The 72,089-nt window shown below is 46.7% G+C and overlaps 1 protein-coding gene across 1 annotated transcript; it reads right to left on the reverse strand.

The window, feature by feature from the left end:
• Positions 1-21,711: 21,711 nt before the first annotated feature.
• LOC130357347 (DNA damage-regulated autophagy modulator protein 1-like) lies at positions 21,712-22,446 on the reverse strand. Its single transcript, XM_056560034.1, has one exon. It carries the CDS (start codon positions 22,444-22,446, stop codon positions 21,712-21,714), a length of 735 nt encoding a protein of 244 aa, XP_056416009.1.
• Positions 22,447-72,089: the final 49,643 nt, after the last annotated feature.

Genomic DNA, 72,089 nt, shown 5'->3' on the forward strand with positions numbered 1-72,089 from the left:
GAGATGTAGTCCAAAACATCTGGAGAGTCGAAGGTTACCTACCCCTGCTCTAAACCAAAAATATATCATATTGCAATATATAATACCATCACCCTAGTCTTTCTCCCTCAACCTATTTACATTTCCTTCCCCACAAATATATAATATTAAAATATATAATCACCACAGCCCAAGTTGCCTAAATTTAGACCCCTACATAATATAATCTAAGAATGCCTCATCTCAAATTCCCATGTCAGATCTTTCCCGTCCTCCACTCTTTCCTGAGCTCTAATACAATGCTGACTCCCCTCCTGAGCTCTAATACAATGCTGACTCCCCTCCTGAGCTCTAATACAATGCTGACTCCCCTCCTGAGCTCTAATACAATGCTAACTCCCCTTCTGAGCTCTAATACAATGCTGACTCCCCTCCTGAGCTCTAATACAATGTTGACTCTCCTCCTTAGCTCTAATACAATGCTGACTCCCCTCCTGAGCTCTAATACAATGCTGACTCCCCTCCTGAGCTCTAATACAATGCTGACTCCCCTCCTGAGCTCTAATACAATGTTGACTCTCCTCCTGAGCTCTAATACAATGCTGACTCCCCTCCTGAGCTCTAATACAATGCTGACTCCCCTCCTGAGCTCTAATACAATGCTGACTCCCCTCCTGAGCTGTAATACAATGCTGGCTCCCCTCCTGAGCTCTAATACAATGCTGGCTCCCCTCCTGAGCTCTAATACAATGCTGACTCCCCTCCTGAGCTGTAATACAATGCTGACTCCCCTCCTGAGCTCTAATACAATGCTGGCTCCCCTCCTGAGCTCTAATACAATGCTGACTCCCCTCCTGAGCTCTAATACAATGCTGACTCCCCTCCTGAGCTCTAATACAATGCTGACTCCCCTCCTGAGCTCTAATACAATGCTGACTCCCCTCCTGAGCTCTAATACAATGCTGACTCCCCTCCTGAACTCTAATACAATGCTGACTCCCCTTCTGAGCTCTAATAGAATTCTGACTTCCTAATCTAACACACTGCAGACCCCCCTCCCCCAATATACTGCTGATCCCCTCCCCCTAATAAACTGCTGTTCCACCCCCCTAATTCTGACCCCCCTCCTCTCCCATCCCCCCTAATTCACTGCTGATCCCCCTCCCCCTAATATACTGATGATCCCCTCCCCGTAATACACTGCTTCCCCCCCCCCAATGCTGACCCCCCTCCTCTCCCTTCCCCCCTAATACACTGCTGATCCTCCTCCCATCCCCCTTAATACAATGCTGATACCTTCTCACCTAATACAATGCTGATCCACCCTCCCCCTAATACCATGCTGATTGCCCCTCCCCCTAATACAATGCTGATTCCCCCTCCCCCTAATATAATGCTGATTTCCCCATCCCCCTAATACAATTGTTGTGTCCCGGTACCGTATTTCATACTGTACCTTAGTTAGGGGTCCCCAAAGTCAGAGTTCCTAATAACTGTGGGGGTCCGCTTCTCTAGTCATCCCCTAGTCACCCCTCATATGGTTAATATTCTGCTAAATTATATGTAAATGCTGTATATAATATGTATGCTTACCTGCATAGCATCGCAGGACCTTAGGTCATGTGACTCGCTTTAGAACTCTATGGTAGGTAAAAGGATCTTTGGAGGTTCATGGGTCATGTGATTACCCATAATGCTATGTAAAGCTCATTGACAGATGGTCTGGGCCAATCCTAAAACGGCCAGACCCTGCCCATATAAGGGAGCTTCAGCCAATAGACGCTCTCTTGGGTTGCTGACACTTCATGAGGACAGACCTCCGCAACTTACAACGACTACTACTAGACCACAGCCTGCCGGCCTCGGCCTGAAACGAAACAGTGAGTTCTTACAACTTCCCAGCTTATGCTAGCGAGACCTCTGGACCTAAACATACCCCTAAATCCAGTGGATCTATGCTTACAAAATCCTACTAATCTAAAGAACTTACAAAAGTCCCAACTATACATCAATCTCAGCTGCGCTGTACATAGACTTTGGTATAAAGACTGTTCCTGTTATCCCATGTTAGAGAAAATCTTCAGTAAAGTTTCCGAAAGTTTTCAGCAAAGCTCTGGTTGTGGACATTGCATTTATTCTACATCTCCCTATCGGAGGAATGTCTTCTAAGGGACTGACATCTGCTAATTTGTGTTTGTTTGTTTTTTGCTAACTTCTTTGGTTTTTCAGCAACAACCATGTTCAAGAAAGTGTGCCTAGCAGGACTATTGTTACGCCTAGCGCTCCGGGTCCCCGCTCCTCCCCGGAGCGCTCACGGCGTCTCTCTCCCCGCAGCGCCCCGGTCAGTCCCGCTGACCGGGAGCGCTGCACTGTCATGGCCGTCGGGGATGCGATTCGCACAGCGGGACGCGCCCGCTCGCGAGTCGCATCCCAGGTCACTTACCCGTCCCGGTCCCCTGCTGTCATGTGCTGGCGCGCGCGGCTCTGCTCTCTAGGGCGCGCGCGCGCCAGCTCTCTGAGACTTAAAGGGCCAGTGCACCAATGATTGGTGCCTGGCCCAATTAGCTTAATTGGCTTCCACCTGCTCCCTGACTATATCTGCTCACTGCCCCTGCACTCCCTTGCCGGATCTTGTTGCCTTGTGCCAGTGAAAGCGTTTAGTGTGTCCAAAGCCTGTGTTACCTGAACCCTTGCTATCCATCTTGACTACGAACCTTGCCGCCTGCCCCCGACCTTCTGCTACGTCTGACCTTGCCTCTGCCTAGTCCTTCTGTCCCACGCCTTCTCAGCAGTCAGCGAGGTTGAGCCATTGCTAGTGGATACGACCTGGTTGCTACTGCCGCAGCAAGACCATCCCGCTTTGCGGTGGGCTCTGGTGAACACCAGTAGCCTCTTAGAACCGGTCCACCAGCACGGTCCACGCCAATCCCTCGCTGACACAGAGGATCCACTACCTGTAAGCCGAATCGTGACAGTAGATCCGGCCATGGATCCCGCTGAGGTGCCGCTGCCAAGTCTCGCTGACCTTCCCACGGTGGTCGCTCAGCAATCGCAGCAGATTGCCCAACAAGGACAGCAGCTGTCGCAGTTGACCGCCATGTTACAGCAACTTCTGCCTCTGCTACAGCAGCAACCATCTCCTCCGCCAGCTCCTGCACCTCCTCCGCAGCGAGTGGCCGCTCCTAGCCTCCGCTTGTCCCTGCCGGACAAATTTGATGGGGACTCTAAACTCTGCCGTGGATTTTTGTCTCAGTGTTCCCTGCATATGGAGATGTTGTCGGACTTGTTTCCTACAGAACGGTCTAAGGTGGCGTTCGTAGTAAGCCTTCTTTCAGGAAAGGCCTTGTCTTGGGCCACACCGCTCTGGGACCGCAATGATCCTGCCACAGCCACAGTCCAGTCCTTCTTCGCTGAAGTCCGGAGTGTCTTCGAGGAGCCAGCCCGAGCTTCTTCTGCCGAGACTGCCCTGTTGAACCTGGTCCAGGGTAATTCTTCAGTGGGCGAGTACGCCATCCAATTTCGTACTCTTGCTTCCGAGTTATCATGGAATAACGAAGCTCTCTGCGCGACCTTTAAAAAAGGCCTATCCAGTCGCATCAAGGATGTGCTGGCCGCACGAGAGATTCCTGCCAACCTGCAAGAACTCATCCATTTGGCTACCCGCATTGACATGCGTTTTCTGAGCGACACCAAGAGCTCCACCAGGAAAAAGACTTAGATCTCTGGGCACCTCTCCCACAGTATCCGTTGCAATCTACGCCTGGGCCTCCCGCCGAGGAGGCCATGCAAGTGGATCGGTCTCGCCTGACCCAGGAAGAGAGGAATCGCCGTAGGGAAGAAAATCTCTGTCTTTACTGTGCCAGTACCGAGCATTTCTTGGTGGATTGCCCTATCCGTCCTCCACGTCTGGGAAACGCACGCATGCACCCAGCTCACGTGGGTGTGGCGTCTCTTGGTTCTAAGTCTGCTTCTCCACGTCTCACGGTGCCCGTGCGGATTTCTCCTTCAGCCAACTCCTCCCTCTCAGCCGTGGCCTGCTTGGACTCTGGTGCCTCTGGGAATTTTATTTTGGAGTCGTTTGTGAATAAATTCAGCATCCCGGTGACCCGTCTCGTCAAGCCGCTCTACATTTCCGCGGTCAACGGAGTCAGATTGGATTGCACCGTGCGTTACCGCACAGAACCCCTCCTGATGTCTATTGGACCCCACCACGAAAGGATTGAGTTATTCGTCCTTCCCAACTGTACCTCTGAGGTCCTCCTCGGTCTGCCATGGCTCCGGCTTCATTCTCCCACCCTTGATTGGACCACCGGGGAGATCAAGAACTGGGACTCTGCCTGCCATAGGAAGTGCCTCTCCCCCCCTCCCAGTCCCGTCAGGCAAGCCTCAGTGCCTCCTCATGGCCCCCGTCCTGGTGTCACACTGCCCCGTGCCAGGCTTCGCCCTCTGCCCTCCCTCCCCATTCCCACTCCTGCTGTGCTGCCTGCCGTTGAGGAAACCCTCCATTCTTTCCCTGTGTCCTCATCCCAGGGGAGGCAGTTACCGGACAAAGAAAAGGGGAGACCTAAGGGGGGGGGGTACTGTTACGCCTAGCGCTCCGGGTCCCCGCTCCTCCCCGGAGCGCTCACGGCGTCTCTCTCCCCGCAGCGCCCCGGTCAGTCCCGCTGACCGGGAGCGCTACACTGTCATGGCCGTCGGGGATGCGATTCGCACAGCGGGACGCGCCCGCTCGCGGTCGCATCCCAGGTCACTTACCCGTCCCGGTCCCCTGCTGTCATGTGCTGGCGCGCGCGGCTCCGCTCTCTAGGGCGCGCGCGCCAGCTCTCTGAGACTTAAAGGGCCAGTGCACCAATGATTGGTGCCTGGCCCAATTAGCTTAATTGGCTTCCACCTGCTGCCTGACTATATCTGCTCACTGCCCCTGCACTCCCTTGCCGGATCTTGTTGCCTTGTGCCAGTGAAAGCGTTTAGTGTGTCCAAAGCCTGTGTTACCTGAACCCTTGCTATCCATCTTGACTACGAACCTTGCCGCCTGCCCCCGACCTTCTGCTACGTCTGACCTTGCCTCTGCCTAGTCCTTCTGTCCCACGCCTTCTCAGCAGTCAGCGAGGTTGAGCCGTTGCTAGTGGATACGACCTGGTTGCTACTGCCGCAGCAAGACCATCCCGCTTTGCGGCGGGCTCTGGTGAACACCAGTAGCCTCTTAGAACCGGTCCACCAGCACGGTCCACGCAAATCCCTCGCTGACACAGAGGATCCACTACCTGTAAGCCGAATCGTGACAACTATGCTAAGACTGTTCCATGTTTTGCAACGTAACCAATAAGCTTATGCCTGACTCTCAGGTCAAGAGACTCCTAGCCTACAGGAGATTCGTAAGATTTGTAGGTGGACTGCTGATCCTTACACGCCAGTTTTATGTATATACCTCAAAATTACTTCTAGTGTAGGTGGACTGCTGATCCTTACACGCCAGTTTTGTGTATATGCCTTATACCTCCATAGTAACGTAAGAGTTTCTTGCTAAAAAAAATTGCACTTATCAGGTGTATGTGCCTGAACCCTGTTGGAGTGTTTAATAAATATTTCTGCTAGTATAAGAAAATGTAAGTAGTTGTACACAGGAAAAAAAATTCTGCCTTGTGTCTGTGTACATAAAAATGTAAATGGGTGTTGTACACAGAAAAATGTCTGCTTAAATGCACGTGCACACAAAAGGTGAAATGTAAATAATTCTTGTACACATGTACATACACTAGAAAATTTTAAAGGTGTTGTAGTAGTTGCTTAAAAGGTGACTCTCTCAGCTCCTCTGAGAGTATCATTACTGTCACCCATCACCAGCACCTGTCACAGGGTAAACTACCCTTAAGATACCAAGACTGATCTTCCAAATAGTATCTGTACACATAGTACATCACATAAATCACTTAAGGAGTACTTATCTCATTCTAACTTAGTACACCAAAATAGACTATAGCTCACATTAAGAAGAAAAAAACAACACTTTAGGACTTGTAGCCTGATTCGTTGTCCAATTCCTGCCACTGTTATGTACACTAATTTCTCTTTTCTCTCTACGTGTGTGAGATGCCCTGCCCGGCCAGCAGGTGCTCTTGCGAGCTAAAAATTGATGCACGTATTTACTAAAGGTAACCTAGGTAAGGTTATACTGTTGTGTTCTAGGGGTAAGAGCGTGTAGCCAATAGACCCTAGTAGCTAGCTTATTGGTAGACAGCCTCAGGCAAGCCAATATAACTTTCGTGTACAAGCAGGTAACTTAAATGGCAAAAAGAAAATGTTTAGTGAGATATAAAAATGTCTAGAAAGCTTGAGAAATGTTTTAGAGAGCTTTAAAAATGTCTAGGAAGCTTGAGAAATGTCTAGAGAGCTTCATAAATGTATAGAAAGCTTTAAAATGTCTAGTGAGATAATGCTAGTCAGAGAAAATAGAATTTTTTTTGTCAGGATGTATATAATGTATGGTAATTTCAACCTTAGTCCTAGTTCCTCTGCCTTAGGGGACAGGCGTCGGGGTCGACTTGTTTTAAGAAAGGGGGTTTGTGGTGTCCCGGTACCTTATTTCATACTGTACCTTGGTTAGGAGTCCCCAAATTCAGAGTTCCTAGGAACTGTGGGGGTCCGCTTCTCTAGTCATCCCCTAGTCACCCCTCATATAGTTAATATTCTGCTGAATTATATGTAAATGCTGTATATCATATGTATGCTTACCTGCATAGCGTCGCAGGACCCTAGTTCATGTGACTCGAGTTAGAACTCTATGGTAGGTAAAAGGACCTTTGAAGGTTCATGGGTCATGTGAGTACCCATAATGCTTTGTAAAACTGATTGACAGATGGTCTGAACCAATCCTAAAACAGCCAGCCCCTGCCCATATAAGGGAGCTTCAGCCAATAGACGCTCTCTTGGGTTGCTGACACTTCATGAGGACAGACCTCCGCAACTTACAACGACTACTACTAGGCCACAGCCTGCCAGCCTCGGCCTGAAACGAAACAGTGAGTTCTTACAACTTCCCAGCTTATGCTAGCGAGACCTCTGGACTTAAACATACCCCTAAATCCAGCAGATCTATGCTTACAAAATCCTACTAATCTAAAGAACTTACAAAATTCCCAACCATAAGTCAATCTCAGCTGCGCTGTACATAGACTTTGTTATAAAGACTGTTCCTGTTATCCCATGTTACAGAAAATCTTCAGTAAAGTTTCCGAAAGTTTTCAGCAAAGCTCTGGTTGTGGACATTGCATTTATTCTACATCTCCCTATCGCTTTTGGGAAGGGTGGCGATAGGCCAAGCATCACAGTATTAACCCTCACCCTGGCGTCACGATTGACAAGAGTTAATTATACCCGTGATATACCTTACAGCAACACCCCAACTGCCATACACTTCCCCCCAAGGCACCACACAATACTGATCACCCCCTCCCCCATATACAATGCTGACTCCCCTTCCATCCCCCCAAAACACTGCTGCCATCCCCCCTAATACACTGCTGATCCCCCCTCCCCCCTAATACACTGCTGATTCCCTCTCTTATCCCCCCTAATACAATGCTGTTCACCCCCTCCCCCTAATACAATGCTGATCCCCCCCCCCCCGGGCCCCCCTAATACACTGCTGTATTCCACTCCTGTCCCCCTCCACTTAATACAAGGCTGTCATCCCCGTCCCCCCCCCCCCCCAGGGCCAGATTAAGGCTGCCTGGAAGACGGAGCACTTCATTATGATGTTCCCCCACATTAGGTGCACAACAATTCCCCCACATTAGGTGCAGTATAAGTCCCCGCACATTAGGTTGGCATTACAAGCAAGTCCCCGCACATTAGGTTGGCAGTACAGTTCCCTCACATTAGGTGTGCAGTACAGTTCCCCCACATTAGGTGTGCAGTACAGTTCCCCCACATTAGGTGCAGTATAGTCCCCCACATTAGGCTGGCAGTATAGTTCCCCACATTAGGTTGGAAGTTTAGTTCCCCACATTTGGTCTGCAGTATAGTCCCCCACATTAGGTATGCAGTATAGTTCCCCACTTTAGGTGCAGTGTAGCTCCCCCACATTAGGTGCAGTATAGTCCCGCACATTAGGCTGGCAGTATAGTTCCCCACATTAGGTTGGCATTATAGTTCCCCACATTAGGTTGGCAGTAAAGTCCCCCAAATAAGGTTGGCAGTATAGTCCCCCACATTAGGTTGGCAGTATAGTCCCTCACATTACGTACAGTATAGTTCCCCATATTAGGTGCAGTATAGTCCCCCACATTAGGTGCAGTATAGTTCCCCCACATTAGGCGCAGGATAGCTCCCCCACATTAGGTGCAGGATAGTTCCCCCACATTAGGTGCAGTATAGTTCCATCACATTAGGTGCAGTATAGTTCCATCACATTAGGTGCAGTATAGTTCCCCCACATTTGGTGCAGTATAGTTACCCACATTTGGTGCAGTATAGTTCCCCCCACATTAGGTGCAGTATAGTTACCCACATTAGGTTGGCAGTATAGTCCCCAACATTAGGTGCAGTATAGTTCCCCACCGGGAAATTTCCTGGTATTTCGGTAGGTCAGCCTGGCCCTGCCAATGCCTAGTCATTTTTCTGAATACGGTCTCTTTAGTATGGTCCCTATCTGGCGGTGACTTATGGCAAAAGGAGGGGGGTGGGGGCTGACTTTTTCACAAAAAAGTAGCAGCGATAAATTCCTGACCACTGCTACGCATAAACCAATTTGACTGTGTTCAGTGACTTCTTGCAAATCGGCTGCAGCAAAAAGTCATTTTTACTGAAAAGTGAACTTTGTAGAAACATTGGGGAAGATTTATCAAAACCTATACAGAGGAAAAGTTGCCCAGTTGCCCATAGCAGCCAATCAGATCGCTTCTTTCATTTTTCAGAGGCCTTGTTAAAAATGAAATAAGCGATCTGATTGGCTGCTTTGGTCAACTGGGTAACTTTTCCTCTGGACAGGTTTTGATAAATCTCCCCCATTAGCCCCAAAAAAGTTTCAAAATGGCGTTTAAAAAAAAATATCAATTTGGCCGCATAAAATAGTTTTTTGGTTTACAGTTTGTGCTAAAATGAGTAAAGTCATTACAAAGTACAATTGGTAGTGCGAAAAACAAGCCCCATATGGGTAGATGGTAAATTGAAAGCATTATTATGAGTATTAGAAGGCCAGGAGGAAAAAACTGACTTGCAAAAATGAAAAACTATCCCTCTTAAACCCCTTTCTGCATATGGGCATAAATGTACATGGGGGCTGTGTATTTGTGTATATGGGGCTGCGTATGTGTGTGTATGGAGGGCTGTGTATGTGTGTATATGGGGCTGTGTATGTGTGTGTATGGAGGGCTGCATATGTGCGTGTATGGAGGGCTGTGTATGTGTGTATATGGGGGCTGTGTATGTGTGTGTGTATGGAGGGCTGCGTATGTGTGTGTATGGAGGGCTGCATATGTGTGTATATGGGGGCTGTGTATGTGTGTGTGTGTATGGAGGGCTGCGTATGTGTGTGTATGGAGGGCTGCATATGTGTGTATATGGGGGCTGTGTATGTGTTTGTATGGAGGGCTGTGTATGGAGAGCTAAGTGTGTATATGGGGCTGTGTATGTGTGTGTATGGAGGGCTGAATATGTGTGTGTATGGAGGGCTGCATATGTGTGTGTATGGAGGGCTGCATATGTGTGTGTATGGAGGGCTGTGTATGTGTGTGTATGGAGGGCTTCGTATGTGTGTGTATGGAGGGCTTCGTATGTGTGTGTATGGAGGGCTGTGTATGTGTGTGTATGGAGGGCTTCGTATGTGTGTGTATGGAGGGCTTCGTATGTGTGTGTATGGAGGGCTTCGTATGTGTGTATGAAGGGCTGCGTATGTGTGTATGGAGGGCTGCGTATGTGTGTGTGGTGTCCCGGTACAGGACCTTGTCCTGTCCCTTGTGTTAAGTCCCCTCAGCTAGAGTCCCTCCATCTCCACAGGGCTCTTCTGCAGGGCTCATATCATTGTATTTACATGTATATTATTTAATGTATAGGTAAAATAAATGTATAGGACCCTCCCAGGTCATGTGATCTACATTTGTGAATGTACAGGTATTTAAGGACCGTCCTGGGTCATGTGACATACCCAGAGTTCACTGGATTCAGGACCTACAGGTTTGCTGGCCAATGAGCTTAGTCCAGCCCCCTATTATATAAAGGGCTGTAGTCTGTAAATTCATTCTCTTAGTTCCGGACTATCAAGCAAGCACAATCAGCATATCTTCAATCTCATCTCAAACTAGGCCAAAGTCTAAAGAACCAGCAGCCACTAAAACCGTGAGTTATAAATCTCAACCTACAAATCCTGTGTGACTACTATCCCTAATCAAATCTTATCATTAGTATCACAGTGGCCTGCTTAAAGCTCATTACTACCAGTCCCAGCAAAGCTTGTGAGGAACCTGCATTCCTGTTGCCTCAGGAGAAGCTGTTTAATTGTAAAGACTGTTGCATACAAGTTCAAGTAAAAGTTTCCAGTTATCTCATAAATCTGCTGTGGACATTCCAGTTATTCTCCCTGACGTTTGTGGGCCGGTTGGCGGCAGGACCTGTAACACTAAGCAAACTTCACCCTGGCGTCACAACAAGTAAGGGTGAACACCACCAAACCCTTCATTCACCATTGTAACACCCCTACACCATATGTGTATATGGAGGGCTGCGTATGTGTGTGTATGGAGGGCTGAGTATGTGTGTGTATAGAGGGCTGTCTATGTGTGTGTATGGAGGACTGTGTATGTGTGTGTATGGAGGTCTGCGTATGTGTGTGTATGGAGGGCTGGATGTGTGTGTGTATGGAGGGCTGCATATGGGTGTGTATGGAGGGCTGTGTATGTGTGTGTATAGAGGGCTGTCTATGTGTGTGTATGGAGGACTGTGTATGTGTGTGTATGGAGGTCTGCGTATGTGTGTTTATGGAGGGCTGGATGTGTGTGTGTATGGAGGGCTGCATATGGGTGTGTATGGAGGGCTGAGTATTTGTATGTGTATGGAGGGCTGCATATGTGTGTGTATGAAGGGCTGCGTATGTGTGTGTATGGAGGGCTGCATATGTGTGTGTATGGAGGGCTGCGTATGTGTGTGTATGGAGGGCTGCGTATGTGTGTGTATGGAGGGCTGCGTATGTGTGTGTATGGAGGGCTGTGTATGTGTGTGTATGAAGGGCTGCGTATGTGTGTGTATGGAGCGCTGCATATGTGTGTGTATGAAGTGCTGTGTATGTGTGTGTATGGAGGGCTGCGTGTGTGTTTGTATGGAGGGCTGCGTATGTGTTTGTATGGAGGACTGTGTATGTGTGTGTGTATGGAGGGCTGTGTATGTGTGTGTATGGAGGGCTGTGTATGTGTTTGTATGGAGGGCTGTGTATGTGTTTGTATGGAGGACTGTGTATGTGTGTGTGTATGGAGGGCTGCATATGTGTGTATGGAGGGCTGTGTATGTGTGTAGGGAGGGCTATGTATGTGTGTGTATGGAGGGCTGCGTATGTGTGTGTTTGAAGGGCTGCGTATGTGTGTGTATGGAGGGCTGTGTATGTGTTTGTATGGAGGGCTGTGTATGTGTTTGTATGGAGGACTGTGTATGTGTGTGTGTATGGAGGGCTGCGTATGTGTGTATGGAGGGCTGTGTATGTGTGTAGGGAGGGCTACGTATGTGTGTGTATGGAGGGCTGCGTATGTGTGTGTATGGAGGGCTGCATATGTGTGTGTATGGAGGGCTGCGTATGTGTGTGTATGGAGGGCTGCGTATGTGTGTGTATGGAGGGCTGTGTATGTGTGTGTATGGAGGGCTGCGTATGTGTGTGTATGGAGGGCTGCGTATGTGTGTGTATGGAGGGCTACGTATGTGTGTGTATGGAGGGCTGCGTATGTGTGTGTATGGAGGGCTGCGTATGTGTGTGTATGGAGGGCTGTGTATGTGTGTGTATGGAGGGCTGCGTATGTGTGTGTATGGAGGGCTGCGTATGTGTGTGTATGGAGGGCTGCGTATGGAATCAGTGTATGTGTGTATATGGGACTGTGTATGTATTTCCTTAGGGACACAGGGATATTTATCAGTCAGCCTGAAACCCTAATTGTGTGTTTTTTCCCCACACCAACCAATCACAGCTCAACTTTCAAACTTGTATGAGCTCTTGTAAAGTGAAAGCTGAGTTGTGATTGGTTGCTATGGGAAAAAACAGACAATTTTGGTTCCAGGCTTATTGATAAATCAGGGCCACAGGGTGTAAATGTACGCCCTGTGCCTGCTCCTGAGCTATGGAGTGTACTCAGGAGCTGAGCCCGCTTCATAGCCAGTTAATAAAAGTTAATATATGTGAATAAGTCCCTTACCTGATAAGTTTCAATCACCCCTTTTTTTAATTAAAACAATGTAAACAAAAATAAACACATGTCATATCAGCGCTTACATAAATGTCCAAACTATTAATATATAACGTTAAAGGAGAACTGCAGTGTAATATAACTTATCCCCTATGCGAAGGAAAGGGGATAAGTTATAAATGGGCGGGGCGTTCTGTCCCTGCATGATGCGGCGGCCGACACGCCCCCTCCATGTATCCCATAGAGATTCATGGAGGGGGCGTGTCTGCCACGGCTTCCTGCTGGGGACAACACCGCGCTTCCTGCAGACTGCTGTGGCCCTGTTCAGGAGATCCTGGGGAGCCCCAGCGGTCAGACCCCCCGCGATCTATAACTTATCCCTATCCTTTGGATAGAAGATAAGTTATACTTCACTACAGTTCACTTGTGATTAAACTGCACAGTCAATGGCGTACACAGGAAAGGAAACCAAATTCCAGAATTGCGCATTTTTGGTCACTTCACATACCAGAAAAAAAAAATTTCAGAAAGTTCCTCAAAAACAAAATTGGTACCAATAAAAACTACAGACAGCACAATAAATTAGCCTCTATACATCACTGTACATGGAAAAATATTTTTTTTGTAAAAAAAAAAAAAAAAAAAAAAGTTGTAAAATAGTAAAATAAATATTTTTTTTTATAAACTGTGTATCCTTTTAATTGTATGGACCCACAGGATAAAGATAATGTGTCATTGTTATCAGAAAGTGAACTGCGAAGAAACAGAAGCCTTTAAAATTACAAAATCATTTTTTTTTCAATTCCGCCCACAAATATTTTTTTTTGTTTCACCATAGATTTGTTGGGGAAATGTTTGATGATATTACAGGAGGAAAAAACAAAAGTGCAAAAATAAAATGCTGTCTGGCAATACTGGGAGTAGTTGTTTTGCAACAGCTGGAGGCTCCATTTTGGAAACCGTGGAGTACCAGACGTTTTTCATTTTTATTGGGGAGGGGGGCTGTGTAGGGGTATGTGTATATGTAGTGTTTTTTACTTTATTTTTTGTGGTAGTGTAGTGTAGTGTTTTTAGGGTACAGTCGCACGGGCGGGGGTTCACAGTAGTTTCTCGCTGGAAGTTTGAGCTGTTGCAGAAAATTTGCCGCAGCTCAAACTTGCAGCCCGATACTTACTGTAAGCCTCCGCCCATGTGAGTGTACCCTGTACATTCACATTGGGGGGGACATCCAGCTGTTGCAAAACTACAACTCCCAGCATGCGCTGACAGACTGTACATGCTGAGAGTTTTAGTTTTGCAACAGCTGTGGGCACACTGGTTATGTATCACTGAGTTTGTGACCTTACTCAGTGTTTCAAAACCAGTGTGCCTCCAGCTGTTGCAAAACTACAACTCGCAGCATGTACGGTGCATGGTGTAAGGTGACTGCTGAGAGTTGTAGTTTGCAACAGCTGGAGGCACACCGGTCGTGAAACACTGAGTTAGGTAAAAAAAAACACTGAGTTTCACAACCAGTGTGCCTTCAGCTGTTGCAAAACTACAACTCTCAGCAGTCACCGACAGCCAACGGGCATGCTGGGAGTTGTAGTTATGCAACCAGCAGATGCACCACTACAACTCCCAGCATGCACTTTAGCTGTTTGTGCAAGCTGGGAGTTGTAGTTATACAACAGCTGAAGGTACACTTTTCCATAAAAAAAATGTGCCTCCAGCTGTTGCAAAACCATAAGTCCCAGCATGACCATAAGGGAATGCTGGGAGCTGTGGTGGTCTGCCTCCTGCCCTTTTTGCATGCTGGGAGTTGTTGCTAAGCAACAGCAGGAGGCTGTAACTCACCTCCTGCTGCTGCTCCGTCGCAGGACTGTCCCTCGCCGCCGCCGTCGCTCCTGGGGCCCCGATCCCAACATGGACGCCGGGGATCGGGGTCCCCAGCACCCGAAGTGCACGTCCCGCACCCGCTCACGTCCTCCGGCCAACGAATCAGGGTGATCGTGAGGTGGCACCAGTGCCACCTCACCCCTGCAGGCTCTGGCTGTTCGGGGCCATCAGAGACGGCCCCGATCAGCCAGTAATTCCGGGTCACCGGGTCACTGGAGACCCGATTGACCCGAAATCGCCGCAGATCGCTGGACTGAATTGTCCAGCGATCTGCGGCCATCGCCGACATGGGGGGGCATAATGACCCCCTGGGCGATATGCCGGGATGCCTGCTGAATGATTTCAGCAGGCATCCGGCTCCGGTCCCCAACCGGCTAGCGGTGGGGACCGGAATTCCCACGGGCGTATGGATACGCCCTGCGTCCTTAAGGACTCGGAATGCAGGGCGTATCCATACGCCCTGCGTCCTTAAGAGGATAATGACCAAGCCCATTTTCACCTTAAGGACCAGGCCAATTTTATTTTTGCGTTTTTCTTTTTTCCTCCTCGCCTTCTAAAATCCATAACTCCTTTATATTTTTATGTAAAGACCCATATAAGGGCTTGTTTTTTGCGGGACCAATTGTACTTTGTAATGAAACCTCTCATTTTACCATAAAATGTACTGCAAACCCCAAAAAAAATTTTTAGGGAGGAAATTTAAATGAAAACCACAATTTTGCACATTTTGGAGGGTTTTTGTTTTCACACTGTACACTTTACGGTAAAAATAACGTGTGTTCTTTATTCTGTGGGTCAATACGATTAAAATTATACCCATGGCTAGATACCTTACTTTTATATTTTTGTACCGCTTAAAAAAAATCTAAAACTTTTTGTACAAAATCAGTAATCTAAAATCGCCCTATTTTGACCACCTATAACTTTTTCATTTTTCCGTACATAGGGCGGTATGAGGGCTCATTTTTTGCGCCGTCATCTGTACTTTTTTTAGATACCACATTTGCATATATAAAACTTGTAGATAATTTTTTATTAATTAATTTTTTAATAAAATGTGACAAACAAGCAGCATTTTTGGACATTTTCTTATTTTTTACGTTTACGCCATTCACCGAACGAGATCATAAACAATATATTTTGATAGTTTGGACATTTACGCACGCGGCGACACCAAATCTATTTATTTTAAAAAAATTACGCTTTTTGGGGGTAAAATGGGAAAAACTGTCAATTTTCATTTTTATTGGGGGAGGGGATTTTTCACTTTAAAAAAAACTTTTTATCTTTACATTTTTCATCTTTTTTTTTTTACACTTTTTATGTCCCCATAGGGGACTATCTATAGCAATCCTTTGATTGTTAATACTGTGCATTGCTATGTATAGGACATAGCACTGGTCAGTATTATCGGTGATCTTCTGCTCTGGTCTGCTCGATCGCAGACCAGAGCAGAAGACCCAGGGAGACAGCCGGAGCTAGGTAAGGGGACCTCCGGCTGTCATGCTGGATGATCGGATCGCCGCGGCAGCGCTGCGGGTGATCCGATCATCCAATCAAAGTGCCGCAATGCTGCAGATGCCCTGATCTGAATTGATCACGGCATCGGAGGCGTTAATGGCAGACATCCGCGCGTTCGGAACCAGCCATGTATGACACGAGCACCCTTCCGATGCTCGCGGTCATACACAGGACGTAAATGTACGTCCTGGTGCGGGAAATCCCGCCAAACCAGGACGTACATTTACGTCTGTGGTCGTTAAGGGGTTAATGAAAACTTGTCAAACACCTGAGGGGTATAGTTTCCAAAATTGGGTCACATGTGGGTATTTATTTTTTTGCGTTTATGTCAGAACCGCTGTAAAATCACCAATTTAGGCCTCAAATGTACATGGTGCGCTCTCACTCCTGAACCTTGTTGTGCTCCCGCAGAGCATTTTACGCCCACATATGGGGTATTTCCGTACTCGGGAGAAATTGTGTTACAAATTTTGGGGGTCTTTTCTTCCTTTTACCGTTTGTGAAAATAAAAAGTATGGGGCAACCCCAGCATGTTAGTGTAAACATTTTAATCTTTTTACACTAACAGGCTGGTGTAGCACCCAACTTTTGCTTTTCATAAGGGGTAAAAGGAGAAAAAGCCCCCAAAAATTTGTAGTGCAATTTCTCCCGAGTACGGAAATACCCCATATGTGGCCCTAAACTGTTTCCTTGAAATACAACAGGGCTTCAAAGTGAGAGAGCGCCATTCGCATTTGAGGACTAAATTAGGGATTGCATAGGGGTGGACATAAGGGTATTCTACACCAGTGATTCCCAAACAGGGTGCCTCCAGCTGTCGCTAAACTCCCAGAATGCCTGGACAGTCAGTGGCTGTCCAGAAATGCTGGGAGTTGTTGTTTTGCAACAGCTGGAGGCTCCGTTTTGGAAACACTGCTGTACAATATGTTTTTCATTTTTATTGTGGGGGACAGTGTAAAGGGGTGTATATGTAGTGTTTTACCCTTTCTTTGTGTCAGTGTTTTCAGGGTACATTCACACTGGTGTGTTATGATGAGTTTCCCGCTAGGAGTTTGGGCTGCGGCAAAAAATTTGCCGCAGCCCAAACTTGAAGCAGGAAACTTACTGTAAACCTGCCTGTGTGAATGTACCCTGTACATTCACATGGGGGGGCAAACCTCCAGCTGTTTCAAAACTACAACTCTCAGCATGCACTGACTGACCGTGCATGCTGGGAGTTGTACTTTTGCAACAGCTGAAGGCACACTGGTTGGAAAACCTTCAGTTGGGTTCTGTTACCTAACTCAGTATTTTCCAACCAGTGTGCCTCCAGCTGTTGCAAAACTACAACTCCCAGCATGTACTGATCACCGAAGGGCATGCTGGGAGATGTAGTTATGCAACAGCTGGAAGTACGCAACTACAACTCCCATCATGCCAAGACAGCTGTTTGCTGTTTGGGCATGCTGGGATTTGCAGTTTTGCAATATCTGGAGGGCTAGAGTTTATAGACCACTGCACTGTGATCTCCAAACTGTGGACCTCCAGATGTTGCAAAACTACAAATCCCAGCATGCCCAGACAGCAAACAGCTGTTTGGGCATGCTAAGAGTTGTAGTTTTGCAAGATCTGGAGGGATACAGTTTAGCGACCACTGTATAGTGGTCTCAGACTGTAGCCCTCCAGATGTTGCTACGCAACTTACCAACTTCCGTAGGATCCAGGGAGCATTCCTCTTCTGCTGCACGACATCGCCGCCAGCCGATCAACATCACTCGCAGCCTCCGGATGGGTAAATGGATCTTCTGCCCCCGGTCCTTTGTCGGTTCCCCCTTCTGCCCCGCCTATTGTGGGTGGGCAGAACGGGGAAAACTAAAGTTAACCCCCCCACATCCGATCTGCTATTGGTGGTCGTGTCTAGACCACCAATAGCAGGGATAGGAGGGTTGGCACCCCTGCCACCTCACTCCTATCCCTTCAGGGGGATTGTGGGTGTCTTAGACAACCACGATCCCCCTTATATTCCGGGTCACCAGGGTCACCATAGACCCGAATGACCCGGAATTGGCGCAAATCGCAAGTGTGAATTCATTAGCGATTTGCGCCAATCACCGACATGGGGGGTCTGATGACCCCCCTGGGCATTTGCGTAGGGTGCCTGCTGATCGATATCAGCAGGCACCCCGGTCCCGCCCGGCGGGGACCGAAATTCCCACGGGCGTATAGATACGCCCTGGGTCCTTAACCTCCCTGGCGGTATGATTCTGTCTGGAAATTTGTACCAAAAGCGGTACAATTTTTTTAACTTAATTTCACATCTCCCTCCACCCATTTCACATCTCCCCTGTCACATTCCCCCTCCCTTGTCACATCCCCCGTCACATTCTCCCCCCTCCTTGTCAAATTTTCCCCCCTCCTTGTCACATTCTCCCCCCCTCCTTGTCACATTCTCCCCCCTTCTTGTCACATTCTTCCCCCTGTCACATTCCCCCCCTTGTCACATTCCCCCCCTGTCACATCCCCCCCCCTTGTCACATTCCCCCCCTTGTCACATTCCCCCCCCCCCTTGTCACATTCCCCCCCCCTGACACATTCCCCCCCCTCTGACACATTCCCCCCCTTGTCACATTCCCCCCCTTGTCACATTCCCCCCCTGACACATTCCCCCCCTGACACATTCCCCCCCCTTGTCACATTCCCCCCCCCTGACACATCCCCCCCCATTTGTCACAACCCCCCCCCCCCCCCCTGACACATCCCCCCCCTTTGTCACAACCCCCCCCCCCCCCTTGTCACCTAGTCCTGCAGCAAATACACTAGGTTTGCCGGCAGATTTCAAACCTAGTGTATTTCCTGCAGAACAAGTCCTTTCCCCTTCAGCCAATCACAGGCTTTACACCACTGCGGCCTGTGATTGGCTGAAAAGTGAAAGGTCCTAGAAGATGAATAGTGAAGAGAGGACACCCCGGACCGCACGGAGGGGAACGACATCTGCAGGGACCGGGACTAGGTGAGCAAAAGGTTTTTTTATTTTACTACTTCTTCCTTTTACACTTAGCTTAGTGTTTTTCTAACAGGGGGCCTCCAGCTGTTGTGAAACTACTACTCCCAGCATGCCCGGACAGCCTTTGGCTGTTCGGGCATGCTGAGAGTTGTAGTTTTGCAACAGCTGGAGGCCCCCTGGTAGGGAAACACTGACTTTTAGTATTTTTCTTTACCTGCTCTGGCCGGCCCCCGCAACGGGAGCCGACCAGAGCAGATAATCGCAAGTTTTCCCGGGGGCCGCATCGCTATATCGCATTGCTTTTGCGATATATCGTGCAGCCTGGCCGGGAACTCTGCAATTCTACCCCGAGCGTGACTCGGGGTTACCGATCCTGGCAGGGAAAATTAACCCCGAGTCACGCTCGGGAATACCGCTCAGGAGGTTAAGGGATTAAACCTAATTTACATTTCAACCCATGATGGTGTCATGCTAAGCAGACCACATTATAAAAGTGCTGAACCCTGTGATGTAGAACTGGCGGACTATCTGATGTGTATACTGGACTATCTGATGTGTATACTGGACTATCTGATGTGTATACTGGACTATCTGATGTGTATACTGGACTATCTGATGTGTATACTGGACTATCTGATGTGTATACCGGACTATCTGATGTGTATACCGGACTATCTGATGTGTATACTGGACTATCTGATGTGTATATTGGACTATCTGATGTGTATACCGGACTATCTGATGTGTATACTGGACTATCTGATGTGTATACTGGACTATCTGATGTGTATACTGGACCATCTGATGTGTATACTGGACCATCTGATGTGTATACTGGACTATCTGATGTGTATACTGGACTATCTGATGTGTATACTGGACTATCTGATGTGTATACTGGACTACCTGATGTGTATACTGAACTACCTGATGTGTATACTGGACTATCTGATGTGTATACTGGACTACCTGATGTGTATACTGGACTATCTGATGTGTATACTGGACTATCTGATGTGTATACTGGATTATCTGATGTGTATACTGGACTATCTGATGTGTATATTGGACTATCTGATGTGTGTACTGGACTATCTGATGTGTATACTGGACTATCTGATGTGTATACTGGACTATCTGATGTGTATATTGAACTATCTGATGTGTATACTGGACTATCTGATGGGTGTACTGGACTATCTGATGTGTATACTGGACTATCTGATGTGTATATTGGACTATCTGATGTGTGTACTGGACTATCTGATGTGTACACTGGAATATCTCATGTGTATACTGGCCTATCTGATGTGTATATTGAACTATCATATGTGTATACTGGACTATCTGATGTGTATACTGGACTACCTGATGTGTATACTGGACTATCTGATGTGTATACTGGACCATCTGATGTGTATACTGGACCATCTGATGTGTATACTGGACTATCTGATGTGTATACTGGACTATCTGATGTGTATACTGGACTATCTGATGTGTATACTGGACTACCTGATGTGTATACTGAACTACCTGATGTGTATACTGGACTATCTGATGTGTATACTGGACTACCTGATGTGTATACTGGACTATCTGATGTGTATACTGGACTATCTGATGTGTATACTGGATTATCTGATGTGTATACTGGACTATCTGATGTGTATATTGGACTATCTGATGTGTGTACTGGACTATCTGATGTGTATACTGGACTATCTGATGTGTATACTGGACTATCTGATGTGTATATTGAACTATCTGATGTGTATACTGGACTATCTGATGGGTGTACTGGACTATCTGATGTGTATACTGGACTATCTGATGTGTATATTGGACTATCTGATGTGTGTACTGGACTATCTGATGTGTACACTGGAATATCTCATGTGTATACTGGCCTATCTGATGTGTATATTGAACTATCATATGTGTATACTGGACTATCTGATGGGTGTACTGGACTATCTGATGTGTATACTGGACTATCTGATGTGTATACTGGACTATCTGATGTGTGTACCGGACTATCTGATGTGTATACCGGACTATCTGATGTGTATACCGGACTATCTGATGTGTATACTGGACTATCTGATGTGTATACTGGACTATCTGATGGGTGTACTGGACTATCTGATGTGTATACTGGACTATCTGATGTGTATATTGGACTATCTGATGTGTGTACTGGACTATCTGATGTGTACACTGGAATATCTCATGTGTATACTGGCCTATCTGATGTGTATATTGAACTATCATATGTGTATACTGGACTATCTGATGGGTGTACTGGACTATCTGATGTGTATACTGGACTATCTGATGTGTATACTGGACTATCTGATGTGTGTACCGGACTATCTGATGTGTATACCGGACTATCTGATGTGTATACCGGACTATCTGATGTGTATACTGGACTATCTGATGTGTATACTGGACTATCTGATGTGTATACTGGACTATGTGATGTGTATACTGGACTATGTGATGTGTATACTGGACTATGTGATGTGTATACTGGACTATCTGATGTGTATACTGGACTATCTGATGTGTATACTGGACTATCTGATGTGTATACTGGACTATCTGATGTGTATACTGGACTATCTGATGTGTATACGGGACTATCTGGTGTGTATATTGGACTATCTGATGTGTATACTGGACTATCTGATGTGTATACTGGACTATCTGATGTGTATACTGGACTATCTGATGTGTATACTGGACTATCTGATGTGTATACTGGACTATCTGATGTGTATACTGGACTATCTGATGTGTATACTGGACTATCTGATGTGTATACTGGCTTTCTGACTCTGTCCCAATGACAGGTGTTAAGAGAAGGATGAGACATGTTTTTTTATTTATATATTTATTAAGAATAATACACAGGATAAATGTCCGTCCTCGGCTCCCGGCTGTAGTCATAGGCCTCAGTCTTCACTATTCTACAGGATGGTTCTGTTCCGGGTCCGGTATCTTGGTCCTCAGGCTGACGTTAATGTCATTTCTGGAAATCTTTACTGACAAATGCTGTAAATCTGTATAGTGGGTCACATGGTATAAGGTGACGCCGCAGAATCCCAGGTATTCAGCCACCATGACGGGGACATACATAATCTCCTCGCAGTGTCCGGTGCACAGATCCGTATAGAAGGAGACCTGACCGACACTGAAGAGCAGCAGCACCACAGAAGTCACTAAGGTGGAGGCCAGCCTTATATGGCAAACAATCCGGCTGCTGTATGACCTTTTGTATAGGAATCCAGCTTGGCACACATTATATATGGCTGCACAAATAAATGCCATACCTGAGCTGATCCTGTGTATTGTAGGATTGTTCCCCATAGTAAATACGGCATTCAGGGCTGTTCCTATGCACATGATGCATCCTAAGGTAAACAAGATCTTCTGGTAAATCCTAAAATGCTTCGCAGATGGTTCAGAGCGCAGGAACATAAATCGGTGCTGCAGGTAGGTGACGGCAACTCCTATGATGGGTGCACCAAAGAACACAACCTTATATATTATCCACTCAGGATATCCTACAGCCGTGTCACTGATAAACGGCTGTCTGCTATGTCCTAGGGCGATGGTCAAGGTGACAAGAGTGCTGAGGCCCAAAAGGTTCCATGTGACCCAAAGGATAGGCAAGAACCCTAATCCCTGGATCTCCATGGCACAAAGAAACAACACAAATCGCTGAGATAAAGGAAAGATTCGCTAAGCAAAAGCCGCTGTCTCTGTCCAACTCTCTCTGTGTAATCAGATTGTCAGGCGGGGTTTTCTATAGGCTCGGAACTCGATGATGTCACATCTGTGATGTCATTCTTTGGTTCATCTCGGTAACACCATCATGCTGCATACTGATTGGTCCTCAGTGTTGTAGATCTTTATGCAGACAATCCTGGCATCACATTTGCTGATATTTAGTGTTTCCACAGTCAAATAAAACTAGTAATGGCTGAATCCACATTTCAACAGGGTTTTCCAAAATCTCTTTCAACATGAATTCATCTGAATATAACCTTATGTGTCTGTAATTCTGCCAATTCTCTTCTTTTACTACAAAGGTTAATGTTTTGTCAGATGTACAACATATAAAAAGGTTTTTAACATTTCTGTGACTGCTCAGTGGTTAAAAAACCAACACAAAACCATTGCAGATGGGGTTGTACTTGGATATATTTGTACATTTGTAGATATATTATATTTTATTGTTTTCTGTGTAAAGTCCAATACAAAGAAAATATGTAGAAAAAATTCTGCACTTTTCTTTCTTTTTAAATTTTTTTAAAGCTCTTTTAAAAGAAACCAAGAATATGTCCGTACAATGCTTTTCTAACATACATATTATTACAACAGTTCTTTGGGTCAGCTGATTGACAGCCCTTCTTTAGTTACACAATATACCTGTATCTTGGCCCCCATAGACATCACATGGTAACAGTACCTACTGCGTCCATCGGTTTCATGGCCGTCCTGTGGGGGCTACACAAGACCACGTTCACCCCCTTTTCTTATGTTTATAATTAAAAGTTTGTTAAAAAAAATTGTGGAAGGAAAACAAATTAAATTAAATTCAACCTGTCTCAGGTAGCCCCCCCCCTCCCTCCCCCGGTGACATATTTACCATAGAGACGGTATTGGGGTCTTGCACTATGGAATAACAGCACGTGTCTCATTGGTCTGTGTAGATTACTGAGGTCTGGTGCGCTCCTATATTTGCAAATAACTATAAAAATGTGCAGTTTAAACAAGGTAATAGGTAATTTCCCATTGGCCTCCTGAAATGCTGCTATGAAGGAAGGTTTGGGTTACACCTGGAATCAATTACCTCCAAACTGAGATGAGGAAATGTAAATGGAGACGTGAATGGCCCTGTTTATTATGTTTATTTATACTGTAAAATATATTGTAATCTGCGCTGCATTTAGGATCAACATATTATATCAAAACTCAAGAGTCTCAAAGAAAAGGGATAAAAAGATCAGGGAACAGGGGCGTAGGAACCCTCACAAATCTGGGGGATAGCATTTTAATTGGTTGTTTTGCAAGGGTGGAGCCACAAAGGACCAGAGGGAGTGGAACCATTCAATGTTGGGTGACGCTACAAAATTGAGCTTCAGGCTCCTCAGCACAGGTACCTTCAGGGAGCAGTGAATTCAGGAGACCGGGACCTGTCAGGACTGTGGGAGGTCAGGATCTGTCAGGACTGTGGGAGGTCAGGATCTGTCAGGACTGTGGGAGGTCAGGATCTGTCAGGACTGTCTGAGGTCATGATCTGTCAGGACTGTCTGAGGTCAGGATCTGTCAGGACTGTGGGAGGTCAGGATCTGTCAGGACTGTGGGAAGTTAGGATCTGTCAGGACTGTCTGAGGTCAGGATCTGTCAGGACTGTGGGAGGTCAGGATCTGTCAGGACTGTGGGAGGTCAGGATCTGTCAGGACTGTGCGAGGTCAGGATCTGTCAGGACTGTGGGAGGTCAGGATCTGTCAGGACTGTGGGAGGTCAGGATCTGTCAGGACTGTCTGAGGTCAGGTTCTGTCAGGACTGTGGGAGGTCAGAATCTGTCAGGACTGTCTGAGGTCAGGTTCTGTCAGGACTGTGGGAGGTCAGGATCTGTCAGGACTGTCTGAGGTCAGGATCTGTCAGGACTGTCTGAGGTCAGGTTCTGTCAGGACTGTGGGAGGTCAGGATCTGTCAGGACTGTGGGAGGTCAGGATCTGTCAGGACTGTGGGAGGTCAGGATCTGTCAGGACTGTGGGAGGTCAGGATCTGTCAGGACTGTGGGAGGTCAGGATCTGTCAGGACTGTGGGAGGTCAGGATCTGTCAGGACTGTGGGAGGTCAGTATCTGTCAGGACTGTGGGAGGTCAGGATCTATCAGGACTGTGGGGGGTCAGGATCTGTCAGGACTGTGGGGGGTCAGGATCTGTCAGGACTGTGGGAGGTCAGGATCTGTCAGGACTGTGGGAGGTCAGGACCTGTCAGGACTGTGGGAGACCGGGACCTGTCAGGACTGTGGGAGGTCAGGATCTGTCAGGACTGTGGGAGGTCAGGATCTGTCAGGACTGTGGGAGGTCAGGATCTGTCAGGACTGTCTGAGGTCAGGATCTGTCAGGACTGTCTGAGGTCAGGATCTGTCAGGACTGTGGGAGGTCAGGATCTGTCAGGACTGTGGGAAGTCAGGATCTGTCAGGACTGTCTGAGGTCAGGATCTGTCAGGACTGTGGGAGGTCAGGATCTGTCAGGACTGTGGGAGGTCAGGATCTGTCAGGACTGTGGGAGGTCAGGATCTGTCAGGACTGTGGGAGGTCAGGATCTGTCAGGACTGTGGGAGGTCAGGATCTGTCAGGACTGTGGGAGGTCAGAATTTGTCAGGACTGTCTGAGGTCAGGATCTGTCAGGACTGTGGGAGGTCAGGATCTGTCAGGACTGTGGGAGGTCAGGATCTGTCAGGACTGTGGGAGGTCAGGATCTGTCAGGACTGTGGGAGGTCAGGATCTGTCAGGACTGTGGGAGGTCAGGATCTGTCAGGACTGTGGGAGGTCAGGATCTGTCAGGACTGTGGGAGGTCAGGATCTGTCAGGACTGTGGGAGGTCAGGATCTGTCAGGACTGTGGGAGGTCAGGATCTGTCAGGACTGTCTGAGGTCAGGTTCTGTCAGTACTGTCTGAGGTCAGGTTCTGTCAGGACTGTGGGAGGTCAGGATCTGTCAGGACTGTCGGAGGTCAGGATCTGTCAGGACTGTGGGAGGTCAGGATCTGTCAGGACTGTGGGAGGTCAGGATCTGTCAGGACTGTGGGAGGTCAGGATCTGTCAGGACTGTGGGAGGTCAGGATCTGTCAGGACTGTGGGAGGTCAGGATCTGTCAGGACTGTGGGGGGTCAGGATCTGTCAGGACTGTGGGAGGTCAGGATCTGTCAGGACTGTGGGAGGTCAGGATCTGTCAGGACTTTGGGAGGTCAGGATCTGTCAGGACTGTGGGAGGTCAGGATCTGTCAGGACTGTGGGAGGTCAGGATCTGTCAGGACTGTGGAGAGGTCAGGATCTGTCAGGACTGTGGGAGGTCAGGATCTGTCAGGACTGTGGGAGGTCAGGATCTGTCAGGACTGTGGGAGGTCAGGATCTGTCAGGACTGTGGGAGGTAGGCTGTGTGTGCGGTCAGGGCGGGGAGTTCTCTACAGCCTGTGTAGACACAAAAACACCTTAACATCACAGGGTGTACATGTATGCCCTGATCGCAGTACTAGTGTATGAAGTGCACTTACTTGCTGAGCGCGCTTCATTCCTGGTAAGTATTGACTGCAATTATCAGCAATCACGCCCCTCCCCTAATAAAAGTGTAAATCACCCCCTTTACCCAAAGTGATGTGGTGTCACTGCGTGTGGAAATGTCCAAACTATTAAAATAATGAAACCGCATGGTCAGTGGTGAAAACATAAAAAAAGTCCAGAATTTCAAATTTTTGGTCACTTCAAAAAAAATTAAATAAAAAGGATAAAAAAGTTCCATCAAAACAGAACTGGTACCGACAAAAACTACAGATTAGGACACAGAATATGAGCCCCCATACAGCCCTATATAGGGAAAAAAAGGGTTATAGGGACAGAAAAGGAAAATTTTAAGCATTCAAATTTTCACCCAAAAGGCTTTAATTTTATAAAAGTAGTAAGATAAAACAAAACCTATATAAATTGGGTATCATTGTATGGACCTACAGAATGAAGATAGTATTGTCTGTGGTAGAAGGGCTGACGTACGTTACATTTGTGGTCGTCGCCTCTGCCCGAGAACCGTACCTACCTACCCTACTACTGCTGAATACCAACCCCTAACTAACCAAGCAGTCTGAGGTGTGCCATAACTGCTGCGTATAGAATATGCCTGGGGGAAAAGAGGGCATACCCTGTAACTGAGTAAACGGAAATTAGGGGAGGGTGGGTGGGACTGAAGAACCCACGGCGGCTGGACGTGAGGCGGCCGTGAGTTCTTAAAGGCAGCCGGCTCCTCCCACAAATACAGGCCAGCTGCGCAGGCCTTAAAACTTGTGGTCGTCGCCTCTGCCCGAGAACCGTACCTACCTACCCTACTACTGCTGAATACCAACCCCTAACTAACCAAGCAGTCTGAGGTGTGCCATAACTGCTGCTTATAGAATATGCCTGGGGGAAAAGAGGGCAAAACCCTATAATTGCATGAAAGTACATTTACAAACCAACGTTTCGAAAGCATAGCCGTCCCTTCTCAACCTGTGATTATTTAATCCCTACAAGCCATTGTAACTACGGCCATGCCTCTGCATGTGATTCTCCTAACCTTGGATATGACGACAACTGAAAGCAAGCACGTCCTCTAACGATGAGCCGTCCTGATGGTCCCGATGGGGAACTACCTAAGCACCAGTCAACCAACTAACCAGGTCAGCTGCTAGAGCTGGCGGCTGCTAGAGGGTTCGCAACCTCCCTTTTCATGCGCTCTCCAAGGTAGATTTGATGGCGTGGAATGGAATGCAAACAATGGTGCCCTGTCAGAGGAACCACGCGATGTTATGCTGGACACCTGACAGATGTATTTCGATAGTACTATGCTGGATGCAAAGAAGAATGGCAAAACCCGATGAATGCAAATAGAATGAAATGGCATGTGAGACCTCCACTAGGTATCAATGAATATCACATAAGTATTCTCGGCTACGTGTTGGAAGTACGCTGTGAGCTGAGGGCGTGAAAAGCCTAGACTGAGAATAACCCTATGCCCGAATGTACAACTCTGAGTGCTAACATGTGTATACACAAAGACTACGTAAACACCAACTAAACCTATGTCGGCAATGCGACCCCTAGTGCAGCAACATGATAATGAGACTCACCCAACATGTGACTACTATCATCGTCAATCTAGGCCAAGACAAACTAAACCAACCACACCGAACCAAGCTATATCCCCGATGCTAAGTAAACATGGACATGCGATGACGTTACCGCCGACCTGAAGACGTGTCAGGTCGCAACTGAACTGACCTATAGACGTGATAGGCCGAAACGTGAAAGACTCAACTAATCTGTAACTAACCGAATGACCGTCGCCCTGAACAAAACAGGTCGTGTCCATGACATACCTAAAGACGTGGCAATTAACAATGGAAACATCATGCTATCCCTGCAGCATAACCCGATTGCTGAAAGAATACAATGTATACAAAGACATTATCGCTGCGTTAAGTCTTTTCAAGTTGTAACCAGACTGACCTGTAGACGTGACTGGTCTAGATCAACAACATGAGTGTATGTATAAACTTTGAGCGTATGTACCGAACAAACTATGAACGTGCGGCTGGAACGAACTACATGGGTGAGCGTATATACTGAACAACCTATATGACCAGATGCACAGAACGACTAATCCACACATGTGCCTAGTACCACTATACAACAACATGAAATACTGACATATGAAGCAACACCTGGATTTATACATGCGGTATCTACCCCACAGTACAATAACTAGAAAGTGCTAATGTGAGGCACTCTCTCTACTTATATATATATACATATATATACACACACCTATTTATACTTATTTAATCTTTTTCTCTTTTTTTTTTTTTTCTTTTTTTTATATGTGTGTGGAATAATGAGTATATCACCTCGCATGTGTCATAACGCTGTTGCTCTGAAGGCGTGTCAGTAACAACCGTGCAATGTACCCCCTGCAGGCGTGGCAGGCATGATGGGTATACATCACCTATGTGTGGTGTTATTGCTGTTCTGAAGGCATGTCAGTAACAACAATTATGCGACGTACCCCTCCTGCAGGCGTGGCAGGCATGATGGGTATACGCCACTTATGTGTCGTGATGTTGTTGCTCTGAAGTAGTGTCAGCAACAACAACAAATATGCAATGTATCCCCCTGCTGACGTGGCAGGTATGATGGGTATACATCACCTATGTGTGGTGTTATTGCTGTTCTGAAGGCAGTAACAACAATTATGCGACGTACCCCTCCTGAAGGCGTGGCAGGCATAACAGGTATACGCCACCTATGTGTCATAATGTCGTTGCTCTGGAGACGTGTCAGTAACAACAACTGCAATGTATCCCCCCTGCAGATGAGGCAGGCATAATGGGTATACACCACCTATGTGTCATATTATTGTTGTGCTGAAAGCGTGTCAGCAACAACAATAATGCAATGTACCCTTTCTGCAATGTGGCAGGCTTAACAGGTAAACACCACCTATGCGTAATGTCAATGTCGTTCAGAAGGCATGTCAGTAACAACGATAATGCAACATACCCCGTCTGCAACGGTTTAATGGGTAAGCACCGCCTGTGCGTCGTGTAATTGTCGTTCTGAAGACGTGTCAGCAACGACAACTGCCATGTATCTCCCTGCCTATATAAAGATGCGTGCAGAACGATTACGTGTGAAACTGTCGTGAATCGCTATGCATGGCTGTACCACCAACTTGATGAACCTATACTCGGGCCAATCATATACGCGTATACACCACCAGCGAACACACCTGTAGCTAACCACGACCGATGGCAGAGAATATGCCGGCAAGTAGTAACTATTACGACCACATACCTGCGTACGGGGCCACACCCCATGTGTTGTATGAGCATGTGCGCTGCACAAAAACTGCGGGCGTGCGAACTTCACAAATAGCGCAAGTGCATGTACAGAACACATGCCACGAGTGCACGCGCAGCCTGATTCCCGCGTGCACCCATGTAATATAACCCTACAATCATGCGTGATACAAGTCCTGCGAGCGGGTGTGCAGCACAATCCTTATGAGTGCATGTTCAGTAGTAATCCTACGAGCGTGGGGACCATGTAATACTATGAACGTGCGTACAGTGTGACTCGTATGAGCGTGTACATAGTATGATTCCTATGAGTGTGTACAACATGACTCCTACAAGAGCGTGTGTAGTATGAACCCTGCAAGCGTGTACAAGCGTGTATACCACGTAAACCTACAAGCAAGTGTACGGTATGGATGCTACAATGGTATGTACCGCATGAACTCTGTGAATTATGCGAGCGAGTGTACCGTATAAATGCTACCGGCGAATGTACTGCATAATCCTAACGTGTGTAAAGTAAGAATCCAACAGTATGACCCTAAAAGCGTGTGTACGGTATAAAACTACAAGCGTGTAGAGAACGAATGAATCCTATAAGCGTGTGTGGCATATAAATGTTACCAGCATGAATCCTACCAACGTGCATGGGCGTGAGTACAATATAAGTCCTACAAGCGAGTGTATGGTTATAAATCTTACAAGTGAGTGTACCGTTTAATTTCTACAAGCTTGTGTACAGTAAAAACCCTACAAGCGTATATACAGTATGACTCCGAGTGTGTATACCATGACCCTACAAGCGGATGTCCTACTAGTACCGCATGAATCCTATGAGCATGTGTATGGTATGAAACCTACAAGTATGAATAATGAGAATCTACAGTGTGTGTACAGCATAAATCCCACAGACGTGTGTAGAGCATAAATGCTGCCAGCGTGTGTACGGCATAAATCCAACCAACGTATGTACAGCATAAATCCTAAAAACGTGTGTACGGCCTGAACCTGGCAAGCGTGTGTACAGCATGAAACCTACAAACGTGTGTACGGCATGAATCCTACCAGCGTGTTGTGACACTCATGCAGGTTTGGTTGTGGAAGGCAGGTATATTTCTCCCAGGTTCCTTTCCTATGTGAGGTAACTCCAGAGCCTCTCACCTGCCAGGTGATTGATTAAGGTGAATGAGAGGGTGGATATAAAAGAGAAGCCAGGAGGTCAGATCTCTCTCTCTGGCTGAGGACACAGAACGCCTGTCTGTGGAGAGACTTATGTGAGTAAAGGTTGCTGAAAGTATTTTTGTTAGCTGGCAGAGAGAAGCTCTCCAGCTGGTAGTGAGGGTCATCACTTGTATAGTTAGTGCCGGACAGGCAAGGTTTTTCTTTTGTTCCTGTATTGTTATTTTTATTTGGCTTGCAACCTTTCTAATAAACCTGACCAAGAGTCAGATTGCATGAACTTGCTGCTGTTTGCCTGATTTGGATAAAGACAGACACGTGTCCCTTTCCCTCAACAAAGGGCGATCCCTGACACTTCCCACAAATTGGTGGAGGATGCGGGCAGCACGTTAAAGGTGAAGTTGTTTCTGGGACCCACAGATTTGGACAGCAAGCGGCTGTCACCACAGCAGAGGGTTCTGCACAGTGTGCCACAGCAGGAGCGAACTGTGTTAAAGTGACAAATAATGGAGGACGTTGTGAAGGCCTTGGTGCAGTCTGTTGCTGCACAGCAAGAGGCTACCAGAGAGCAACAGCGTACAAATGCAACTCAGCAAGAGGCTACCAGAGAACAGCAGCATACAAATCGCCTGCTGGCGGCCCAGCTGACTGCTTTAACAGAGGCCTCAAATAAAGACCGCCAGATGTTGCAGGAGATGATGCAGTATGTGCAGCCACAGTCCACACAAAGAGATATCCGTGCGAACCAATATCTGCAAAAGATGACGCCGGAAGATGATGTGGAGGTGTTTCTTGCAACCTTTGAGAGGACAGCTACACGAGAAGCGTGGCCTAAGGAGCGTTGGGCGGGCTTGGTGGCCCCATTCCTCATAGGAGAAGCACAAAAAGCTTACTATGATCTTGAACCTGAGGCAGCCCAGGACTTTAATAAACTGAAAGCAGAGATCCTGGCCCGTTTGGGTGTAACCCTAGCGGTCAGAGCCCAGAGAGTGCACCAGTGGGCATACAATGTGGGTAAGCCACCACGTTCCCAGATGTTTGACCTCATCCATCTGACCAGGAAGTGTCTACAACCAGATGTTTTACCAGCACCTGAGGTGGTTCAACGTGTTGTTATGGACCGATACCTAAGGGCTCTACCACCAGCATTAAGGAAGTGGGTAAGCCACGGAGATCCCAAAACCGCAGACCAGCTTGTGGATCTTGTTGAACGGTATTCGGCGGCGGAGGAGCTGTTGAGTAACACCCAGTCCCAATCCTCAATCATCCGGACAGCAAAAGTTCCTGGTAAGACTGTTCTGGGGTTCATGGGAACTGGGAAGAATGTAAAGACTTCACATGAGAAGTATGAGACTGTGGGCTCAGGAAAGCCTAAAATGCAGGACCATGGACTGTGCAAAGATAACATAAGATGTTTTCGTTGCCATGAGTTGGGACATATTGCCATGAACTGTCCTTTGACTATTGAACCTATGCAATGTGATGCTACATTTTTGAAAAAACGAATGTCCATGTTTGCTCAAGTAGTGTGTACTGCTGCCAGCTCAGTCGGGTCTAAAAAACACCTGTGTGAGCTGACAGTAGATGATAAAAAGGCGGTTGCTTTGTTAGACTCGGGGAGTGTGGTAAGTCTGGTAAAGGCCAGAATCATAGGTTCTTCTAACAGGCATCCAGACACTTTCACTGTAACATGTGTGCATGGGGATACTTGTGAATACCAAACTGCTATTGCTTGTATTTCAACTCCTTATGGTTCTGTGTGTCACAAGGTGGGGATAGTCCCAGCTTTAATGCATGATGTTATACTTGGTAGGGATTTTCCATATTTTTGGAAATTGTGGGAATACAATCTGGTAATTAAAGAGGGTACACCTGGTAGGCCCGCAACACCTGACTTAAGCCCTGAGCCAATTGAGAGTTCCCCAGTGGAGGATGTAGTTGGGGTGTCTGCAGAAAGGCCTTTAACCTTTCCTTTTTCTGTTATGACAGGGGATTTTGGAGAACCCCAACCAGAGACAGAAACTCAAGGGATCCCCCAACAATGTATACCTGATTTAGAGGTCAGAAAAGATGACTTTCAAAGTGAGCAGTTAAAGGACCCCTCACTAGCTCGAGCCAGAGAAAATGTAAAAGTAATAAATGGGGTACAGGTCGAGCCTGGGGCTAGGCTTGCTTTCCCTTATATGTCCCTGGAAAATGATTTACTGTACCAGATAGATAAAAAAGGGGAGGATACCGTACAGCAGCTAGTGGTTCCAAAGGCATTTAGGAGAACAGTTTTGGATCTGGCACATGGGCACATTGTAGGGGGCCATCTGGGGGTCCAGAAAACTACAGAGAGAATTTTGCTTAGATTCTTCTGGCCCGGTTTACATCATGATATAAAAGAGTATTGTGAATCATGCCCAGAGTGTCAGATGTCTGCTCCTAAGCCCCATTTTCGCAGCCCCCTAGTTCCCTTACCTATAATTGAGGTACCGTTTGAACGGATTGGGATGGATTTAGTTGGTCCCCTGGTAAGGTCAGCCCGTGGTCACCAACATATATTAGTCATAATGGATTATGCTACACGCTATCCAGAGGCTATACCTTTGCGTAATACATCGTCTAAGACCATTGCAAAGGAGTTGGTTCAGGTGTTCAGTAGAGTGGGCATTCCAAAAGAAATACTTGTAGATGAGGGAACTCCCTTTATGTCTAAAGTGATGAAGGAACTTTGTAAGTTGTTTAAGGTGACTCAATTACGCACCTCAGTCTATCACCCTCAGACTGATGGCTTAGTGGAAAGATTTAATAAGACCCTAAAGCAGATGTTAAAGAAAATAGTGGACAAAGATGGGAAAAATTGGGACTTTTTGCTTCCATATTTATTGTTCGCAGTAAGAGAAGTGCCTCAGTCGTCCACAGGGTTCTCCCCATTTGAGCTAGTATATGGTAGACATCCCCGTGGGTTGTTAGATGTGGCAAAAGAGACTTGGGAAGGGCAGGTCACTCCCTACAAAAGTGTGATAGAACATATCTCACAAATGCAAGATAGAATTTCAGCCGTGATGCCAATTGTTAAGAAACACATGGAACAGGCTCAAGGTATGCAAAAAAGGATTTATGATAGGGGTGCTAAGGTTCGTACCTTTGCGCCAGGAGATCGAGTGTTGGTACTTATTCCAACTGTAGAGAGTAAGTTTCTGGCCAAATGGCAGGGTCCGTACTCTATTATTGAAAGAGTAGGCGAGGTGAATTATAAAGTTCACCAACCAGATAAAAGAAAACCTGAGCAGATTTACCATGTGAATCTAATCAAGTCTTGGAAAGACAGGCAAGCTCTAGCTACGACGTTCATTTTGCCAGCCTGTGATGGTACTAGGATACCTAATGTTAATATAGCTGAGTCTCTGTCTGACAAACAAAAGAAAGAAGCTAGACAATTGGTGATTCATAACAAAGACTTCTTTTCTGACAAACCAGGGCAGACACCTCTCATAAAACATGACATTATAACGGAACCTGGAGTAAGGGTACATGTAAGGCCCTATAGAATCCTTGAAGCTAGGCGAGAGGCAGTATCTAAGGAGGTGAAAGAGATGCTGGAATTGGGGGTGATTGAAGAATCTCATAGTGAGTGGTCCAGCCCAATTGTATTAATTCCAAAACCGGATGGTACTATAAGATTTTGTAATGACTTTAGAAAGTTAAATTCTGTGTCTAAGTTTGATGCATATCCTATGCCAAGGGTGGACGAGCTTATAGACCGGCTGGGCACAGCTCGCTACATCACCACACTAGATCTAACAAAAGGTTATTGGCAGATTCCTCTGACTGAATCTGCCAAAGACAGCATTTTCCACACCTGACGGGTTGTTTCAGTATGTAAATATGCCCTTCGGCTTACATGGGGCTCCCGCGACCTTCCAAAGGTTAATGGATAGAGTGTTAAAACCACATAGGAAATATGCTTCGGCCTATCTCGATGACATAGTGATACATAGCCCTGACTGGGAGACTCACCTTTCGGACGTACAGGCAGTAATTGACAGTTTACAGGTAGCAGGTCTGACAGCTAACCCTAGAAAATGTTGCATTGGTTTAGAAGAAGCCAAATATTTGGGCTACATAATCGGAAGAGGTATAATCAAGCCCCAGATTGACAAAATTCAAGCAATCCAGAAGTGGCCCCAACCTCTGAATAAAAAACAGGTGAGGGCCTTCCTGGGAATTACAGGTTATTATAGACGGTTCATACCTAATTTTGCATCCATAGCTAATCCCCTGACTGATCTCACCAAGGGAAAAGACTCAATAATGTTAAGGTGGAACCCTGAAGCAGAAAAAGCGTTCCAAACATTGAAATTGGCCCTTTGTTCCCAGCCAGTCTTGGTCACGCCAGACTTTAAAAAGGAGTTTGTGGTGCAGACAGACGCCTCTGAGACAGGAATAGGGGCTGTCCTGTCACAAATCAGGAATGGAGAGGAACATCCTGTGCTTTATTTAAGCAGGAAGCTGAATAAGCATGAGAGAAATTATGCAATTGTAGAGAAGGAATGTTTGGCCATCAAGTGGGCCCTTGAGTCCCTCAAATATTATTTGTTGGGAAGAAAGTTTAAGTTAGTAACTGACCATGCCCCTCTGAAGTGGATGTACCTAAGTAAAGAGAAAAATAGCAGGGTAACAAGATGGTTTCTAGCTCTGCAGGCCTACAACTTTACAGTAGAGCATAGGTCTGGTCGGCTGCAGGGAAATGCAGATGGACTGTCACGTGTTCACTGCCTTTTGGTTACAGGTGCTCATCCCCAGTGGCCTGAGCAGAGGGGGGGGATATGTGACACTCATGCAGGTTTGGTTGTGGAAGGCAGGTATATTTCTCCCAGGTTCCTTTCCTATGTGAGGTAACTCCAGAGCCTCTCACCTGCCAGGTGATTGATTAAGGTGAATGAGAGGGTGGATGTAAAAGAGAAGCCAGGAGGTCAGATCTCTCACTCTGGCTGAGGACACAGAACGCCTGTCTGTGGAGAGACTTATGTGAGTAAAGGTTGCTGAAAGTATTTTTGTTAGCTGGCAGAGAGAAGCTCTCCAGCTGGTAGTGAGGGTCATCACTTGTATAGTTAGTGCCAGACAGGCAAGGTTTTTCTTTTGTTCCTGTATTGTTATTTTTATTTGGCTTGCAACCTTTCTAATAAACCTGACCAAGAGTCAGATTGCATGAACTTGCTGCTGTTTGCCTGATTTGGATAAAGACAGACACGTGTCCCTTTCCCTCAGCAAAGGGCGATCCCTGACACTTCCCACAGTGTGTACAGCATAAGACCTTCCAGCGTGTGTACGGCACGAATCCAACCAGCATAGATCCTAAAAACATGTGTAGGGCATAAATTCTACGAGCGTGTATGCGGCATGAACCATACAAACATATGTACATCCTAAATCCTACAAGCGTGTGTACGGCATGAACCCTACCAGGATGTGTTCGGCATGAATCCTACGGCATGATTCCTATAAGTGTGTGTATGGTATAAATGTTACGAATGTGTGTATGACAACTATGAGGGCATGTACCCGGAACAAAGAATATGACCGAAAGAGCAAACAAATTATATGAGTATATACTGACCAACTACGTACGCGGACCACATGTTATGTAAATTAAGTTATAAGAGTGTGAACACTGACAACTATATGTGTGCCCGGCACAACCACGTGACCTGTCTATGTATAAAGAATATGTGCATGACATAACTATATGAGCATGACAAAAAATGTTTTATTTTTTATTTTTTTTATGATAGCGAAATGCATGAAAACTTAATTTTCTTGTAACCTGACAGGCACCAAAGCTAAACAATACGCCTTCCTGTTATTAAGGATGGAACCCCCTCCTGAAATGGAGTTCTAACTTAGATGATTATACCTGACTGCTGACGACTTGCAACGCACCGAGAAAACGCAAGTAACTGCAGGGGAAGGGGGGGAAGGATGAAGGAAGACAGTATTAGCACTGCTAAGAGCATGCCTCCGTCCACCCCTGCAGTTTAATCGACCGCAGTATAAGTGAGAATCATAGCTCCACAACAGCTGGAGGCACACCGCCCGGAAACACAGAAGTATAAATATGAAAAGAAAACTGTGAGGAAGTTAGTTTAAGAGACAAAGGTTGGAAGTGAGCGCAGCTGTTAATGTAGCGTGCCTTAGACTGACCAGATTGGCAGCTGTGGGGGTGAAGCATAAGGCCACAGGGTGGGGCGGAGCGGTGAGTCCGATTGAGTGTAAAGGTGTGCAAGTCTCAATATACCGGAGACACATATAGATCCTCCCAGCAGCACAGAACTACAAAATGCGAAAATGATATATATGTGTAGGAGGCTGTTCACATAGAGCGGTAATGTTATACATGTGCAGGAGACTGTTCACGTGGTGCGGAAATGATAAAATATGCAGGAGACTGTTCATATAGTGCGGTAATGATATGCATGTGCAAGAAGCCTATCACATAGTGCGGTAATGATATGCATGTGCAGGAGACTGTTCACACAGTGCGGTAATGATATGTATGTGCAGGAGACTGTTCACATAGTGCAGTAATCATATACATGCATAGCAAGCCGTTCACATAGTGCGGTAATGATGTGCATGTGCAGGAGACTGTTCACATAGTGCAGTAATCATATACATGCGCAAGAAGCCTATCACATAGTGTGGTAATGATATGCATGTGCAGGAGACTGTTCACATAGTGCAGTAATCATATACATGCGTAGCAAGCAGTTCACATAGTGCGGTAATGATGTGCATGTGCAGGAGACTGTTCACACTGTGCGGTAATGATATGTATGTGCAGGAGACTGTTCACATAGTGCAGTAATCATATACATGCGCAAGAAGCCTATCACATAGTGCGGTAATGATATGCATGTGCAGGAGACTGTTCACATAGTGCAGTAATCATATACATGCGCAAGAAGCCTATCACATAGTGCTGTAATGATATGCATGTGCAGGAGACTGTTCACATAATGCAGTAATCATATACATGCGTAGCAAGCCGTTCACATAATGCGGTAATGATATGCATGTGCAGGAGACTGTTCACACTGTGCGGTAATGGAGGGGCAAGCTGTGCATAACTAGCTTGCCCCCTGACTGGTGAGCAGTTAAGGGGTTAAGAAATATACAGGCAAGGTTTTTAGCCCCCTCCCCCGTCTGTAAAAACTTGTTGGTAACTATAGTGGTATGTCCCATGGGTGGGGGGGAAGGAGTGCACCAATCAGGGGTGTAATAGTTTCCCGGGCTTTCAGGGGCCCTCCCCTGGGTATTTATAGCTGTGGTGCCTCCCTTCCCCCCTCAATCTGCCCAGGACCCGGAGTTTTGGCTGCTGGCTGGTATGTGGCTTCCTTTTATTTGTGGCCTGGATGGAGCAGGAGGGTGAGGGCTGGCATGCTCCCTTATGGCTGTGCTGGCCTCCCCTCCTGTTGCACCCGAGGCAGGTTTGGGAGGCTGGCGGACCTCTCACAGTCCCGCTCTCCTACCCACTATAGTCCCTGTGAGCCCTGTCCCGCCCGTTCCTTTTGCCCTCTGCCCTGCCCGTGGCCAAAGCCCTCTCCCCTGCCTGTGCCTGTATCCGTCCTTCAGGGCATGCTCCTTATGAGCATGCTCTGCTGTTTACCTTGTCCTCCCCCTGTCCCCCTCCGTCTCTTTTTCCTCTTTGCGGTCCCCTCCATCCCTTCCCCCCCCCCCCCGTTCCCCTCCGTCTCTCCCCCCCCCCCCTGTCCCCCCCCCCTGGCTCTGGAGGCAGCGGCCCCTGGGGGGCTGCTGCTGTTTTAACTCCCTATGTGCAAATGGACGCTTATTAACGTCCATTTGCGCTCCTTCAGATATAATGCACGCTCACAAGGTGCGTTATATCCGTGGGGTCCCGGTTGCTCTTAGCAACCAGGACCCATGCTACGCCGGACATCGCCGATCAGGCAGATGTCCGGCATTACATCTTTAGACGCGAGGATCTAAGTTCATCGCCGCGTCTGAAGGTGTACTTTCAAGCATCCCGGCTGCTCAGTCGGGCTGACCGGGACAATCGCGATCTAATCGCGTTGTCCCGATCAGCTGGGACGCAGCAGGAGGGTCACTTACCTGCCTCCTGCGCGTCCGCTCGTTGATTGATTGCTCCAAGCCTGAAATTCAGGCTTAATCAATCGTTGATGGCACCGATCATTGCCATGTTAATACATGGCAAGTGATCAGTGTTAGGAGCAGTGTGTGCAGGGTTATGGCTCCTATGGAGTTATAACATTGCAAACAAAAAACAAAAAAAAAGAATTAAGTCAATAAAGGTCATTTAACCCTTCAATAATAAAAGTTTGGTTTGCCCCCTTTTCCCCATCCAAAAAATAAATTAATAAATAAATAAATAAATAAATAATACAAAAATAAATAAATAAATGTATATATATACAAATCGATAATTAAATAAATAAAAAAATCGATAAATAAATAAATAAAAGTGTATATATGTGTATGTATGTATATATAGGTATAACTAAAAAAAAAAATTAAAAAACAATAAATAAAAATATGTGTGTTGCAGACATGCATGTATGTGGTATCTCCTCATGCGTGCATGTCTGGGGTATAACAATATGTCGTCGTTTGAAGTGTTCCGTCTATGGCGTGCACGTAAATATAAATAAATGAATAATTCAAATAAAAAATGTTAAATTAAAAGAAATAAATAAATATTAAATTTCATTATACACGTGATATACATAATAAATAATATTGGTGATTTAATACACATATTGCATTTCTGTTTAGCATATTCAATCAATTTTTCTACTGTATGTATTAATAAACGGCGTTCACAAAAAAAAAAAAATTTATAAATAAAAAAATAAAAAAACAATCCGAGAAAATGGCAAGGGTACTGCGGGCTCTTACGGATTACGGCACAAACTATTTGAGCTCTCCTATCGTCCCCTCTCATTTACCCAGCTTCTCACTCCGCCCACGCTGGCACCTCTCCCCTTACCACACCCCCCTGCCCACTGCATCTGCACCCCCCCATCACCTCTCCGCCCCGTGTTCCCAGATCTCCCCCCCCCCTTCTTCCTCCTGCCTCTCCAATGCCCCCCGTGGAGGGGTAGTGAGTGTGGTGGCGGAGTGCCCGCGACCCGGCGGTCTCCAGCGTGCCTTGTCCCACGCCTGCGGCGGTGGTAAAGTGGTTCTTCCAGCTGTTGGCTTCTCCATCTTCTGGAATTGGTGGGTTTTCTGATGCGGGGCTTGGCCCCTTCCCCGGTTAATGTGCTTATGGCTGCGTTCTGTGCAGTGTTCGTCCTTTTGTTTCTGTGTGTATGTTGAGTTTGGTCTCTGGTTGGGAGTTGAGTACGTCTCTTCTTGGGTTCTGGCTGTAGGTCAGTGGTCTGAGCAGCCATCAGTTGAATGTGTATTGTGTGGGAGACCAGAGTTCTAATCCTGCTTTCCTCCTCTATTTCAGGGTGCTTTGGTAGGGTATCATAACAAAGTTGAAAAAAAAAATTAAAAAAAAATAATAATGTTTTCTGCGGTGAGTGCTCTTTTGGCCTTACGCTCTGGGTGGCCGGGGTTTGGCAGACTTGGCTCCTGCGGCTTGTTCCTTTTCCTGATTCGGTGGGTGCCGCCCAGTTACGGTTTTGTTTCTTTTGGTTTTCTCCCCCTTTGTTTGGTTAATCTCTCCGTATTTTCCCCAATCTCTGGTAGGCATGGGACTTCTGTATGTCGTTTTGGGTGCTTTAGCTGATGTGTTCGGTGGGTAGGTTTCGCTTGAGTCTCCGGGGGTAGGTTCGCTTGAGTCTCTGTTTGCCTTGCCTTGTGAGTTTTTCTGTTCGTGGTGGTATTCCGGAGGGTGATTCTCCTGTGCTCTGCGCTTGTGGGGGTGTGGTTTGTTGTTGCAAGGCTGACATGCAATTTGTGAAGCGTTCCATATTTGGTGCTCGCTTCGGCAGCACATATGTTAAAATTGGAACAATACTGAGTAGATTAGCATGGGTTCCGCATGCCGCGTTGGCGTTGGTCTGCTGCTTTCCTGTGGTCAGGGTGTGATTGCGTTTTCTCTGTTTTGGTTTCTTCGGGGCTCGCTAGGTGCCCTGGTTACGGTCCTTGCTGGTTTCCTGATTGTTCCACGTGGAATATGGTTCCGGGCGGAGTTTTTTCCTCCAGGTTGTCTCTGGCCGCCGAGGGTGTGTGGTATCTGTGCCCCCGCATATGTGCCCCGGGTGCACTAAGGGCTGACGTTTCGGCTGGTTGGGGTTTTTTCATGTGTCGTGCAGTGGACAGGCCTGCTTTCTGTCCCCCGTTGCAGCTCACGGGAAGCTCGCTCTGTTTCCAGATGTGGCTGGTTTGGTTGGTTGTTGGTGTGGTTTGGTTTCCCAGTGGTGCTGCTGGGTGGTTTAGCCCTGGGTCTTGGTAGTCAGTGGGTTTCTGCCATGCTTGGGTTTTGTTAGCGCTTTTGCCTTGGTATTGGTTGTGGGACTTTGGGTGCTTGCTTCGGCAGCTCATGTTCTGGACTTGTAACGATACTGTGTGGGTTGGCTTGGCCCCTGCGCTTGGTAGCGCTCTAATTTGGTGTTACTTTTCTTCTTTTCTGGGGTGCTTTGAGTGATCGTGGCGTGTTGTCGGTCTGACATTCGGGGAGTTGTCACTGATATTACTCTTGCGGATTCCTTCTTGTGTTCGGCTAGTTGTGCCTAGTGCTTCGCTGTTTGGAGTTACTATTTATTTTGGGGTTGTGCTCCCTGGGGTCGGTATTGGGTGTTGACGCTTTGTCTCGTTTTTCTCTGGCAGTGGTTCCGGAGGTTGCTCCCTTGGGCGGAGTCGGAAGGTTTACCTGTGTGGCTGGCCCGTGGGTCATCGTGGAGTTTGGTGTGTATTTCTTGGTCCGCTTTGGTGGCTCCTGCGACTTGGTCACACTCACGGTAAGGCGTTTGCGAGTGGTTGGTGGTGTGGTGGCCTGGATGTCTACAGTGGAGGGGGGTCCCGGAGGTTCCAAATGTGTCTGTGGATAGGGGATTTGTTTTTGGTACCTGGAATGCCCTTTGTAGTAACCTTCCGGGCTCTGATGTTTATTCCTATTTCGTTTTCATATGATGTGATGACGGAAGTTGACTGCTGTGTCACCTCTCCAAGGAGGTTCGAGATTTGGGCTGTGTTCTCTGTGCATCCAAATAACATTCTTAGTACATGACGCCGGGTATCTTCACCTGTTCATGTGAATCACCTTCTATTCAAAAAAAGGAGAAAACAGGTGGGTGGCTTTCCCATTGTGCTGCGACCCAGTGGGGTGCGGTTGGCGCATGGCGGGGGGTAATTTTTTCTTTCTACTTTGCAGTTGGTGGGATGTTGGTGCGTACCTAGGGGCTGGGCCCGCGAGTGGGTGGCCTTGCTGTAGGCGAACGGTTTTTCCTATCAGTTTTGGGTCACTTGGTGGCAGCTGCGGGTCGGATTTTTGGTTGTCGCTTTTGCGTCGTTTTGCTCATCCGAGGTTTGCGCTGGCTTTTTTTCGGGGCTATGTGGATGGGGCACTTCCTTTCTCCTCATCTGGGACTGGGGTGTCTGTTTTTTGGGTGCCTATTTTGTGCAATTTGCGACACAGTAATAAAAAAAAAAAAAAAAAAAATTATAAAAATTAAAGGCCCCCTTTTTTGTCCGAGACTGCTTTGGCGATCCAGGTAGCACAGCTTGTGCTGCATGGGGGTCAGCAAATGACAGTTTTTTTCGGGTTGTCGTCCTATTGCTTGACGGGGCGGCTGTGGGGCGCCCCCTTTTTTCTTTTTTGCTCCACGCCCCCGATTATTCAGTTTCGAGTTTTTTGTCTGTTTTGGGTTTTGCTTTTCTTTGATAGGATGGGGTGTTGTGAGTTTGAGATTGGCCCTCTTTTGTATCGGGGCCGGCGGAGATGGCTTGGTTTCCGGAGAGGGTAGCGCAGCGCGTGAGGCGCTGGCGATCTGCATGTTGCGTTGCTATTTTCGCCCAGTTTGATGTTTCAAATATGTGTTATGTTTTGCGAGTGGTTTTCCGCAAGGTGGTGCGAGTGCTGCGGCTCTCTTCGGTGTATGGGCGAGTCTGAGAGATGTGTTCGCACAAGAGTTATTCAAAAAAAAAAAAAAAAAGATTAATAAATAAAATGAATGAATACAAATTTATATAAGAAATAGGTCCTGGCAGCAGGTACCTCGGTTTTCCTGGAGAGGAAACGTGTTGGGCGGATTTCCTGGAGAGGAAATGTGTTGGGTGTGTCCGGGGGGCTGAAGTGGCCCCAGGTGTTGGCTATCCAGTGTCTCTTGGGTGGGGGTCGGAGCCCAGTGTAGGGCTAACTGGTCTCCTCCGTGGCGGTAAGAAGACGGTGAAATCGGGGTCAACCCGGGGTAGACCTCCACACAGGACAGTGTGGCAGCACCTCTCGGGTTGGCAAGAAGCCAATCGGTGTCTTTGTTACAGTTAAATTGTTATTTATATAAGTAATTTTATAAATAAAGCTGTGGCCGATCCCCACCCATAAAAAGTTGAATTGTTGTTGTGTCAGTTGTTATTATTTAATTAATTATTGTAATAAGGGGGAGGGGTAGTTATAGCCTGCTAGGAGCTAATTGGGTCTCAACAGTCTGGAGGGGCAAGCTGTGCATAACTAGCTTGCCCCCTGACTGGTGAGCAGTTAAGGGGTTAAGAAATATACAGGCAAGGTTTTTAGCCCCCTCCCCCGTCTGTAAAAACTTGTTGGTAACTATAGTGGTATGTCCCATGGGTGGGGGGGAAGGAGTGCACCAATCAGGGGTGTAATAGTTTCCCGGGCTTTCAGGGGCCCTCCCCTGGGTATTTATAGCTGTGGTGCCTCCCTTCCCCCCTCAATCTGCCCAGGACCCGGAGTTTTGCCCTCCCTCCCTCCCTTTTTTGTATCTCTGTTTCTTGTAAGTCACAGCTCAGCGGTAAGAAGACGGTGAAAGCGGGGTCAACCCGGGGTAGACCTCCACACAGGACAGTGTGGCAGCACCTCTCGGGTTGGCAAGAAGCCAATCGGTGTCTTTGTTACAGTTAAATTGTTATTTATATAAGTAATTTTATAAATAAAGCTGTGGCCGATCCCCACCCATAAAAAGTTGAATTGTTGTTGTGTCAGTTGTTATTATTTAATTAATTATTGTAATAAGGGGGAGGGGTAGTTATAGCCTGCTAGGAGCTAATTGGGTCTCAACAGTCTGATATGTATGTGCAGGAGACTGTTCACATAGTGCAGTAATCATATACATGCGCAAGAAGCCTATCACATAGTGCGGTAATGATGTGCATGTGCAGGAGACTGTTCACATAATGCAGTAATCATATACATGCGCAAGAAGCCTATCATATAGTGCTGTAATGATATGCATGTGCAGGAGACTGTTCACATAATGCAGTAATCATATACATGCGCAAGAAGTAGTGTTGAGCGGCATAGGCCATATTCGAATTCGCGAATATTCGCGAATATATGGGCGAATATTCGTCTTATATTCGCGAATATTCGCATATTCGTTATATTCTCGTTTTATTTTCGCATATGCGAATATTCGCGTATGCGAAAATTAATATATGTGAATATTGGTATATGCAAGCGTACAAATTCGCATATGCGAAAAGTAGCATATGCGAATTTTCGCATATGCGAATTTTAGCACGCCAGTCTCACACAGTAGTTTTACAGCCTTCTTTACACCACACAAGCTGGAAGCAGAGAGGGGTGATCACTGTGATGTGTACTGTGAAAAAAAAAAAAAAAAAAAAAAAACGAATATTCGTAATTACGAATATATAGCGCTATATTCGCGAAATTCGCGAATTCGCGAATATGCGATATTCGCGAATAATATTCGAATTGCGAATATTCGCGAGCAACACTAGCAAGAAGCCTATCACATAGTGCGGTAATGATATGCATGTGCAGGAGACTGTTCACATAGTGCAGTAATCATATACATGCGCAAGAAGCCTATCACATAGTGCGGTAATGATATGCATGTGCAGGAGACTGTTCATATAGTGCAGTAATCATATACATGCATAGCAAGCCGTTCACATAATGCGGTAATGATATGCATGTGCAGGAGACTGTTCACATAGTGCAGTAATCATATACATGCGCAAGAAGCCTATCACATAGTGCGGTAATGATATGCATGTGCAGGAGACTGTTCACATAGTGCAGTAATCATATACATGCGTAGCAAGCCGTTCACATAATGCGGTAATGATATGCATGTGCAGGAGACTGTTCACACAGTGCGGTAATGATATGTATGTGCAGGAGACTGTTCACATAGTGCAGTAATCATATACATGCATAGCAAGCCGTTCACATAGTGCGGTAATGATATGCATGTGCAGGAGACTGTTCACATAGTGCAGTAATCATATACATGCGTAGCAAGCAGTTCACATAGTGCGGTAATTATATGCATGTGCAGGAGACTGTTCACATAGTGCAGTAATCATATACATGCGTAGCAAGCCGTTCACATAATGCGGTAATGATATGCATGTGCAGGAGACTGTTCACACTGTGCGGTAATCATATACATGCGCAAGAAGCCTATCGCATAGTGCTGTAATTATATGCATGTGCAGGAGACTGTTGACATAGTGCGGTAATCATATACATGCGCAGCAAGCCGTTCACATAGTGCGGTAATGATATGCGTGTGCAGGAGGCCGAATGCCGGTATGTAATACAATAACCTGGGGCCGGGCTGACCAAGGGTTTCCCTTAACTCCGGCTTACCTCCGGAGTCCGGGAACAGCCAGCGTTACCCCCGGTCAGCCACGGCCACTTACCACCACCATGCCGGCTGGAGCGACCTTCCAGTCAGCTGACCCGTGCAGTCAGCTGACCGGTGTGAACGTGACGCCACCTCCTGCTGACATCACGTGACAAACCCTTGACTGAAGAACCCACGGCGGCTGGACGTGAGGCGGCCGTGAGTTCTTAAAGGCAGCCGGCTCCTCCCACAAATACAGGCCAGCTGCGCAGGCCTTAAAACTTATGAAATGGCGCACAGCATATGATCAATTTGTCTGAGCCATACACAGCGAGGAGAAATGATCTCAGCACAGACAATTTTACACTGAAAGAAAAAGTGTCTGTGTTCTGTGCTGTGTGTGGCTGCATGCTGACCCTCTCCTGACCCTCTGCTGACCCCCTGCCGACCCTCTGCTGACCCCCTGCTGACCCTCTGCTGACCCTCTGCTGACCCTCTGCTGACCCTCTGCTGACCCCCTGCTGACCCTCTGCTGACCCTCTGCTGACCCTCTGCTGACCCCCTGCTGACCCCCTGCTGACCCTCTGCTGACCCCCTACTGACCCCCTGCTGACCCTCTGCTGACCCTCTGCTGACCCTCTGCTGACCCCCTGCTGACCCTCTGCTGACCCCCTGCTGACCCTCTGCTGACCCTCTGCTGACCCTCTGCTGACCCTCTGCTGACCCCCTAGAACTTCTTTATTTTTCCATATACACGGCTGTATGAGGTCTAATTTTTTGTGCCATGATCTGTAGTTTTAACATGTTTTATATTTTATTTATTTATATTTTTACTTCTGTGAAATGTGAAAAGATGGTAAATTATTTTTTGGGGGAGGGGCCTATTCACATTCATTTAAACTCAGGGTGTGCTGGGAGTTGTAGTTGTGTACCATATAGAGAGACACATTATAGTTGCAAGCCACAACCTTTGACTCTCCAAATGTTGCAAAACTACAACTCCAAACATGTCCTAACAGTCAGGGCATGCTGGTAGTTGTAGTTTTGTACCCTACAGAGAGACCTGTTAAGGCAGTGTGTCCTTATGGGTTCTGGGGACTATGTTTAGGAGAAGGATCTGGCATCTATGTTTGGGGGAAGAGTGTGGTCTGGGGTCTGTACCCAGCCAAGCTGTCATGAGAGGGCAGCATGTTATATGTGTATGGTGGCTGGGGGGGGGTGAGCTGCAGATGGGGAGCAGAGCTCGGTGACGGTACCTTCAGCTTCCCTGTGGCGGCGGCTCTTTGTACACACTCCTGGCCGATGGCTCGGGGGAGGAGAAGCCCTGTCTTGCTCCAGTGGGCTCAGGCCGCCCCTCTGCTCTATGGGAATGCAGAGGCCAGCCTGGCTGCTTGTTATTCGGCTGCTGTGCCTGATTAACAAGTGTCCTGACCTGCTGTGCGGGACCATAGCGCTTAGCGACACCCTCTGTATATTCCTGCCAATGCCCAGGGCTGGACTGGGTGTGAAAACCAGCCCTGGAAACAATTACATACCAGCCCCATAGTGCTGCGTCATTATACCAGCACGTCGTCATTTTCTTCTTCTTAAAAGGTAAACCAGGGGTAGACATCCTGTTGCCACTCCGGATGTTGTGGACTACACCTCCCATGATGCTTCGCAAGCCTTATTGGAGATGTAGTCCAAAACATCTGGAGAGTCAAAGGTTACCTACCCCTGCTCTAAACCAAAAATAGATCCTATTGCAATATATAAGACCATCACCCTAGTCTTTCTCCCTCAACCTATTTACATTTCCTTCCCCACAAATATGTAATATTAAAATATATAATCACCACAGCCCAAGTTGCCTAACTATAGACCCCTACATAATATAATCTAAGAATGCCTCATCTCAAATTCCCAAGTCAGATCTTACCCGTCCTCCACTGTTTCCTGAGCTCTAATACAATGCTGACTCCCCTCCTGAGCTCTAATACAATGCTGACTCCCCTCCTGAGCTCTAATACAATGCTGACTCCCCTCCTGGGCTCTAATACAATGCTGACTCCCCTCCTGAGCTCTAATACAATGCTGACTCCCCTCCTGGGCTCTAATACAATGCTGACTCCCCTCCTGAGCTCTAATACAATGCTGACTCCCCTCCTGAGCTCTAATACAATGCTGACTCCCCTCCTGAGCTCTAATACAATGCTGACTCCCCTCCTGAGCTCTAACACAATGCTGACTCCCCTTCTGAGCTCTAATACAATGCTGACTCCCCTCCTGAGCTCTAATACAATGCTGACTCCCCTCCTGAGCTCTAATACAATGCTGACTCCCCTCCTGAGCTCTAATACAATGCTGACTCCCCTCCTGAGCTCTAATACAATGCTGACTCCCCTCCTGAGCTCTAATGCAATGCTGACTCCCCTCCTGGGCTCTAATACAATGCTGACTCCCCTCCTGAGCTCTAATACAATGCTGACTCCCCTCCTGAGCTCTAATACAATGCTGACTCCCCTCCTGAGCTCTAATACAATGCTGACTCCCCTCCTGGGCTCTAATACAATGCTGACTCGCCTCCTGAGCTCTAATACGATGCTGACTCCCCTCCTGAGCTCTAATATGATGCTGACTCCCCTCCTGAGCTCTAATACAATGCTGACTCCCCTCCTGAGCTCTAATACGATGCTGACTCCCCTCCTGAGCTCTAATACAATGCTGACTCCCCTCCTGAGCTCTAATACAATGCTGACTCCCCTCCTGAGCTCTAATACAAATCTGAATCCCCTCCTGAGCTCTAATACAATGCTGACTCCCCTTCTGAGCTCTAATACAATGCTGACTCTCCTCCTGAGCTCTAATACAATGCTGGCTCCTCTCCTGAGCTCTAATACAATGCTGACTCCCCTCCTGAGCTCTAATACAATGCTAACTCACCTCCTGAGCTCTAATACAATGCTGACTCCCCTCCTGAGCTCTAATACAATGCTGACTCCCCTCCTGAGCTCTAATACAATGCTGACTCCCCACCTGAGCTCTAATACAATGCTGACTCCCCTCCTGAGCTCTAATACAATGCTGACTCCCCTCCTGAGCTCTAATACAATGCTGACTCCCCTCCTGAGCTCTAATACAATGCTGACTTCCTAATCTAATACACTGCAGATCCCCCTCCCCCTAATATACTGCTGATCCCCTCCCCCTAATACACTGCTGATCCCCCTCCCATCACCCTTAATACACTGCTGATCCCCCTCCCATCCCCCAATACACTGCTGATACCCCTCCCCCTAATATACTGATTATCCCCTCCCGTAATACACTGCTGTCCCCCCCCAATGCTGACCCCCCTCCTCTCCCATCCCCCCTAATACACTGCTGATCCTCCTCCCATCCCCCTTAATACAATGCTGATACCATCTCACCTAATACAATGCTGATCCCCCCTCCCCCCAATACAATGCTGATTCCCCCTCCCCCTAATACAATGCTGATTTCCCCCATCCCCCTAATACAATTGTGGTGTCCCGGTACTGTATTTCATACTGTACCTTGGATAGGGGTCCCCAAAGTCAGAGATCCTAGGAACTGTGGGGGTCCGCTTCTCTAGTCATCCCCTAGTCACCCCTCATATAGTTAATATTCTGCTAAATTATATGTAAATGCTGTATATAATATGTATGCTTACCTGCATAGCGTCGCAGGACCCTAGTTCATGTGACTCGGGTTAGAACTCTATGGTAGGTAAAAGGACCTTTGGAGGTTCATGGGTCATGTGATTACCCATAATGCTTTGTAAAACTGATTGACAGATGGTCTGGACCAATCCTAAAACGGCAAGCCCCTGCCCATATAAGGGAGCTTCAGCCAATAGACGCTCTCTTGGGTTGCTGACGCTTCATGAGGACAGACCTCCGCAACTTACAACGACTACTACTAGGCCACAGCCTGCCGGCCTCGGCCTGAAACAAAACAGTGAGTTCTTACAACTTCCCCGCTTATGCTAGCGAGACCTCTGGACCTCAACATACAACTAAATCCAGCGGATCTATGCTTACAAAATCCTACTAATCAAAAGAACTTACAAAAGTCCCAACCATACGTCAATCTCAGCTGCGCTGTACATAGACTTTGTTATAAAGACTGTTCCTGTTATCCCCTGTTACAGAAAATCTTCAGTAAAGTTTCAGAAAGTTTTCAGCAAAGCTCTGGTTGTGGACATTGCATTTATTCTACATCTCCCATCTACATCGCTTTTGGGAAGGGTGGCGATAGGCCAAGCATCACAGTATTAACCCTCACCCTGGTGTCACGACTGACAAGAGTTAATTATACCTGTGATATACCTTACAGCAACACCCCAACTGCCATACACTCCCCCCCAAGGCACCACACAATACTGATCACTCCCTCCCCCATATACAATGCTGACCCCACTCCCCTTCCATCCCCCCAAAACACTGCTGCCACCCCCCCTAATACACGGCAGATCCCCCCCCCCCCTCCCATCCCCCGGGCCAGATTAAGGCTGCCTGGAAGAAGGAGCACTTCATTATGATGGCCCGCCCCCCCACCCGACAGTTCCCCCACATTAGGTGCAGTATAGTTCCCCCACATTAGGTTGTAGTTCCCCCAGATTAGGTGCAGTATAAGTCCCCGCACATTAGGTTGGCAGCACAAGTCCCCGCATATTAGGTTGGCAGTACAAGGTGCAGTACAGTTCCCCCACATTTGGTGCAGTATAGTCCCCCACATTAGACTGGCAGTATAGTTCCCCACATTAGGTTGGAAGTTTAGTTCCCCACATTTGGTCTGCAGTATAGTCCCCCACATTAGGTGTGCAGTATAGTTCCCCACTTTAAGTGCAGTATAGCTCCCCCACATTAGGTGCAGTATAGTCCCCCACATTAGGCTGGCAGTATAGTTCCCCACATTAGGTTGGCAGTAAAGTCCCCCACATAAGGTTGGCAGTATAGTCCCCCACATTAGGTTGGCAGTATAGTCCCCCACATTACGTACAGTATAGTTCCCCCCATTAGGTGCAGTATAGTCCCCCACATTAGGTGCAGTATAGTTCCCCCAAATTAGGTGCAGGATAGCTCCCCCACATTAGGTGCAGTATAGTTCCTCACATTAGGTGCAGTATAGCTCCCCCACATTAGGTGCAGGATAGTTCCCCCACATTAGGTGCAGTATAGTTCCCTCACATTAGGTGCAGTATAGTCCCCCCACGTTTGGTGCAGTATGGTTCCCCCACATTAAGTGCAGTACAGTTACCCACATTAGGTTGGCAGTATAGTCCCCCACATTAGGTGCAGTATAGTTCCCCCACATTTGGTGCATTATAGTTCCCCAACATTAGGTGCAATATAGTTACCCACATTAGGTTGGCAGTATAGTCCCCAAAATTAGGTGCAGTGTAGTTCCCCACATTAGGTGCAGTATAGTCCCCCACATTAGGTGCAGTATAGTCCCCCACATTAGGTGCAGTATAGTATCCCCCCATTAGGTGCAGTATAGTTCACCCACATTAGGTGCTGTATAGTTCTCCAACATTAGGTGCAGTATAGTCCCCCCACATTAGGTGCAGTATAGTCCCCCATTTTAGGTGCAGTATAGTCCCCCATTTTAGGTGCAGTATAGTCCCCACATTAGGTGCAGTACAGTTCCCCCACATTAGGTGAAGTATAGTTCCCCCACATTAGGTGCAGTACATTTCCCCCACAGACATACAGCTTTCAGCCATATACATTGAATGGCTGGAGGCTGTATGCCTGTTAACTGCCCCACTTCAGTATTACGACCACCGCTCCGGGGTCACGATCTACTGCTATGGCCTATGGGCCATAGCAGTAGGTCCCAGGACGGAGGCGGGGTGGTCGGAACACTGAAGATGACATGCCGCTGGTCACTTACCATGCGCGTGGGTCCTCCTCACTGCTCCGCTCTGCTTTGTTACTATGGGCGCATGCACAGGACGTCAGTGACGTCTTTGCGTGCGCTACCTCCCGACGGCCCCTTCATTTTTAAAGTTGAGGCGAGGCCAAAGAGAGGTAACCGGGGCATCCTTGTGTCCCGAAAAGATTTTTCAGGACACAGGGATGTCCCTAATGTGACAGGGGGCCCCCTGCGGGTAAGGGGCCCGGAGCAGGCGCTCCATGAGCGCCAATGATGATCCAGCCCTGGCAGCCGCTGGAGGGGAAAAAAATGCAGACACATCTCAAAGCGGCCCCAGGGCCGGCAGCCCACCGGGAAATTTCCTGGTATCCCGGTAGGTCAGCCTGGCCCTGCCAAAGCCTAGTCATTTTTCTGAATACAGTCTCTATAGTATGGTCCCTATCTGGTGGTGACTTATGGCAAAAGGAGGGGGATGGGGGCCGACTTTTTCACAAAAAAGTAGCAGCGATAAATTCCTGACCACTGCTACGCATAAACCAATTTGACTGTGTTCAGTGATTTATGCAAATCGGCTGCGGCAAAAAGTCATTTTTACTGAAAAGTGCACTGTGTAGAAACATTGGGGAATGATTCTTATAAGACCAATATATGGAGGGTTAATCCAGATAATTCACCACAAGATCACCGCAGTGATCCACTAATTCCCTATTTTCCCATATATTAAAAACATATAACTTTATTGATTTATAATAATCCACACCAAATGAAAGATTAAAAATTCAGAGTGTCTCTCTTCCCATGTGTATCAATATTCAATGAGTACCGCTGTACCGCAATCAATTATAATTCTGTATGCACCTGCAGTGTGACATACAGATGGGGAAGGACACCACAAGAATTAAAATCAGTTTACAGCCCCCCTCGACATGTTTCGCCGTTGAACACGGCTTTGTCAAGAGGTTGTAGGGCTATGAACAAAAAACGCCACTACAGGGGTTTTTATAACCTCCTATCATGACCTCATCATAGAGGAAGTGCCTAATACTGATTGGTGGAAAGTCCGTTCCATCAATCATCTGAAGTTCCCATTGATTGATGGCTGTGCCGTCCTATTCTAGTATCAATATTTCCACCAATTACCTTTATTGTGTACCTATCGTCATGACAACCAAGTCACCTGATATGTGACGTACCTGCGCCGCCATGACATCCAAATCACATGATATAATGACGTGCCTGCGCCATAACCTCTGCGCCGGCACTTAGCTGCTCACATCCACTGTCTGCGCGGTGACCCCTGCGCTGTTACTTAGACCAAGATGCTGTCTTCATTCATGGTACGGCGCATGCGTAGATGCTTCTGTCGCGCCGCTGTAAGTATCTCATGGAAGGTTGCGCAGTGTAACCTGCGCGAACACTTAGTTTTATTTCCATTCTCCCAATATTGTCCATGTACAGTATTCTTACACTTAGTTTTATTTCCATTCTCCCAATATTGTCCATATACAGCATTCTTACTATATGTAGATGGAGGCTATATTATTATATAGTTATATAAGCAGAGGTGGAATGTCTATTATAACAGGATAACATATCCTGAGTTATTCTACGCCAGTGTGAATTTGAAATTGTTACGCCTAGCGCTCCGGGTCCCCGCTCCTCCCCGGAGCGCTCACGGCGTCTCTCTCCCTGCATCGCCCCGGTCAGTCCCGCTGACCGGGAGCGCTGCACTGACATGGCCGTCGGGGATGCGATTTGCACAGCGGGACGCGCCCGCTCGCGAGTCGCATCCCAGGTCACTTACCCGTCCCGGACCCCTCCTGTCATGTGCTGGCGCGCGCGGCTCCGCTCTCTAGGGCGCGCGCGCGCCAGCTCTCTGAGACTTAAAGGGCCAGTGCACCAATGATTGGTGCCTGGCCCAATTAGCTTTATTGGCTTCTACCTGCTCCCTGGCTATATCTGATCACCTCCCCTGCACTCCCTTGCCGGATCTTGTTGCCTTGTGCCAGTGAAAGCGTTTAGTGTTGTCCAAGCCTGTGTTACCTGAACTCCTGCTATCCATATTGACTACGAACCTTGCCGCCTGCCCCGACCTTCTGCTACGTCTGACCTTGCCTCTGCCTAGTCCTTCTGTCCCACGCCTTCTCAGCAGTCAGTGAGGTTGAGCCGTTGCTAGTGGATACGACCTGGTTGCTACTGCCGCAGCAAGACCATCCCGCTTTGCGGCGGGCTCTGGTGAAAACCAGTAGCCTCTTAGAACCGGTCCACTAGCACGGTCCACGCCAATCCCTCGCTGACACAGTGGATCCACAACCTGTGAGCCGAATCGTGACAGAAATCACAGTTATAAGCTATGTAATCGGATAGATTGTTAGTCTCTGGTCATTCTATGCATTCCTATATAACTTGGGTCCTAATCATACTGTCTTATGGCGTTGAGACTGTTAAGAATCAGTATTAGGTCTCAAGAATCCCCCTTATTACGGATATGTCATTATACTCATATGTATTATTGGTCATATTAATCATTGGTCTCTTGTCTTACCTTTTCATCTTTTAAGGACAAACCCCCTTGTTAAGGATATGTCATTAAACTCATATATATTATTGGTCATATTTCTTATTGATCTCTTGTCTTGCCTTTTAATCTTTTAGGACATCACCCTATTGACATGGATCCAGTTCCATCCATCCGGTAAGTACTTATTCCACAGTATCATAAGTGACGCAATCCTGGACCAATTCTCACAAGAATTTAGGGTAATTAATGACTTCAAAAAGGGGGATTTGTTTTTTCATCACCATCATTTAGATTACTCGGGTGGTAATATATATGATTGTTCCAATCACATGATTATTATAGATGATCAATCATAGCCACTTGATATATTATAATTGTATCTCTCATCTCCAACACCTTAATGGTGGTTGGATTAGTATATTGTCACCTCATCCCTTCTAATTAAGGTCTAATTATGAAATAAAATGGAATTGTCACGATGCCGGCTGGCAGGAGGTGGATCCTCTGTGCCAGAGAGGGATAGCGAGGACCGTGCTAGTGGACCGGTTCTAAGACACTACTGGTTTTCACCAGAGCCCGCCGCAAAGCGGGATGGTCTTGCTGCGGCGGTAGTGACCAGGTCGTATCCACTAGCAACGGCTCACCTCTCTGGCTGCTGAAGATAGGCGAGGTACAAGGGAGTAGGCAGAAGCAAAGTCGGACGTAGCAGAAGGTCGGGGGCAGGCGGCAAGGTTCGTAGTCAGGGGAGATAGCAGAAGTTCTGGTACACAGGCTTTAAACACACAAAACGCTTTCACTAGGCACAAGGGCAACAAGATCCGGCAAGGAAGTGCATGGGAGGAGGATAGATAAAGTCAGGGACCAGGTGGAAGCCAATTAAGCTAATTGGGCCAGGCACCAATCATTGGTGCACTGGCCCTTTAAGTCTCAGGGAGTTGGCGCGCGCGCGCCCTAGAGAGCGGAGCCGCGCGCGCCAGCACATGACAGTAGGGGACGGGAACGGGTAAGTGACCTGGGATGCGATTCGCGAGCGGGCGCGTCCCGCTGTGCGAATCGCATCCCCAACGGCCATGACAGAGCAGCGCTCCCGGTCAGCGGGACTGACCGGGGAGCTGCAGGGAGAAAGACGCCGTGAGCGCTCCGGGGAGGAGCGGGGACCCGGAGCGCTAGGCGTAACAGTAACCCCCCCCTTAGGTCTCCCCTTCTCTTTATCCGGTAACTGCCTCCCCTGGGATGAGGACACCGGGAAAGGATGGAGGGATTCCTCAACGGCAGGCAGAACAGCAGGAGTAGGAATGGGGAGAGAGGGCAGAGGGCGAGACCTGGCACGGGGCAGTGTGACACCAGGACGAGGGCCATGCGGGGACACAGGGGCTTGCCTAATGGGACTGGGAGGGGGGGAGAGGCATTTCCTGTGGCAGGCAGAGTCCTTAATGACCTTAGGGGGACCGGGTACAGGAGGAACCACAGGGTCACGGCAGGGAGTACTGGGAACCGGTTGAAGGCAGTCCTTGGAACAAGAGGGACCCCAACTCTTGATCTCCCCAGTGGACCAATCCAGGGTTGGGGAATGGTGTTGAAGCCAGGGTAGTCCAAGGAGCACTTCAGAAGTGCAATTAGGAAGGACCAAAAATACAATTTCCTCGTGATGAGGTCCGATGCACATTAGGAGGGGCTCCGTGCGGAAACGCACGGTGCAATCCAACCTGGCTCCGTTGACCGCGGAAACGTGGAGTGGCTTGACAAGACGGGTCACCGGAATGCGGAATTTATTCACTAAGGACTCCCGAATAAAATTCCCAGAAGCTCCAGAGTCCAGGCAGGCCACGGCTGAGAGGGAAGAGCTGGCTGAAGTAGAAATCCGAACAGGCACCGTGAGACGTGGAGAAGCCGACTTAGCATCAAGAGACGCCACACCCACGAGAGCTGGGTGCGAGCGTGCGTTTCCCAGACGTGGAGGACGGATTGGGCAATCCACCAAAAAATGTTCAGTACTGGCACAGTACAGACAAAGATTCTCTTCCTTACGGCGATTCCTCTCTTCCAGGGTCAGGCGAGACCGATCCACTTGCATGGCCTCCTCGGCGGGAGGCCTAGGCGCAGATTGCAGTGGAGCCTGTGGGAGAGGTGTCCAGAGATCCAAGTCCTTTTCCTGGCGGAGCTCTTGATGCCTCTCAGAAAAACGCATGTCAATGCGAGTGGCTAGATGAATGAGTTCATGCAGGTTAGCAGGAGTCTCTCGTGCGGCCAGAACATCTTTAATGTTGCTGGATAGGCCTTTTTTAAAGGTCGCGCAGAGAGCCTCATTATTCCAGGATAGTTCAGAGGCAAGAGTACGGAATTGTATGGCGTACTCGCCAACGGAGGAATTACCCTGGACCAGGTTCAGCAGGGCAGTCTCAGCAGAAGAGGCTCGGGCAGGTTCCTCAAAGACACTTCGAATTTCCGAGAAGAAGGAGTGTACAGAGGCAGTGACGGGGTCATTGCGGTCCCAGAGCGGTGTGGCCCATGACAGAGCTTTTCCAGACAGAAGGCTGACTACGAAAGCCACCTTAGACCTTTCAGTAGGAAACTGGTCCGACATCATCTCCATGTGCAGGGAACATTGCGAAAGAAAGCCACGGCAAAACTTAGAGTCCCCATTAAATTTGTCCGGCAAGGACAGGCGGAGGCTAGGAGTGGCCACTCGCTGCGGAAGGGGTGCAGGAGCTGGCGGAGGAGATGGTTGTTGCTGCTGTAGCTGTGACTGTACTTGCTGTAGTTGTGACTGGAGTTGCTGTGTCATGGTGGTCAAGTACGACAGCTGGTGATCTTGTTGGGCGATCTGACGAGCTTGCTGGGCGACCAGCGTAGGGAGGTCAGCGACAACTGGCAGAGGAACTTCAGCGGGATCCATGGCCGGATCTACTGTCACGATGCCGGCTGGCAGGAGGTGGATCCTCTGTGCCAGAGAGGGATAGCGAGGACCGTGCTAGTGGACCGGTTCTAAGACACTACTGGTTTTCACCAGAGCCCGCCGCAAAGCGGGATGGTCTTGCTGCGGCGGTAGTGACCAGGTCGTATCCACTAGCAACGGCTCACCTCTCTGGCTGCTGAAGATAGGCGAGGTACAAGGGAGTAGGCAGAAGCAAAGTCGGACGTAGCAGAAGGTCGGGGGCAGGCGGCAAGGTTCGTAGTCAGGGGAGATAGCAGAAGTTCTGGTACACAGGCTTTAAACACACAAAACGCTTTCACTAGGCACAAGGGCAACAAGATCCGGCAAGGAAGTGCATGGGAGGAGGATAGATAAAGTCAGGGACCAGGTGGAAGCAAATTAAGCTAATTGGGCCAGGCACCAATCATTGGTGCACTGGCCCTTTAAGTCTCAGGGAGCTGGCGCGCGCGCGCCCTAGAGAGCGGAGCCGCGCGCGCCAGCACATGACAGTAGGGGACGGGAACGGGTAAGTGACCTGGGATGCGATTCGCGAGCGGGCGCGTCCCGCTGTGCGAATCGCATCCCCAACGGCCATGACAGAGCAGCGCTCCCGGTCAGCGGGACTGACCGGGGAGCTGCAGGGAGAAAGACGCCGTGAGCGCTCCGGGGAGGAGCGGGGACCCGGAGCGCTAGGCGTAACAGGAATAAAGGTGGTCGGCACTTCGGTTTCTCACCCGGTGCACGAAGAAAACGAATATGCAGTTAAAAAAGTCTCGGCACTCGGGATTTCTTTTCAAAGGTTTATTCAAGTACTTCCAGCGTACTGCTGCACGCGCCTCGGCTCACACCTGAGCCGTTCAAACAGCTAGTGAAATCTCCGGACATGACATCATTTAAATCATACAAAGGTAGGCGTAACATAGGTATGCAAATTTCATGAAAACATAACATAGATATCACCTCTATTAGTAACAAAGCAATATTCGCAAAACTAGCGAGTATACAACTAAATACAGAATAATAATATATACTTTGAACATAACAGACTTCTGACAGTGTTCACATTCAAGCGGTTTTTTGCTGTGTCTGTGAGAGAAATAGAAAGATAAAAAGATAAAAAATTTGTCATAAACAAAATCTGGAGAGGCTATATATATTTTTATAGTTGTCGTACTTCATATTCCTGGTTAAGACCCTTTGGAAAAATTGTATTTAATGTATGAATCCAATATGCCTCTCGAAGACGGAGTAATTTCTTAATATCCCCACCTCGTCTTGGGTATCGAATTTGTTCTATTATTTGGAAACGAAGTTGAGCAATATTAAGATTTTTCTCATGAAAATGATGTGGCACAGGAAGCAGTAAATTCTGACATCTAATCGTAGACTTATGGTTACTCAACCTATCCTTCATGCGTTGTGAAGTCTCTCCTATATATAAAAGCCCACAAGGGCATTTAAGTGCATATATAACATTGGATGTGTCGCATGTATGGTATCCTCTAATCTTGTAGGGGATACCTTTGTGAGGATGGAGAATTTTATCACCTTTCAAAACATTGGAACAATGTGTACAGTCGTTTTTCCGACTGGAGAGAAATTGTTGATGTGTTTTTTTTTACTTGACTCCCTATGTCAGCTTTTACTACTGTATCCCTAATAGTAGGGGCTTTTTTATTGCAACAAATAGGTACTTGTGTAAATTCTTTAACTCCAGGATGTGCTTCACTTAATATATTCCAGTATCTACGGATTATATTATCGATCCTATGATTGAGAGGATGAAACTTATGCACTAAATACATTCGGGGTTGTTTTACTTGAGGTATTTTCTCAGTAAGGGATTCTCTTTCAGCTTTTAACAGTAATTTGTTAGGATATTGTCTATTGATGAATTTTTGTCTCATCTCTTTTATGCGTAATTCACATGTATTTGTATCTGTGACTATGCGTCTTATTTGTTGATATTGGGATTTAGGAATAGCATGTTTTGTGCTATGTGCATGACTACTCTGGTAATGTAGTAGACTATTTTTATCTGTACTTTTGGTATGTAAATCTGTTATTAATTTCCCATCAGAATTGATAATAACCTTAGTATCTAGAAAATTCACAGTTTCTCTACTAAAAGTCATGGTGAAATTAAGTTCAGGCCACACTCCATTGATATATTCCAAAAAATTGAATAGAGTTTGTTGTGGCCCCTCCCATATGCAAAAAACGTCATCTATATATCTATACCATGCTTTCGCATGTTGTAAAAAAGATTCATTATTGTAGATGAAATGTTCTTCAAAAAATGACATAAATGCGTTTGCATAGGGAGGGGCCACATTCGCACCCATCGCAGATCCACGCTGCTGTATAATCATCTTGGAACAGAAAATAGTTGTAATGTAACACCAACTCTAACATTTTAATAAACATTTCTTTTTGTAAGATTGTGTATTCGGTATCTATCAATAATTCTTTTACAGACTCAATGCCTTTTGCATGTACGATTGAGGTATACAAACTCTCAACGTCGATCGTTACCAACCATACATCATTCTGAAATGGTCCTAGTGTTTTAATTTTTCCTAGAAAGTGTGATGTATCCAAAAGAAACAATTTTGTTTTTTTAATGAGGGGAGTAAATATCTTCTCTAGTGTTACAGACAGCGGGGTCAGAACAGAATCATTAGAGGCCACGATCGGCCGACCTGGTGGGTCGATCAACCGTTTATGAATCTTAGGTAAAATATAAATTACCGGAATCACCGGACTTTCATTAATGAGAAAACGCGTAAGTTTATCATCTATTACCCCTAGTTCTGAATAATGGGTTACAAGGTCTCTAACTTTCTGTTTGATCATGGAGGTCGGGTCTGTCATTACTTTTTTGTAAGTTGCAGTATCATTAAGTTGTCTCCGTATTTCATTGACATAGGCGGTGCGGTCCATTATAACGACCGCACCGCCCTTGTCAGCTGGTTTTACTATGATATCAGGATCGTTTTTCAAAGATAAAGGAGCACTTTTTTGTGAAGATGTTAAATTGTAATGTATTGGGAAATCGCCACGTTTAATACATTCAATTTCTCTCTCAGTGTCTCTTTTAACCAAATGTGTAAATGTCTCGACAGCATGATCATTTTTGGGTGGACTAAATGTGCTTTTGGTTTTTAGCTGTAAATCATCAAGATATAACATATTATTATCCCGTACAACATTCTTAGAAATAGTATCTATTTTACTAGCAAAATATGCTTTCAAACGTACATTACGAAAAAAACGGGATAAATCAATGTCCATCTGAAAGGTATCAAAATCACTGTCCATGCTGAAAGAAAGTCCCTTTTCCAGTATATCCATCTGATCGACAGATAATATTTTAGATGAAATATTAATTATCAAAGACGTATCCCTACCAGGGATCTGGTCTGAGTCCCTGCGGCTGTAGTTTCTCGGGTGATGGCGTCCCGCACGTCTGCTCTTTTTGGGGGTCTGCCTCGCCCTCTCCTGGGAAAAGGGCGCCGGTCTCTGTTGGAGGCTTGATCGCTGCCCGAACTTGAGGAACGATATCCGCGGTAGCCAAATCCTCTGAAGGCCAAGGAATCTTGTGATCCCTGCCATTTGTACACCCGATTATGTATGTAATCCTCTGAATCACATAGAAATTTGAGTCTTTTCTTATTTTCCAACTCACTTTGATATGTATTCAGAATAGATTCCGTAGTATTTTTCAAAGCCGCAAGATCTTCTCCATTCATAGAATCACTCAGCTGCAACTCGATATTTGTAATCTGTTCCTTCACAGTTACAATGGCTTGTTGTAAACGAGAAACGGTTAATAACATTAAGTCCATAGAGCATTTGTTAATGATTTTCTCAAAATCTTGACAATATTCTTTCTCATCCGAGAAAAAGGTGGGTCTAAGTTTTACTCTTAAACCACGAGGAATTTTTTCCGTGCGGTGATATTCCGCCAATGTGGTCACATGGAGTTCATAGGAGATCAGTCTTTTAGATTCCCGTTCATAATCACGGCGTTTGAACTCACTTGTAGGAGTTTTCAGAAAGTCAGTAGAGGTGGTTACTTGCTGTAGTATCCTGTCAGCATCCTCCTGGCTGTAGGAAAGTGTAGCCGACATGAACGCCAATAGACCGGTGCACGGACCCAGGTAATCAAATGGAATAAAGGTGGTCGGCACTTCGGTTTCTCACCCGGTGCACGAAGAAAACGAATATGCAGTTGAAGAAGTCTCGGCACTCGGGATTTCTTTTCAAAGGTTTATTCAAGTACTTCCAGCGTACTGCTGCACGCTCCTCGGCTCACACCTGAGCCGTTCAAACAGCTAGTGAAATCTCCGGACATGACATCATTTAAATCATACAAAGGTAGGCGTAACATAGGTATGCAAATTTCATGAAAACATAACATAGATATCACCTCTATTAGTAACAAAGCAATATTCGCAAAACTAGCGAGTATACAATTAAATACAGAATAATAATATATACTTTGAATATAACAGACTTCTGACAGTGTTCACATTCAAGCGGTTTTTTGCTGTGTATGTGAGAGAAATAGAAAGATAAAAAGATAAAAAATTTGTCATAAACAAAATCTGGAGAGGCTATATATATTTTTATAGTTGTGGTACTTCATAATATCATAATATAGCTCAATTTCGTTTCCAAATAATAGAACAAATTCGATACCCAAGACGAGGTGGGGATATTAAGAAATTACTCCGTCTTCGAGAGGCATATTGGATTCATACATTAAATACTATTTTTCCAAAGGGTCTTAACCGGGAATATGAAGTACCACAACTATAAAAATATATATAGCCTCTCCAGATTTTGTTTATGACAAATTTTTTATCTTTTTATCTTTCTATTTCTCTCACAGACACAACAAAAAAAAACGCTTGAATGTGAACACTGTCAGAAGTCTGTTATGTTCAAAGTATATATTATTATTCTGTATTTAGTTGTATACTCGCTAGTTTTGCGAATATTGCTTTGTTACTAATAGAGGTGATATCTATGTTATGTTTTCATGAAATTTGCATACCTATTTTACGCCTACCTTTGTATGATTTAAATGATGTCATGTCCGGAGATTTCACTAGCTGTTTGAAAGGCTCAGGTGTGAGCCGAGGTGCGTGCAGCAGTACGCTGGTGTTACGCCGAGCGCTCCGGGTCCCCGCTCCTCCCCGGAGCGCTCGCAACATCCTCGCATTTGCAGCGCCCCGGTCAGACCTGCTGACCGGGTGCGCTGCAATACCTCTCTCAGCCGGGATGTGATTCGCGATGCGGGAGGCGCCCGCTCGCGATGCGCATCCCGGCTCCCGTACCTGACTCGCTCTCCGTCAGTCTTGTCCCGGCGCGCGCGGCCCCGATCCTTAGGGCGCGCGCGCGCCGGGTCTCTGCTATTTAAAGGGCCACTGCGCCACTGATTGGCGCAGCAGGCTTAATTAGTGTGTTCACCTGTGCACTCCCTATTTATACCTCACTTCCCCTGCACTCCCTCGCCGGATCTTGTTGCCATTGTGCCAGTGAAAGCGTTTCCTTGTGTGTTCCTAGCCTGTGTTCCAGACCTCCTGCCGTTGCCCCTGACTACGATCCTTGCTGCCTGCCCTGACCTTCTGCTACGTCCGACCTTGCTCTTGTCTACTCCCTTGTACAGCGCCTATCTTCAGTAGCAACTTAGAACCGGTCCACCAGCACGGTCCACGCCAATCCCTCTCTGGCACAGAGGATCCACCTCCAGCCAGCCGAATCGTGACAGCTGGAAGTACTTGAATAAACCTTTGAAAAGAAATCCCGAATGCCGAGACTTCTTCAACTGTATATTCGTTTTCTTCGTGCACCGGGTGAGAAACCGAAGTGCCGACCACCTTTATTCCATTTTATTTCATAATTAGACCTGCCGTTATTAATTATGATTACAACCATTATTATTACAACTTTGAACCACACAAGTCCATAGACCAAAGTTTAGGAAGCGCCTGTTAGATGTCCTTTTCTAGTTTTCCTATACAAGGGATGAGGTGACAATATACTAATCCAACCACCATTAAGGTGTTGGAGATGAGAGATACAATTATAATATATCAAGTGGCTATGATTGATCATCTATAATAATCATGTGATTGGAACAATCATATATATTATCACCCGAGTAATCTAAATGATGGTGATGAAAAAACAAATCCCCCTTTTTGAAGTCATTAATTCCCCTAAATTCTTGTGAGAATTGGTCCAGGATTGCGTCACTTATGATACTGTGGAATAAGTACTTACCGGATGGATGGAACTGGATCCATGTCAATAGGGTGATGTCCTAAAAGATTAAAAGGCAAGACAAGAGATCAATAAGAAATATGACCAATAATATATATGAGTTTAATTACATATCCTTAACAAGGGGGTTTGTCCTTAAAAGATGAAAAGGTAAGACAAGAGACCAATGATTAATATGACCAATAATACATATGAGTATAATGACATATCCGTAATAAGGGGGCTTCTTGAGACCTAATACTGATTCTTAACAGTCTCAACGCCATAAGACAGTATGATTAGGACCCAAGTTATATAGGAATGCATAGAATGACCAGAGACTATCAATCTATCCAATTACATAGCTTATAACTGTGATTTCAAATTCACACTGGCGTAGAATAACTCAGGATATGTTATCCTGTTATAATAGACATTCCACCTCTGCTTATATAACTATATAATAATATAGCCTCCATCTACATATAGTAAGAATGCTGTACATGGACAATATTGGGAGAATGGAAATAAAACTAAGTGTAAGAATACTGTACATGGACAATATTGGGAGAATGGAAATAAAACTAAGTGTTCGCGCAGGTTACACTGCGCAACCGTCCATGAGATACTTACAGCGGCGCGACAGAAGCATCTACGCATGCGCCGTACCATGAATGAAGACAGCATCTTGGTCTAAGTAACAGCACAGGGGTCACCGCGCAGACAGTGGATGTGAGCAGCTAAGTGCCGGCGCAGAGGTTATGGCGCAGGCACGTCATTATATCATGTGATTTGGATGTCATGGCGGCGCAGGTACGTCACATATCAGGTGACTTGGTTGTCATGACGATAGGTACACAATAAAGGTAATTGGTGGAAATATTGATACTAGAATAGGACGGCACAGCCATCAATCAATGGGAACTTCAGATGATTGGTGGAACGGACTTTCCACCAATCAGTATTAGGCACTTCCTCTATGATGAGGTCATGATAGGAGGTTATAAAAACCCCTGTAGTGGCGTTTTTTGTTCATAGCCCTACAACCTCTTGACAAAGCCGTGTTCAACGGCGAAACATGTCGAGGGGGGCTGTAAACTGATTTTAATTCTTGTGGTGTCCTTCCCCATCTGTATGTCACACTGCAGGTGCATACAGAATTATAATTGATTGCAGTACAGCGGTACTCATTGAATATTGATACACATGGGAAGAGAGACACTCTGAATTTTTAATCTTTCATTTGGTGTGGATTATTATAAATCAATAAAGTTATATGTTTTTAATATATGGGAAAATAGGGAATTAGTGGATCACTGCTGTGATCTTGTGGTGAATTATCTGGATTAACCCTCCATATATTGGTCTTATAAGAATCATTCCCCAATGTTTCTACACAGTGCACTTTTCAGTAAAAATGACTTTTTGCCGCAGCCGATTTGCATAAATCACTGAACACAGTCAAATTGGTTTATGCGTAGCAGTGGTCAGGAATTTATCGCTGCTACTTTTTTGTGAAAAGTCGGCCCCCACCCCCCTCCTTTTGCCATAAGTCACCGCCAGATAGGGACCATACTATAGAGACTGTATTCAGAAAAATGACTAGGCTTTGGCAGGGCCAGGCTGACCTACCGGGATACCAGGAAATTTCCCGGTGGGCTGCCGGCCCTGGGGCCGCTTTGAGATGTGGATGCATTTTTTTCCCCTCCAGCGGCTGCCAGGGCTGGATCATCATTGGCGTTCATGGAGCGCCTGCTCCGGGCCCCTTACCCGCAGGGGGCCCCCTGTCACATTAGGGACATCCCTGTGTCCTGAAAAATCTTTTTGGGACACAAGGATGCCCCGGTTACCTCTCTTTGGCCTCGCCTCAACTTTAAAAATGAAGGGGCCGTCGGGAGGTAGCGCACGCAAGGACGTCACTGACGTCCTGTGCATGCGCCCATAGTAACAAAGCAGAGCGGAGCAGTGAGGAGGACCCACGCGCATGGTAAGTGACCAGCGGCATGTCATCTTCAGTGTTCCGACCACCCCGCCTCCGTCCTGGGACCTACTGCTATGGCCCATAGGCCATAGCAGTAGATCGTGACCCCGGAGCGGTGGTCGTAATACTGAAGTGGGGCAGTTAACAGGCATACAGCCTCCAGCCATTCAATGTATATGGCTGAAAGCTGTATGTCTGTGGGGGAAATGTACTGCACCTAATGTGGGGGAACTATACTTCACCTAATGTGGGGGTACTGTACTGCACCTAATGTGGGAACTATACTGCACCTAAAATGGGGGACTATACTGCACCTAAAATGGGGGACTATACTGCACCTAATGTGGGAGAACTATACAGCACCTAATGTGGGGGAACTATACTGCACCTAATGAGGGGGAACTATACCTCACCTAATGTGGGGGACTATACTGCACCTAATGTGGGGGACTATACTGCACCTAATGTGGGGAACTACACTGCACCTAATTTTGGGGACTACACTGCCAACCTACTGTGGGTAACTATACTGCACCTAATGTTGGGGAACTATAATGCACCAAATGTGGGGGAACTATACTGCACCTAATGTGGGGGACTATACTGCCAACCTAATGTGGGTAACTATACTGCACTTAATGTGGGGGAACCATACTGCACCAAACGTGGGGGGACTATACTGCACCTAATGTGAGGGAACTATACTGCACCTAATGTGGGGGAACTATCCTGCACCTAATGTGGGGGAGCTATACTGCACCTAATGTGAGGAACTATACTGCACCTAATGTGGGGGAGCTATCCTGCACCTAATGTGGGGGAACTATACTGCACCTAATGTGGGGGACTATACTGCACCTAATGGGGAGAACTATACTGTACGTAATGTGGGGGACTATACTGCCAACCTAATGTGGGTGACTATACTGCCAACCTTATGTGGGGGACTTTACTGCCAACCTAATGTGGGGAACTATACTGCCAGCCTAATGTGGGGGACTATACTGCACCTAATGTGGGGGAGCTATACTGCACCTAAAGTGGGGAACTATACTGCACACCTAATGTGGGGGACTATACTGCAGACCAAATGTGGGGAACTAAACTTCCAACCTAATGTGGGGAACTATACTGCCAGTCTAATGTGGGGGACTATACTGCACCTCATGTGGGGGAACTGTACTGCACCTCATTTGGGGGAACTGTACTGCACACCTAATGTGGGGGAACTATACTGCACACCTAATGTGGGGGAAATGTACTGCCAACCTAATGTGCGGGGACTTGTACTGCCAACCTAATATGCGGGGACTTGTACTGCCAACCTAATGTGCGGGGACTTGTGCTGCCAACCTAATGTGCGGGGACTTATACTGCACCTAATCTGGGGGAACTGCAACCTAATGTGGGGGAACTATACTGCACCTAATGTGGGGGAACTGTTGGGTGGGGGGGGCGGGCCATCATAATGAAGTGCTCCTTCTTCCAGGCAGCCTTAATCTGGCCCGGGGGATGGGAGGGGGGGGGGGGGTCAGCAGTGTATTAGGGGGGGGGGGTGGCAGCAGTGTTTTGGGGGGGATGGAAGGGGAGTGGGGTCAGCATTGTATATGGGGGAGGGGGTGATCAGTATTGTGTGGTGCCTTGAGGGGGAGTGTATGGCAGTTGGGGTGTTGCTGTAAGGTATATCACAGGTATAATTAACTCTTGTCAGTCGTGACACCAGGGTGAGGGTTAATACTGTGATGCTTGGCCTATAGCCACCCTTCCCAAAAGCGATAGGGAGATGTAGAATAAATGCAATGTCCACAACCAGAGCTTTGCTGAAAACTTTCTGAAATTTTACTGAAGATTTTCTGTAACATGGGATAACAGGAACAGTCTTTATAACAAAGTCTATGTACAGCGCAGCTGAGATTGACGTATGGTTGGGACTTTTGTAAGTTCTTTTGATTTGTAGGATTTTGTAAGCATAGATCCGCTGGATTTAGGGGTATGTTTAGGTCCAGAGGTCTCGCTAGCATAAGCGGGGAAGTTGTAAGAACTCACTGTTTCGTTTCAGGCCGAGGCCGGCAGGCTGTGGCCTAGTAGCAGTCATTGTAAGTTGCGGAGGTCTGTCCTCATGAAGCGTCAGCAACCCAAGAGAGCGTCTATTGGCTGAAGCTCCCTTATATGGGCAGGGGCTGGCCATTTTAGGATTGGTCCAGACCATCTGTCAATCAGTTTTACAAAGCATTATGGGTAATCACATGACCCATGAACCTCCAAAGGTCCTTTTAACTACCATAGAGTTCTAACCCGAGTCACATGAACTAGGGTCCTGCGACGCTATGCAGGTAAGCATACATATTATATACAGCATTTACATATAATTTAGCAGAATATTAACTATATGAGGGGTGACTAGGAGATGACTAGAGAAGCGGACCCCCACAGTTCCTAGGAACTCTGACTTTGGGGACCCCTAACCAAGGTACAGTGTGAAATACAGTACTGGGACACCACAATTGTATAAGGGGGATGGGGGAAATCAGCATTGTAGGGGGAGGGGGAATCTGCATTGTATTAGGGGGAGGGGCGATCAGCATGGTATTAGGGGGAGGGTGGATCAGCATTGTATTAGGTGAGATGGTATCAGCATTGTATTAAGGGGGATGGGAGGAGGATCAGCAGTGTATTAGGGGGATGGGAGAGGAGGGGGGTCAGCATTGGGGGGGGACAGCAGTGTATTACGGGAGGGGATAATCAGTATATTAGGGGTATCAGCAGTGTATTGGGGGATGGGGGGGATCCGCAGTGTATTAAGGGTGATGGGAGGGGGATCAGCAGTGTATTAGGGGGAGGGGATCAGCAGTATATTAGGGGGAGGGGGATCTGCAGTGTATTAGATTAGGAAGTCAGCATTGTATTAGAGCTCAGGAGGGGAGTCAGAATTGTATTAGAGCTCAGGAGGGGAGTCAGCATTGTATTAGAGCTCAGGAGGGGAGTCAGCATTGTATTAGAGTTCAGGAGGGGAGTCAGCATTGTATTAGAGCTCAGGAGGGGAGTCAGCATTGCATTAGACCTCAGGAGGGGAGTCAGCATTGTATTAGAGCTCAGGAGGGGAGTCAGCATTGTATTAAAGCTCAGGAGGGGAGTCAGCATTGTATTAGACCTCAGGAGGGGGAGTCAGCATTGTATTAGAGCTCAGGAGGGGAGTCAGCATTGTATTAGAGCTCAGGAGGGGAGTCAGCATTGTATTAGAGCTCAGGAGGGGAGTCAGCATTGTATTAGAGCTCAGGAGGGGAGTCAGCATTGTATTAGAGCTCAGGAGGGGAGTCAGCATTGTATTAGAGCTCAGGAGGGGAGTCAGCATTGTATTAGAGCTCAGGAGGGGAGTCAGCATTGTATTAGAGCTCAGGAGGGGAGTCAGCATTGTATTAGAGCTCAGGAGGGGAGTCAGCATTGTATTAGAGCTCAGGAGGGGAGTCAGCATTGTATTAGAGCTCAGGAGGGGAGTCAGCATTGTATTAGAGCTCAGGAGGGGAGTCAGCATTGTATTAGAGCTCAGGAGGGGAGTCAGCATTGTATTACAGCTCAGGAGGGGAGTCAGCATTGTATTAGAGCTCAGGAGGGGAGTCAGCATTGTATTACAGCTCAGGAGGGGAGTCAGCATTGTATTAGAGCTCAGGAGGGGAGTCAGCATTGTATTAGAGCTCAGGAGGGGAGTCAGCATTGTATTAGAGCTCAGGAAACAGTGGAGGACGGGTAAGATCTGACTTGGGAATTTGAGATGAGGCATTTTTAGATTATATTATGTAGGGGTCTAAATTTAGGCAACTTGGGCTGTGGTGATTATATATTTTAATATTCTATATTTGTGGGGAAGGAAATGTAAATAGGTTGAGGGAGAAAGACTAGGGTGATGGTATTATATATTGCAATATGATATATTTTTGGTTTAGACCAGGGGTAGGTAACCTTCGACTCTCCAGATGTTTTGGACTACATCTCCAATAAGGCTTGCAAAGCATCATGGGAGGTGTAGTCCACAACATCCGGAGTGGCAGCAGGATGTCTACCCCTGGTTTACCTTTAATGAAGAAGAAAATGACGAAGTGCTGGTATAATGACGCAACACTATGGGGCTGGTATGTAATTTTTTCCAGGGCTGGTTTTCACACCCAGTCCGGCCCTGGGCATTGGCAGGAATATACAGAGGGTGTCGCTAAGCGCTATGGTCCCGCACAGCAGGTCAGGACACTTGTTAATCAGGCACAGCAGCCGAATAACAAGCAGTCAGGCTGGCCTCTGCATTCCCATAGAGCCAGGGCCGGATTAAGAGCATCATGGGCCTGGTGCTGAAGATTTTGATGGGCCTTTTTATCGGAATATTTAAAATGAAAATGCAACACAAAGTAATTTTTCTTAACACAAATAAAGCACATCTGTCACATGTTTTATGCACATTAAATTACCAGGATAGCTGAATAAATGTTAGTGTCCAGAGGAAAAATTGCTGAGTTAACCATAGCAACCAATCAGATCGCTTCTTTCATTTTCCAGAGGCCTTTTCAAAAATGAAAGAAGTGATCTGATTGGTTGCTATGGGCAACTCAGCAACTTTTATACTGGAAGAAAGGAGATTTTGTCTAAGGCAAAGGAAAGGGTTTTTTACACTAAGAACAATAAGGATGTGGAATCCTCTGCCTGCAGATATGATCTTATTAGAGTCTGTAAAGACGCTTAAAAAGCAACTGGATGAATATTTGCAAAAGCATAACATTAAGGGATATAGGCCCTGATTTTTTTCAGCATGTTGTGATGCCCGCCCTGTAGCATGTTGTGATGCCCGCGCTGTAGCATGTTGCAGAAAATTATTTCCAGTATAATAATCAAATATACCAATTGCCACAGAATGGGAAAGTGCTAAAATAGTTTTTACCATTTAAAACTACAGCTCCCAGTATGACCTTAAGTATGGGGTAAGGCTATGCTGGGAGTTGTTGTTTCACCCCTCATTACTGCAGAACTTACAAATGACTCCAATTCTGATAGGACATAGTGAGGAGAATACACAATGAAATAAGTGACTACAGGTGACGTCTTCTCTATAATGAGGAGAATAGACAATGATATCAGTGACTACAGGTGACGTCTTCTCTATAGTGAGGAGAATACACAGTGATATCAGTGACTACAGGTGACGTCTTCTCTATAGTGAGGAGAATACACAATGATATCAGTGACTACAGGTGACGTCTGCTCTATAGTGAGGAGAATACACAATGATGTCAGTGACTACAGGTGACGTCTTCTCTATAGTGAGGAGAATACACAATTATATCAGTAACTACAGGTGACGTCTTCTCTATAGTGAGGAGAATACACAATGATATCAGTGACTACAGGTGACGTCTTCTCTATAGTGAGGAGAATACACAATGATATCAGTGACTACAGGTGACGTCTTCTCTATAGTGAGGAGAATACACAATGATATCAGTGACTACAGGTGACGTCTTCTCTATAGTGAGGAGAATACACAATGATATCAGTGACTACAGGTGACATCTTCTCTATAGTGAGGAGAATACACAATGATATCAGTGACTACAGGTGACGTCTTCTCTATAGTAAGGAGAATACACAATGATATCAGTGATTACAGGTGACGTCTTCTCTATAGTGAGGAGAATACACAATGATATCAGTGATTACAGGTGACGTCTTCTCTATAGTGAAGAGAATACACAATGATATCAGTGACTGCAGGTGACATCTTCTCTATAGTGAGGAGAATACACAATGAAATAAGTGACTACAGGTGGCGTCTTCTCTATAGTGAGGAGAATACACAATGAAATAAGTGAATACAGGTGACGTCTTCTCTATAGTGAAGAGAATACACAATAAAATCTGTTACTACAGGTGACGTCTTCTCTATAGTCTTTTCTTATCCCATTCAGATGGTACATACCACCAGGACTTGTTTAAGCTAAATGTTCACTCAGCAGAACTTGATACCCAGACGGCTCCTCACTATGTCAGCGGATTCTGATCCTCTATATGAAAACAATAATTATTATAATACTGCTAAACACCATATCCTTTGAATATAATACTGGCACACACTGTACCCTCTGAATATGATACTACTACACACTGTATCCTCTGAATATAAGACCGCCACACACCGTAACCTCTGAATATATTACTACAACACACTGTACCCTCTGATTATAATACTACCACATACTGTGCTCTCTGAATATAACCTTGCCATGCACCCTCTGAATACAATACCATAATTATGTGGCCCATAAAAACCATACTACCCCAAAATTCCTTATAATATACACTATGGCCGACATGTATAATTGTCTTTAGACTGTTTTTTTGTGTCTAAAAATTGTGCAAAAAAAGGCGCAAGCAGGGTTTATTTGTGCCTTTTTTGCGCTTGAGTTGTAATCCACTGATTTTGGCAATACACATAATATGGAAGGGTTTTATGAACTGCACCTTTTTGTGAAAAGGCGCAAAAAATTTGCAAAACCACTGAAAAGTCTCTAAAATTACACCAGCCCAGACTTAGCTTTTCGGTGTATGTGAAGAGTGAAATTTTAGAAAATGTGACCTGCACAAAATGTATCAAATGGTCTTCTACCTTTTAATAAATTTGATGCTCCTACACATTACAGCGCACAAAAAAGGTGTAAAAATGCTTCACATACACCTACAATGATAAATGCCGGCCCATACCTCTGAAATGCAAAACACTCTGTGCCCCTCATATATGGTAATAATGCCCCATCCTGTGCCCCCACATATATTAATGATAACCCGTCCTGTTCCCCCCACATAATAATAATGCCCTCTGTCCTGTGCCCCTCGCATATAATGCACCCTGTCATGTTCCCCTCACATATAATGCCCCCTGTCCTGCCTCCTCAGGGGGCATTATATGTGAGGGGCACAGGACATAGGGCATTATATGTGGGGGGCACAGGACAGCCCCCCCACCCCCCGTCATGTGCCCATATAATGCACATATAATGCCCCCTGACATATGTCCCTGACTTATAATGCCCCCTGTCCTGTGCCCCTCAAATATAATGCCCCCTGAGGGGGCAGGACAGGGGGCATTATATGTGAGGGGCACAGGACATGGGGCATTATATATAAGGGGCACATGTCAGGGGGCATTATATGTGAGGGGCACAGGACATGGGGCATTATATATGAGG

Source organism: Hyla sarda, chromosome 2, assembly GCF_029499605.1.
Source record: "Hyla sarda isolate aHylSar1 chromosome 2, aHylSar1.hap1, whole genome shotgun sequence".
NCBI lineage: Eukaryota > Metazoa > Chordata > Amphibia > Anura > Hylidae > Hyla > Hyla sarda.

Coding starts and splice junctions, on each gene's coding strand:
- LOC130357347 (XM_056560034.1), bottom strand. CDS start 22,446: ATGGAGATCCAGGGATTAGGGTTCTTGCCTATCCTTTGGGTCACATGG.